At 37.9% G+C, this 72,089-nt stretch overlaps 1 protein-coding gene and 1 pseudogene across 1 annotated transcript; one reads left to right on the forward strand and one right to left on the reverse strand.

The window, feature by feature from the left end:
• Window positions 1–21,791: 21,791 nt before the first annotated feature.
• LOC134739225 (protein FRG1-like) lies at window positions 21,792–30,899 on the forward strand (annotated as a pseudogene).
• Window positions 30,900–56,796: 25,897 nt separating this feature from the next.
• On the reverse strand, window positions 56,797–57,534 carry LOC134739357 (ESX-1 secretion-associated protein EspI-like). The gene has a single exon (XM_063663360.1). It carries the CDS (start codon window positions 57,532–57,534, stop codon window positions 56,797–56,799), a length of 738 nt encoding a protein of 245 aa, XP_063519430.1.
• Between the last annotated feature and the right edge of the window lie 14,555 nt (window positions 57,535–72,089).

The following is a 72,089-nucleotide window of genomic DNA, read 5'->3' on the forward strand; positions in this document are numbered from 1 at the left end:
AAACATTAAAAATAGACTTACCACATAATCCAGCAATCCCACTACTGGTTATATATTCAAAGAATATTAAATCAGTTTGTCTAAGACATTTCTGGACTCATGTTTATTACAGCACTATTAACAATAGCCTAGAATCAACCTAAGTGTCCATCAAAGAATGAATGAAGAAAATGTGGCATATATGCTGTATTTGGCCATTCTTGCATTGCTATAAAGAAATACCTGAGATTGGATAAATTATAAGAAAAGAGACTTAATTGGCTCCATGGGCTGTACAGGGAGCATAGTGCCAACATCTGCTTGACTAGTCAGGAAGCTTGAGAACTCATTCACTATCATGAGGATAGCACCAAGCCATGAGGGATCCACCTCCATGACCCAAACACCCCCTACCAGGCCCCATCTCTAACAGCGGAGATTACAATATAACATGAGATATGGGTCAGGACAAATATCCAAACTATATCATATGCACATTTGGCTATAAAAAAACGGTAAAATCGTGTCATTTGTGACAACATGAATGAGCATAGAGGACATTGTGGTAAGTGAAATAAGCTAACCACGGAAAGACAAATATCACATGATCTCATTCATATGTGAAATCTAAAAACACTGATCTAATAGAGTAGAAGAGAGGTTACCAGATTGGGAAAGATAGGGAGGAGAGGTTTTTAACGATGTGTCATGTATCAAAATACCACACTGTACCCCATCAACATGTGAAATTATCATGTATATCATGTATTCTCTTAATAAAAGAAAAGAAAAAAGAAAATGGAAGAGTCAAAATACTGGGGCACTGGAAGAGACAGAAAAGAAGGTGAGTTGGCAGTAAGGAAGAGAGAGTCTGAAAGAGCAGGTCACAGAGTGGAACATTAAAGTTTATACCATTAGAAATCAATTTTTAAGTTATTGAAGACTTAAGTTTATAGCCATGAAAGTGAGTAGCTCAATTAAAGTGAAAGTAAAAGTCAATGAAAGATTAAATTAGAAAATATATTGCTTGGCATTTAGTAGTTACTTCAGAAATATTAATAAATCTTAAGAAAATCAAGAACACCAAAGCATTCATAGTGGGCCATTATCATAATACGAATTTATGTGGTAATATTTTACTCTTTCCAGTAAAGGGAGTAATTCAACAGCCTTTATTATAGGTTAGAAAATGATTTCTCCAGGTGTGACCCACTGACCACATTCATTGTATTTGAATTGCTTAAGCAATTGGTTTCAGGAGAACATGGAAAGATTTTAAGATGGACCAACAAAATTACCACTGAGTGTCTTTAATGGAAATCTCAGCCTTGTCTAGAATAACTGGGTTATCTGTTTCTATGGGGTCTCTGTGCCTTTTGTTTTCCTTGTTATTTGCAATTCTGTTAGTTGTAGATTACTGATAGTAATGCAAATATTCTTGTCTATAGACAGGCAAATGATTCATTTTGATGGAAGTATAATTAATTTTCCTTTTTCCACCTTCCATGAAGAAGTCAGTTTTGAACCTATCAAGCGAATTTATTTCAGTGTTCTTTAGTGCCTAGATATGTGTGGCTCTTTTAATTCTCCATAAAACTCAGTATAACATCTTACTGGCTCCCTCATTAAATAAATGAGTTAAACTAAAATCTTAGACAAGTGTTCATTTTATATTTGTAAGTCATAATTTACCCTATTTTAAGCAATTTTCCCTTATCATTCCTAAAAATACAGATTCCTATGCCCCATGCTAGACCTATTGAACCAAAATCTCAGGCCTAAGGCACAAGAATTTACATTGTTAGTAAGCTTTTCAAGTGATTTTTAGGCATACTAAGTTGTTTTAACCATTACCATTCTGTTCTTTAAACTTGAATTATTTTATTTATAATTCCATCTTCATCGAAGTATACTTTTGGTTGCCAAAAACGGTAGAAACCCCCTTATTCAAAGTAATAAACAGATTAATCAAAAATTTAAGTTAGATGGAGGAATCATAAGAAGTATTAGATGTAAGTCCTTAAAACTTTAATTTAAAAGACATGTGTAAATAAATTTGCCAGAATTTTGATGACAAGGTCAAAGACTTGCAGGGATTCAGAGTGGAGTTTCTTGTGGAAACTATGCCAATGATATGTTGTCATTGATTTCTTGATCACTTTCTGTGAAGATAACTGGGGTAAAGCAATCTGAAATCCTAGATTACACAATTTTTCCCATTTGTTTCTAGTTGTCTTGCCAACAGTTAAGCTGACAGAAACTGTTTGAGTTTCTCATTTTTCCAACACATTTAGTTTATTTCTCAGAGAAACAACAATGCTACTCTTGTTGTACTTATTTTCTTAGTTTACAAAATATTTATTTATTTATTTATTTATTTATTTATTTATTTTGAGACAGAGTCTCGCTCTGTCACCCAGGCTGGAGTGCAGTGGTTCGATCTCTGCTCACTGCAAGCTCCGCCTCCCGGGTTCATGCCATTCTCCCGCCTCAGCCTCCCCAGTAGCTGGGAGTACAGGGGCCCGCCACCATGCACAGCTAATTTTTTTGTATTTTCAGTAGAGACGGGGTTTCACCGTGTTAGCCAGGATGGTCTCGATCTCCTGACCTAGTGATACGCCCGTCTCAGCCTCTGAACATAATATTTAATTAAATTGCATAACTACAAGAGCAAGAACAAATGGCGTAAACATATTTAGGAATGAACACAGCTTCTTCTTAGAAACTATACAATTTCTGTGATGGAAGGAGAAATGTACAGGCATTAAAAGTAGCTCAAAGACTTTCAGTTTGCAGTGGACATCAGTCAATAAGTTGTACAGGGGTGCCAGAAAATGCTGATTGCAAATCAGTTAAGTGGAGGTTAGTGAAGGCAGCATCCACTGTATCTTAATTTGTAAAGTGAATGTTCTAAAACTGGGTTCACTTTTGCTATAAAGGACCAGATAATAAATATTTTACGCTTTGCAAACCGTACGGTGTCTGTAGCAACCATTCAACTCTACCTTTGTAGCAGGAAAGCACCATAGATCCATGGATGTGCGCCAATAAACTTTTATTAAAACAGGCAGCTGGTCTGAGGGCCATGTATATATCTTGCTGTTTTCATACAATTTTCTAAGTTAGTAGTTCCCTGCCTTTTTTAACAATCAAGGATTACTTTTAATGCTCTCCTCTGATTTTACATTTCAGAAGCCTTAAGAGAAACTCACAAAATATGTTTACTTTGTAATTTTTGGGGGGTTTCTTATTTTACTAATAAGTAATCAATGATATATAAAGGCTACCCATTTGGTCAGTATGAAATAATCAACATTATTAACACTAATAACTCAGTTCTGGATAGAAATAAAAAGTATTCAACCATATATACATATAACAAAATCTGTATAGCTTTTTCTGGTGTAAATATATAACTTTTAGAGATTTTTCAAGTATTAAATACAACTTTTGGGAATCGTCACACCTGGCTCCCTATGATGACATTCAAGAATTCCTGAGGATTCTGGGAATCTTAGAATGAAAGTCACTGCTCTGCAGCAATGAATGAATGAATAAGAAAGGGAAGGAAGAAGAAAGAGCATGTCTACTAAATGTAAATTAATCATCAAGGAAAGTTTATTTTGTTAATGAATTTATCAAATTTAGGTTGCCAAATCTAACAAGATACCAACTTGGCATTCATGGTGATCACACCTCTAGTCAAATTTTATTTTAGTTCATTGACTATACTATTAATATCCTGAAATACTCAAAACTTCTGTCTTAATTCTGTGAATAATTCACTTATTAATCATCCTATACACTACTGAATGAATGGAATGGTGCTTGGAATAAAGATAATTACAGGGCTAAAAGGGTTTTCTCTAGAGGCAGGTTATAGTATTTTGTTGTCTGACTGGAATAAAACAAAATTAATCAATATTTTCTGTGACCAGTGTCTTTTGACTTAGTCGTCTATTAATATCTAACAATCACTATAACCTCAGTCCTATTTCCTCCATTCTTCTTTTTGCTATGATCAAAACTTGTCCATTTTTTTCCTGTTAGATCTATATTTCTCCTGTTTTCTTTTCATCCAAACAACTGGACATCAACTTAGTACAGATAGTGCAATTGATCCGAACCCTACAGAACTCACTGTTTCCATTTACATAACTTACATAACTGTCAAGCTAAAATCACTCTCAATTTTTTTTATTTCAATATTTTAATTTAATTTAATCATATTTATTTATTCATTAATTAATTTATTTTGAAAATAGTTTTAACTTGTATTTTACATTCGGGGTACATGTGCCAGTTTGTTACATGGGTATATCACATAATGCTGAGTTTTGGGGTATGAATGATCCCATCATCCAGATGCTGATTTGGTATGGTTTGGCTCTGTGTTCCCTCCCAAATCTCATGTTGAATTGTAATTTTCAATGTAGGGGGAATGACCTGGTGGGAGGTTATTGGTTCATGAGCGCAGATTTCCCCCTTGCTTTTCTTAGATGGTAAGCGAGTTCTCATGAGATCTGATGGTTAAAACATATGGCACATCCACCCTCGCTCAGTTGCTCTCCTGCCACCATGGTAGAACGTGCCTTGCTTCCCCCTTCACCTTCTGCCATGATTATAAGTTTCCTGAAGCCTCCCAGCATGCTTCCTGAACAGCCTGTGGAACTGTGAGTCAGTTAAACCTTTTCTTTATAAATTACCCAGTCTCGCGTAGTTCTATATAGCAGTGTGAGAACAGATTAATACATGAGCATAGTACCCAATAGTTAGTTTGTCAAACCTTGCCTGCCTCCTTCTCCCCTCTAGTAGTCCCGGTGTTTATTCTTTCCATCTTTATGTCCATGAGTACCCAGTGTTTAGCTCCCACTTATAAGTGAGATCATTTGGTATTTCATTTTGTATTCCTGCATTAATTCGTTTAGGATAATGGCCTTCAGCTACATCCATGTTGCTTCAAATGACATGATTTTATTATTTTTATGGTGGCATAGTATTCCATGGTGTGTGAAGTGGTTAGGAAGGTGGCCCCTATAAATCTCATAATGAAATGTGATCCTTAGTGTTGGAGGTGGGGCCTGGTAGGAGGTGCTTGGGTCATGGGGGTGGATCTCTCATGGCCTGACGCCGTCGTTGTGATAGTGAATTCTTTCAAGATCTGGTTGTGTAAGGGTGTGTGGTATTTAACACCAATCCCATTCTCTCTTGCCCCTGCTCTGGCCATGTGATGTGCCTACTCCCTCTTCGCCTTCCATCATGAGGAAAACCTCCCTGGAGACTCCACAGGCACCATGCAGATGCCGTCACCATGCTTCTTGTACAGCCTGCAGAGCTATGAGCCAATTAAATCTCTTTTCCTTATAAATTACCCAGTCTCAGGTATTTCTTCATAGCAATGCAAGAATGGCCTAATAATACAGTGTAGATGTACCACATTTCATTGATGCAATCCACTGTTGATGGGCACCTAGGCTGACTCCATGTCTTTGCTATTGTGAATAGTGCTGCGATGAACATGCAAGTGCATGTGTCTTTTTGGTAGAATAACTGATTTTCTTTGGGTCATATACCAGTCATGCAATTGTTGGCTTGAATGGTAATTCAATTTTAAATTCTTTGAAAAATTTCCAAACTGCTTTCAACAGTGGCTGAACTAATTTTCATTTGCACCAATTATGTGTAAGTGTTCCCTTTTCTCTACAGCCTCCCAAGATCTGTTGTTTTTCTATTTTTTAATAGTAGCTATTCTGACTGGTGTAGGATGGTATATCGTTTTGGTTTTGATTTGCACTTCTCTGATGATTAGTGATGTTAAGCCTAATCTTTGCCACCAGAAAACTGGGAAAATACAGTGTTGCTTGTCAAAACAAATTGTTTTACTTTGCTTTAAAAATAATCAATTGAGTAGTATATTTCTTCCAGCAAAATTAAGAAGTGAACATTTAGAAATGTACAGTAGCTTGCTGTTAAGCCTTCGCACATGTATACCAATCGAACATAAAGGCCACCTTAAACTTTCATTTGAAATGAAAGAGAATTTTTAAGAGGTTAAGGGCTAGTAATTTGTTCAAGTCCTGAAGTTAAATTAGCTCAAGTAAATGCAAAGACTTTCCTTTAATTAAAGTCTTTTAAATGAATACTTTAAAGCATAGTTGGTTTCTCCCTCATATCTTGTCCAAAGCCACTGTTTTCAACTCAGTATATCAAAGAAGCTTTCAGACATGATTATGAAACTCCCTCTACTTACAATGTGCTACTTGCAACCTTAGATTGCTATCATTCTGGCTTTTCTACCTTTTAGCAACAATAAGCACGCCCTTCCCATTTCTCCCCCACCCTGACTTACCCCTCTTTGAATTTAATATATAATTTTTCTCAGAGTGTTCTTACACATCTTTAACTGTAAATATGACAAAAGTACAGAGTATAGCACATGTGCCACATGTATAAATGTTGTATCTAGTCATACAATTTTCCTTTTAAAAAAGAAATATTTTATTTTAAAAAAGCAATGACTCTAGGAAACTTTTCTAGCTGCCAGTCATAAAAACATAAATTCCTGGTTAGATTCCCAAATTTGCCTGACCATAAGAACCACTTGTGATACTTGTCAAAGACATGTATTCTGAGTCCCAAACGTGATCTCCTGAATCAGAATCAGCAGGTGAGAGGCCTGGGAATACACATTTTAAAAAAACGTCAACAGTGATTACGATTAGTCAAGCTTGAAAAAAATTTCACTAGGATCTTTATGACTGAATAACCTCACAAACATAGGAAAGTTACTGGAGAAAAATATGAGCAGAATTTCAGAATTCTGCCTTTGCTGAAAGTGTTTGTTCTCCCCTCCTCTACTCATCAAGACCTGACTGCTTATGTAATGACCCCAAACCACCAACACCTGGGAGGAGTTGAAAATGATTTTAATGAAGAAGAAAAGCTGATGTTTAATTTCAAAACTGACGGTGACAATAGAAGGGAGAGCCATGAATTTATCTTGATTCTAACACAAAGCATTGTATTTGAGTCTACAAACGAAATTGGTTTCATTTTTATTTTTTGTAAGTTTTTGCCAAACTCTATGCATATATAGAGGCTGGGCAAGAAAGAAAGAAATCCAGAAATATGGCTTATGACATCCCTTATTTATTTCCCCATGCGACCAGCCAACAGCTTCTTCACCTAGTCCCTGTTTCAAGCTGACTCTCTGTCTACTTCTCTATTGGAAATGGAGCTTCCCTAAAGACTGCCTCAATGTCAGTTACCCAGAGGCCTTTTTTCCATCTTGTGCTCCTAAATTTCTATGATATTAAATGATATTACCCTTTCTGGAAATTCTCCTGAGCTTTGATTTTATAATTTTACTCTAACTCTGTTTCATTCCTTCTTTTATAGGCTTTCTTTTCTCTATCCCTTTACTGCAGACATGTTGTACGGCTTTGTTCTTGACCTTCTGATCTCTCCACATTCATTCCCTCAGAGCATGTATCCATTTTCTTGGTGTCGGCCTTCTTGACTATCTGATTATTACCATCATATAATGATGTTGGTGATGAGCATAGCTAACATATCCTAGTCATTTTCCATGTAGGTTATAATAAGCACCCTATATAATTTGTACCATTTAATTCTTCAAACCTAAATGATACTATTACTAACCACATTGTATGCGAAGACGAAATAGATTTTCATCAAAACCATGGAAAGCAAACGTGAGGAGCCCCTGTGTGTCTCCATTGTTAATGCCCCTGGGCATCATGGCATGTGGATTGCCATGGAATGGGGATTGGGAAGCGCAGTACTGTGAAAACACCAGAAAATACGTTATGATAGCGGGTAAGGCCGTTCATCTCTGCACATTGAGATGGTTTTGTTTCTGAGTCAGGTTTGAGATGAGCCAATCCTGACTCCATCGTGCCACCAGGGATCACGAATTTAATAAGATCTTCATGGATGTTTGGAACCTAACTGGTCTCTGTTTTCTACTTTAGGGAAAGAGCCACAGTTTGAGTGGGGTGGTTTTGGTGTCACATACGCGGTCAACAATACCCACGGTTTTGGTGTCACATACACAATGAATAATACCCACCTCTGCAGAGGAATCGCTGTGGACTACCCCTTGTTTCATCCCATGCTCTTGCGATGGATCCCTCTCACCTGTTTACTGATTTCATTCAAATTCTTCAGCGACCACAGGACCCCGACTTGCCTTCTCTATCCTAGTCCCCATTACTCTGCTTTACAGGCCTGGCCTGCTCCCGGCTCCTCACACCAGCGCTGCATGGCTCCCTCCATGCCTCCGCCCTGTTTCCTCCATCAGACAGAACTAACTTCCTCCATCTTTATCGGGCAAAAGCCTGCCCAGCCTTCAAGACCCTCCTCAGATGCTGCCTCCACCATTAGGCTTCTTCCTGACTCCTGAGCCTGTAACACGCATCACCATAACTCTCCGCCTCAGCCCACATTCCCACAGCACTCTCGATGTCCGCGGCCCTCAACATGGCGCTTCATTCTATAATATGCAGAGTCAAACCAGGATGAATCACACAGTGGTTGAGGTGTATATGGGCTTTGATTGGGATGTGGGCTTGAACCTGCACTCTGTCATTTACTAATTTTTTAATTTGTGTCAAATTGGTTAATAAGTCTGAACTTCCATTTACTCATTAACAGATCAAATATCTTTGAACCTCCGTTTACACATTTATACTTTCAGACCATTTTTTATACCTTTAGAAGACGGTGAGGTTTAAATGAGAGAACATATATGCAGTAAATAAATTGAGCCAAATGTGAGGAGGAGGTCGTAGTGGAAATTTATTAGCTCTTTAGGAGAAAAAATACCTGTACACTCATATCCCTCCTTCTTTTTTAACTGGCAGATTTGCCCGAGGTTGACTGTGCATACAAACATTGAGCATTTCCTCCTGGTCTCCGTGATAAACAGAGGTTTTGATATTTTTAGGCGAGATGGAAAGGAAGTATCAAGAAGTGAGCTGAAGACACTGCCCTTGAGAACCCTCTCGAGGAGTCTGGGCTCATGAAGATGCCAGAATGAGTGGCAGATATATTCTGAATGAATGTGAGATTTTTACTCTGTGAATTTCCTGTGAGGAGTGGTGAGTTATCTTCTGAAAACTTTATGATGAAAATGCAGACGAGAGTGTCTTAAGATTATCGTAATGATCATAATTAATGCTTATATAGCACTTTCAACAAAGTGCCAAGAAATTGTTGTAGGCACTTTGCACATTAACTTTTTTCAAATCTCTCTTGGTTTTTTATTTTTTTATTGCTATGTAATTCATAATTATAAAATTCACCCTTTTGTACAGTCAGTGGTTTTTAGTATATATTCAAGAAGTTCACCACTGTCTAGTTGCTCAGCATTTTCGTCATCTCAGAAGGAAATCTCTTCCTACCCATTAAAGCAGTCACATCTCATCCTCTCCCTCTCCTAGTCCTTGGCAACCACTGGTCTGCTATCAATGTGAAATTGCCTATTCTGAATATTTCCTAAGAAATCATGCAACATGTGGCCTTTTGTATATGGCTTCTTTCACTTATAACATTTTTGAGGTCCATCATTGTTGTAGCACTTGTTTCTTTTTATGGCTGCGTAGTAGTCCATTGTTTGGATGTAACATTTTGTTCATCCATTCATCAGTTGATGAACATTTAGGTTGTTTCCCCTTTTTGACTATTGTGACTAATGCTAGTGTGAATATTCTTACGTAAGTATCTTTGTGGGTGTATGTTTTCATTTCCCTTGGGTATACATACTTAGGAGTAAAATTGCTGGGTCATATGGTAACTCTTTAACTTTTTGAGGAACCACAAACTGTTTCCTGTAGATGCTGCACCATTTTACATTTCCACCAGCAACGTGTGAAGATGCATATTACCTCTTAATTCTCACAATAGCCTTCAGAGTTAAGTTATTATCCTAATTTTTTAAGTGGGGAAACTGACTCACAGAGAGATTCAGTACCTTTTCCAAAAATCGCAGAGCTAAGTGACACAATCAGGATTTAAAATCTGGCAGTGTGGCTCTACAATCTGCTTTGAACTTTAACATAATATGTACAAAGCCTGAAGCAAACTCTCAGTACTGTATTTAAGAGGGCATAGCAATGTAAGTCTTCCTAAGTCAATAATTTATAAATGAAACAGCTTAAAAGACTTCCAAAATTCAGTCTTATGATATTTATTTATCACACAAATCAATATACCTAAACTCATCTATATAAATTATGTCCTGTAGTAAGAAGAAAAAGAGCAAAGGTAAGAAGAGAAAAAGAGAAGAAGATGAAGAAACCCAGCTTGATATTGTTGGTGAGTCAGTTTTCAGTGCTCTATTCTGAAAAAAGTTAATATTTCTTGAGATCTCATTGAAAATATTTTCCTAGTTAGAAATTTATGATGTATTCATATTTGTCTTAAAGTGCTTAAATATTACCTACAGTTGTAAATTCCATTTATTCTTTAGCACAGTAGATGCTACTCATGCCTTTACTTCATTGTCAGAACAGAGCACAGGAGAGAAGAATTACAGCCCTCTGACTTAGTAGGCACCATTAGACTGCTTAATAGCCGGAGATTCTAATACATAATTTTAAAGGCTTAATGTAAATGTTATTCAACCAAATATATTTTACAAGTTATTTTCTTTGAACATGTATACATTTTAGTTATAGAAGTCAGTTGTCTCTTAAACGAAGTATCTTCACAGGAAACATCATTATTTTGTGAACTCTGAAATGAATGAAAATTTTAAATACAATATCAGGGTAGCCTGTAAATGATACTAGAAATAAACTGACCCAAACACTCTTAACCAGCCTATTTTCCATTTAGTTGTTTCCATACTTTTTTTTTCTCTTTTACAACTTGGGAAGTTGCATTTTGAATCTTCATAAATTATGGTAGCTTTAAAAATATATAAAATATGGAATGGTATAAAGCTAATGTTCTGGAAGAATCATTGCTTTTGAAATGGCAAATCAGCAATGCTAAAATTAGGGTAAACATCTAGGGTAGATATGTAGATGTGGAATTGCTGTGCCAAAGGTTAGGTGAATGTTTATGTAAGAAACTGCCAAAAATTTTCTAAAGTGGTTGTGCCATTTTACCCTCCCAACAAGAATGAATTAGTGCTCCAGTTACAACCTTGCCAAGAGTTCATGGTGTTATCAGTCTTTTCTCCCAGTCTGAGTTTTACCTTTTCAGGTTCTTAATGGTGGTTTTCGGATGGACAGCTTTTTTTTTTTTTTTTTTTTTTTTTTTTGAGATGGAGTCTCGCTCTGTCGCCCAGGCTGGAGGCCAGTGGCACGATCTCGGTTCACTGCAAGCTCCACCTCCCAGGTTCACGCCATTCTCCTGCCTAAGCCTCCCAAGTAGCTGGGACTACAGGCGCCTGCCACCACGCCCAGCTAACTTTTTATGTTTTTAGTAGCGACGGTGTTTCACCATGTTAGCCAGGATGGTCAGAAACTTTTAATTTTTATAAAGCTTAGTTTATTTTTTTCTTTTATGGTTACTGCTTTATCTCTTTGATCTAAGAGATCTTTGCTTACCCCAAAGTCAGGAAAATATTGTATATTGTCTTTTAGAGGCATCATAGTTTTAGTTTTTACATTAAATCTGTCATTAATCTCAAATTAATTTTTGGCATGGTGTGAGTTTGGTTTCAAGATTTACTTTTTTTTTTTTAACATCTTGATAACCATTTATGCCAGCACCACTGGTGTTTCCTTTTTCTATTAATCCAGTTTTGTATCTTCATAAAAAATCAATTACCTTTCTAAGTATTGGTCTATTTCTGGACTGTGTTCTATCGATTGTCTGTTTTTCTGTTGGTATATTTCTCTTGATTGCTATAATTTCATGAAGTCTTGAGATCAGGTGGTATGAGACCTCCAACTTTGTACTTACTAACTATTAGTTTATTAATTTCTACAGTGAAGTCTGTTGGATTTTCTCAGAGAATTGTATTGAGTCCAGATCATTTGGGGAATAATCAACATCTTAATATTGAGCCTCAATATTTCATAATTTTCAGTGTAGCTGTCTTGCATGCCTGTTTAAAAATTTATTCTTAAGTATTTTGTAATTTTGCACTACTGTCAATAGAACTTTTGAATTTGATTTTACAGTTTTTTGCTGTCAGTACGTAGATCTACAATTGATTTTTGTATAGTGACTTTGTAGTCTGATAAGTCTGTTTCACTTATTACTTCTAGTGGTTTGTTTATATAGAAAACTAAGAAATTTGCAGTTATGTTTCCTGTGACTATCGTTTTACTTCTTTCTTTCTAATCCTTATGTCTTGTCTTGCTTTTTATTGGATTATTATACTGTCCAGGACTTTCATAGTTTTGAACAGAAGTCACGAGAATGGGCACAATTGCATTGTTTCCAAGCTTAGGCAGAAAGCTTTCAGTAGTCCACCATATGGTATGATGTCTGTAGGATCTACAGAGAAAACCATTATCAAGATGAGGACATTCCTTTTAAACTTTGTTTCTTGGGAGTTTTTATCATAACGATGTTTAATGCTGTCAAATGCCTCTTTCTGTGTCTGTTGAGACGATTATAAAACTTTCTTCATTCTGCCTACGAATTACATTGGTTTCATTTTCAACTTTTAAACTAACTTTACATCCCTGAGATAAACCCCACTTGGTTGTGGTGCGTTGTCCTTTGGGATATTGCTAGATTTGATTACTAGGTTTTTTTTTTTTTTTTTAAGATTTCTATATTGGTTTTGATGGGAGATAGTGGACTTTTGTATCCTTTTCTTGTAATGTCTTTATTTGATTTTGGTGTCAAGGTGATATTGGGTGTCATAAAATTAGATGGACAGTACTGTCATTCCCTGTTTTTGGAAATAGCTGTATAAGATGGTTATGATTTCTTCTTTGCATGTTTGATAGGATTTACCAGTGAAGTCATCTGAACTTAGAGGGTTTTGTTTGGTTTGGATTTAGTTTCTTGTGGGAGAATTAAGATTTTTTAAGAGATATTTTCAGATTTTTCTGTTGTCAGTTTTGGTAATTTGTGTCTTTTAGGAAAATTTCCTTTCATCCAAGTCGTTGGATTTATTGGCATAAAATTGTTCAGAATATTCCTTTAATATCCTTTTAATGCCTGTAGAATCTAATCTGTATTGCACTCTCTTAATATTGGTAATTTGTGTTTTTTGTGTTTTTTCCTGGATCAGTCAGTCTAGCTGGAGGTTTATCAATTCTTTATAAGATCACTTATTTTGGATCATTAATGATCTTCTAGTACAGGGGTATTCAATCTTTTAGCTTCCCTGGACCACAATGGAAGAAGAGCTGTCTTAGGCCACACATAGAATACACTAGTGATAAGCTGATAAGCCAAAAAAAAAGAAAAAGCAAAAAAATCTCATAATGTTTCAAGAAAGTTTATGAATTTTTTTTGGGCTGCATTCAAAGCTGGCCTGGGTCACATGCAGCCCTCAGATTGGAAAAGCCTGTTTCAGTATTACTTATTTTCTCTTTTTTCATTTTCTCTTTCATTTATTTTCAGTCTTTTTTTTCCTCCCTTTAACTTATTTTCAGTTTACTTTGCTCTTGTTTTATTGCTTCTTAAGAAGGAAGTTAGATCTCTTCATTCCACTTTAGTTTTAGTTATAGTCAACACATTTTGCTTTCATTTCCATTCCATTCAAAATATCATGTAGTTTTCATTGTGATTTTTCTTTTCACGCACACTTGAGTTATTTAAAAGTGTATTGTTTTTAATTTCTACTACAAAGAGATATTATAGGTATGTTATTGTTGCTGATTTCTAATTCATTTATAGTATAGTTGGAGAACATACTTTCTTAGTGAATTTCCACGTACACTTGAAAAGAATGTGTAGTCTGCAGATAATGGTTCAGGGTTTTTTTGGTTTTTTTTTTTTGTTTTTTGGAGATGAAGTCCCGCTCTGTTGCCCAGCAGGCTGGAGTGAAGTGGTATGATCTCAGCTCACTGCAGCCTCCGCCTCCCAGGTTCAAGTGATTCTCCTGCCTCAGCCTCTGGAGGAGCTGGAATTACAGGCACTTGCCATCACGCCTGGATAATTTTTTTTATATTTTTAATAGAGGCGGGGTTTCACCATGTTAGCCAAGCTGGTCTCAAACTCGTGACCTCAGGTGATCCACCTGCCTCGGCCTCCCAGAGTGCTGGGATTATAGACTTGAGCCATGGCGCCCGGCGTTTCAGTGTTCTTTAGATGTCAGTTAGATCAACTGGTGGAGCTTGTGACTATGCACATCTTCTGTGTCCTTACTGATTTTTTACTCATCCTACAATGTATTGAGAGTGATGTTAAAATCTCAAGCTGTAATTCTAGATCTGTCTATTTGTGCAGTTTTTGCTTAAAGTATTTTGAAGCTGTCATGTGTACACATTTAGGATTGTTAAGTCTTCCTTATAAATTCAGTCTTTCATTTTCATAACATTTTAACCTTTATTTCTGTTAAATGTCTTGATGCCTAGTTAAATTATTTGACCACCCTTTTCCTCCTGTCAAGCCTGGGCCTTTGTTAGTTTGTGCTTATTTATTAGGTTTTTGCCTGTAGACTTAGACAGTGACTCTTACTCTAGGAAAGGCTCATCCTCATGGGCCTCAGCCACATGTTCTAGGTATACTTGGTGAGTTCTCACCACTCTGCTGTCTCCCAAATTTGTGTGTTATCTGGCATCTCCAGTCATCCCTCAGAAGTGCCAGCCACTCTGCATAGGCCTTGTGGAGCCTGTTTGCTCTATGCACTCCCCCAGCCCTTGGCCCCAGACCTGCAGAGAACTTTTGCATACACTTTTGAGGCCTCACCTGTATGTAGTTCCCTCTTCTCCTGTACCTTATTCTATAAACTCCAAACATGTTAGCACTGCAAGACTCTCAGCTCAGTGACAGTGACATTGCCTTATTTTTGGAGGTCTCTACCTCTCTCTGTGTGGTCAAGAAACTGCCATTCGGCAGAAGACAGAAATGTGTGTGAGATTTGCCTCCTGTGTTTTCCTGTTCTCAAATATCACAGTCCTGTTCTGCCTGTGTACCAATCCCCGAAAACAGTTTTCTCAAATATTCTATCCAGTTTCAGTTTTCTCATTGATCATCGTGGGAGGGCAAGTCCATCTCGGCTGGAAGAGGAAGTCCTTCTGCGACTTTTTCTCTTTGTCCTGCCACCTTCTTTTGCATTGTGGATTTTCTAAACTTGCCATATAAGTAAGCATGTGTCTATTTGTGAAGGGAAAGAAAAAAACCTTTTAATTTTTTAAAGCTGTTCTGTTGGTTGCTCACAAGGATCTGAAGGGATTGGTAAATAGGATGAAAGAAATTCTGTCTTTCACATGGAGAATGCCATGTGTGACATTAATAAAAATGAGCATGTCTGTAAGCAAGGAGTTTCACTGAGCCCTGCTAGATTCAGAAGCAATTGAACTTACAATATTATAGTTTGCAAAACACAGATTTGATTTACCCAGGAACTAAAGCTAAGTAAGCTATGGGTTAATACAAGGTCTGTGAAGGGTACTTAGACTACAGTAAGATTGAGGAAGAAAATTCCATTTCCAAATCTAAGATATATCATTCCTTTGTGCCAAGCAAATAATGAAGGCAGAGATTTAAAGGGGCCCTTAGCACAGAAGCACTGGATTAGTCAGAAGGCGAGGTGAGCTGTCACACAGCCTTGATGCTAGAATGAGGGTGACCTGGTAGTATCATATCAGCCATGACACTGGTGCATCAGGCCATTTTTTTTTTTTTTTGAGACAGGCTCTTGCTTTGTTGCTCAGGCTGGAGTGCAGTGACATGGTCATGGCTCAGTGCACGCTCGACCTCGTAGGCTCAAGCAATCCTCTCACCTCGGACTCCCGAGTAGCTGGGACCACAGTCTTGTACCACCATACCCAGCTAATTTCTTAACTTTTTTTGTAAAGATAGGGGTCTCCTTTTGTTACCAAGGCTGATTTTGAACTCCTGGGCTTAAGTGATTCTCCTGCTTCCACCTCTCAAAGTGCTAGATTACAGGCATGCCAGACATATGTAAACATTCTAAACTATGTGAAAATATGTGAAAAGCTTTATTATGCATTGTGAGACAACACAGCGGGAATATTTCACCATCTGCCTAAGGTTTAAAAGGAAATAACTTTAGGCATGTGTCTAAATAGCAGGTAATGTTTTAGAGCAGATTCTCTTAAATTCACCTTGGGCGTCTGCAGCATATACACAGCTTGAGCTGTAACCTAACATAGAGACAGGCAACTTCAGTGCCCACTGTTCTTAGGATCCACTGCTTTTTCACAGCTAAAACCCCCGAGTGGTACTGTTAAGTATTATGTTATGATACTTTAGTCGTTAAACATATAAGCACACCCCCAAAGGTTGAATGTAGGCCACTTGCAGAAAGTAGGCAGAATGCTCACATTTAATTCTTGATGATACTGTGTTTAGCTTTCTTATTCTTTGAAATCTCATTGAGAAAAAATGCTGGCATCTGCTCAAAGTAATTTCTTTTTCAGTTGACAATATTATAAGTAATGTTATTGTATCACTTCCCTACTTGGACAGAGTGTGAAAATTTTGAGGAGTTTGTCTGCCAGAAATTTCTTCTTCATTTGCAAAACATTAATGAGATATTATATTTAAATGATTTTATTTAATATTAAGTGTACTTGGTGAATGTGTCATAGAACATACAAAATAAAACTAATTTAAAATTACTAACTATTACGTTTATAAGAAAGACTTGCTAATCATAACACTGTTCATAATGATTCAGAATAAAGCATTATTTCTTTTACTGAAAACAATTGCAGCTATAACTCAATCATCTAAATTGTCATTAGTTTTATTGCTTTCTAATCGTCTTTAGCTGAAATTTTAATTTTGATTAATGTTCTTTTTCTCCATTGGTTTTGTGTGTGTGTGGAGGTAAAATACACAGAATATAGAATTTGCCAGTTTTTCTATTTTTACGTATACACTTCAGTGGCATTTAAATGCATGCACCATTTGACCTTCCCACCAGCATTGCAGAGGGTTTCAGTTTCTCCACATCCTGCCAAACATTTGTTTTTTTCGTTTTCTTGTTTTCTGTTTTTTGTTTTTTGTTTGTTTTGATAATAGCATTCTAATGGGTGTGAAGTGGTATTGCACTATGGTTTTGATTTATATTTCCCTAGTGACTAGTGATGTTGAGCATCTTTTCGAGTGCTTATTGGCCATTTGTATATCATCTTTGGAGCAATGTCCGTGTATATCTTTTGCCCAGTTTTGAATTGTGGTGTTTGTCTTTTTGGAGTTCTCTATATAGTCTGGACATTAATTCATTATAATGTAGGTAGTTTACAAATATTTTCTTTATTCTCTGGGTTGCCTTTTACTCTGTTGACAGTGGTTCTTGATGCACAAAAGTTTTTAATTCTGATGAAGTCCAGTTTGTCTATGTTTTCTTTTGTTGCCTGTGCCTTTGATGTTCTATATAAGAAATCATTGCCAAATTCATTGTCATGAAGCTTTTCCCATTTTCTTCTAAAAGTTTTCTAACTTTATCTCTTACATTTAGGTCTTTGGTCTATTTTAAGTTACCTTTTGTATTTGGTGTTAGATAAGGGTCCAACTTCATTTTCGCTAAAATTTTATGTATTTTAAAATTCATTATGAAAAGCATGAAATGTTTAGTTGAATAGAAAATTTTGTGCATTGGAATTAACTGAATCTTTAAAACCTTTTTATTATGGAAATATCCAAACTAACCCACACATAGAAGAATATAATGAGACCCCTTGTGCCCAGGCCCCAGCATTAATTATCAATATTTTGCCAATCTCGTTTCATTTACTTAATTACCCACACACACATTTTTTTTCCTGGAAAATTTTAAGTAAAATCACAGATATTTTGTCATTTTACCCATAAGTACATAAATGTACATTTCTTAACGTGATATGTATTTCTCTCATCACCTGTTTTGTTCTTTATTTTTAGACATTATATTATGTCATTATCAGACCTTGTAAAATTAACAAGAATTCCTTAATATGTTATATCCAGTTGATGATTGACTCATTTCTACTCTAGTTAAAGTACAATTTAGAAGGAGGTTTGAGGATATTTTTTAACATTAAGATATAAACTTTTATAACAACTGTTAAAATAATTTTTGCTAGAGTCTAACATATCTATTTGCAAATTGGAAATTAGTATACATAGACACAGATTCTGCTCGTTTTGCTTTCATTCTAAAATCATAGTTAAGATTACTGGCCGGGCGCCGTGGCTCACACCTGTAATCCCAGCACTTTGGGAGGCAGAGGCGTGTGGATCACGAGGTCAGGAGTTCAAGACCAGCCTGGTCAATGTGGTGAAACCTCGTCTCTACTGAAAATACAAAAAAAATTATTCGGGCATGGTGGCAGGCTCTTGTAACCCCAGCTACTCGGGAAGCTGAGGCAGAGAATTGTTTGAACCCGGGAGGCAGAGGTCGCAGTAAGCCAAGATCGCACCACTGCACTCCAGCCTGGGTGAAAGAGTGAGACTCCGCCTCAAAAAAAAAAAAAAGATTACTATGCTAGAAAGTCTTCCTGTAGAGGCATTTTTAAGAAACATTATGATAGGCATTGCCTCTGGAAAGCAGGCATGAATAGATGGCTGGTGTCTGTCATGAGAGAGACCGTTCTCCATATATCAATTTGTGTCTTACATGTTGTCTTTTGTTTTGTTTTGGTCTTTTTTTGAGACAGGACCTTGCTCTGTCACTCAGGTTAGAGTGCAGTGGCATGATCATAGCTCACTCTAACCTTGAACTCCTGGGCTCAAGTGATTCTCTTTCCCAGCTCCCCGAGTAGCTGGGATTACAGGCATGCACCCCCATGGTTGGCTGTATGTTGCTATTTTGTGTTTTAAAAACCTAATTCAGACTATGCTGGTAGTTGCATGAATCTGTGCACATACATGCAAACATATACATGTAAAACTGGTGAAATCTGAATAAGCTTCATGGATTATATAAATGTCAGTTTCCTTATTCTAACAGTGTATGATACTTATGCAAGATGTCATCATTGAGACAAAGCAAGTAAAGGATATGTGAGATCTTTGTATTATTTCTTACGACTGAAAATAAAAAGTTTTTAAAACTAAGTTATAATAACAAAGAACTCTGTGTCAAAACTAAAATATAAAGTTGAAATATCAATTTTTACCCTGGGAGCTCCACACAAAGAAGCTTTGTGTCTGGATGGGAAGATCCTGCCACAAATCTAGATTTTAGGACATTCATTCACTTAGGCCAAGCTCTAACTAGTCTCATACATTTTCCAAAGGAATGGAACCATTGCATTTGACTCTTCCATTTTTTGTTAATTCCTTAATATTTACCAGCCATTGGCAAGTCCCTCTTTCTAACATAAGCATTTGAAAACATTCCGTGTAGTTCCAGAAGAGTATCTTTGGAAATCAAAACAACATGAATAATTAAAATCGTAAGTGGAAAGAAAAAAGAAAACCTATTTGAGTCAAACATGTTTGAATTTCTTTTTTATTTAGACATGTTACCAAAACTAACCTGGGTGCATTTAACAATTTGAAGTTTCCTCATTTTCTTTAGCCCATTAGACGAAGCACTAATGAGATACAAAGTAATTAGAAGATAAAAAGCAGTATCATTTGGTCAGCAAGGCCATCCATTGAATAAATGAAAGCATTTAGCTTTTTAAATAAGTGCTTATTTATGACTGTATTTTAAAACATAAAGAGAAGCTATCTCGAAAGTTATTAAATAAGCATTAATTACCCTGTCTTACTCAGTGTATAAAATTAACACTGTAGTTAAAAGAAGGTAAAATAGATCTTGATTCCAAAGATACAGTATTGCAGTGACATCAGTATATCTGAATATTCTTACATTTAATTGCAGAAGAAAATAACCACATTTTTTTCTTTTATTATTATTATTATTATTATACTTTAGGTTTTATGGTACATGTGCGCAATGTGCAGGTAAGTTACATATGTATACATGTGCCATGCTGGTGCGCTGCACCCAAATAACAACATTTTTTAAAGCAAAATAATGTCTTTATATTTACAGCAAATGTCAAATTTATTTTCAAATGTTTTTTCTCCAATAATTGATGAGGGCCTTAGTCCTCCAGAGCAGTTTATGGCTGTCAAATTATCCGACTCCAGGTGAGCTTATGTTGTAATATAATTAGTAACCAGTTATTTTAAAAATTTAATTGTATTCATTAAAAATTTTAGTATCTGTCTTAAGCCCATGGTAATTTTGATATAAAAAACAAAATAGCTTTTTTGAAATGTAGATTTTGTGATCTACTTTTAGTGGATTTCCTATCAATATATAATGCTAGGCTGGAAAAAAGATGCGTAAGTTAAAAGATGAAGATTAATAATTTCACACAGCAAATGAGATAGATTAAAAAATAAATCAAATAGTACAAAACCTGGTTCATTGTTGCTATGATATTTAAACTCACTGTTTGGAAGTCTAAAGACAAACAGGAAGACTAAAAAAAGGAATATTGTTGAAACCAGCAGAGAATGTTACTGCATCGTAACGACCAAAAAATATTTTTACTCACTATTTTTACAGTCATTTTATTAAATAACCTTTTGTATTCTCACTTTGTGCAGAAGTATAGAATGATTCTTTGGGTAAAAGATACTGAAAGTGAACTTACATATTTTAGTAATTGGTTACATCAACACGATAATGATTTCCGTTATATAATCATTAACGTATAAAGGAGTAAAAGTCAATTCTGGCATCCGAAGAGATTCTTGGTAAGGTGAAAGAAATAATTTTTAAAAATCACATTAAGATGATTATTTCTATAGTTTCTTTGAAAGTCTGATAAGTAGGGTGAAAGACAAAGAATAAAAGCAGAGGAAGAAAAAATTCAATAGTTTTAAACTGCTTTACAATTATAAACAAAAAAGGATTATAAAGAAAATTAACTGACAAATGAGGAAAATATTTGCAACAAATTTAATAGGCAGTGAGTTTTTACTCTTCATATGTATCTTGTATAGAATTCACAGCACTGAAGACCCCAGTAGAAGAATTGCGAACAATCAGATCTGAATAGAAAAATGGACAAGGGACATTACCAGATAATCTAAAAACTAAAAAGGAAAGGAAAAGAAAAACAATTGTTATTCTAGTTAACTACTAAAATGCAAATTAATAGGATATTTTTTTTCCATATCAGGTTTTCAAGTATTTTTTTAGAGTCATAATGTTTAAAAAAAAATCCATGTGACAAAACATACTCTGTTAATTTGAGGTAAGAATGTAAATGGAAGCAGCATTTTCTGGAAAACAGTTTGATGATATAAGAACTTTATAGTTTATACCCTTCGATCCAATAATTTCTGGGAATTTTTTCTAAGGATAAATCAGTTTTATGTACAGAATAGATGTAAATAGAACTATTTATGATAAGCGAAAAAGTAAGTTTTAGTAATGTATCATTGAACTTTATAACTAAAGAGGTATAATTGAAGAATGATGAATTTTGGAAATATTTGTTACGTAATATATAAGGTACAATGTTTATATTAAAAAAGCAAAATATAAAACTAAATTTAAAACTGTGCACAGCACCGTGCCCAGCTAAATTTTTAAATTTTTTTTAGAGATTGGGTCTCACTCTGTTGTCCAGGCTGATCTTGAACTTCTTGCCTCAAGCAGTTCTCCCATTGGCTTCCCAAAGCACAGAGATTACAGGAGTGAGTCACCACTCAGCCACGTGCATCTTTTGAACACTTGTAATATGTCCAGTCTGAAATTTTAGATATGTACACACCCACACACATACACATGTCCTGTTTTGATGTTCTATAATTAATTTTCTCTCAGTTTTTAACTTTTATCTATCTTATTAATGTATAGAATTGCCCTGAAATCTGGCTATGGAAAATATCTTGGTATAAATTCAGATGAACTTGTTGTTGAGCGTTCAGATGCAATTGGACCAAGAGAACAGTGGGAACAAGTCTTTCAAAATGTAAGTGCTGTTATTGTTTATAAAATCTTCCTGTCAGTTTAACAGAAAGTCTGTAACAGTCAATCATAATATATTTAAAATGAAAAAGTAGGATGAAATAGTATAATACATTAAACTGGAATAAATCAGTAAGAACATAGAGCCTTAAAGAGATCTCAAAATATAGTGCAACAAAAATAGCGTTAGTACTTTTGCCCACAATTATTTCTGTATACCCTTAGTGCCTAGATATGGATCTCATTTCCATTGAAGAACCAGTCAATTTTAGGTCTCAGAGTAGGAAAACAGAATACTTCCTAAGTATCTTCTTTGTAGCAGAAATCATGGATGCTTTCAGAAACATTACAGACTGTAAGCGAAATGTGGAGCCAGCTAAGACCAAGTTGTGACAATTTGCGTATAAAATATAAATAATAATAGTTCATTGAAGTAAATTATCTCTAAAAGACTTTCAGTTCATAAGCTAATAGTTTATGAAAAGATAGTTTTAATATAAGAAGAAAAAAGATAATATACTAATTCTTCATTTTAGTAAGTAGACAGTTGTAGTATATGGATGTTTTGTTAAATCTTTGTTGATACAGAATACATAATTTCCCTTTTCTGTTTGTGTGAGAAGTAAAGATTGAACAAAAATATATGAGTGCTAAACTGTCTTTAAAAAGTAGATCACTATATCAGAAACAGTAAGGACCAGTGGGCACCACGCAGAACAAGCAAATAGAAGATAAGCTCAGCCTTTGAGTAGCAGCTTTGGTAGTATAAAATAATGAACTGAAAATAGGAAGTCAGCAGTGTTTTCTAAGATGACAGATTAAACAAACATCCTACCAGAAAGAGGTAATCACTTAGACTAAGTTCCTCATCCCCTAGGATAAAATCTTAAGTCAGTGACTTGAAAACTATTTTGACCTAATCCATTGAGAGATGCATTTTTACATTGCAGCCCAGCACACACATATGTATAACCGAAGCAAGAGTTGTACTTAACAATACTTACTTATCCATGTGTTATGCACCTTGATATTTCTTATTCTCTTTTATCTCTTCCTCTGTTTGTCTGTGTGTATTCCTTCCCCCCCACCCCACCCACCCAATACCGTTCAGGAAACACTACATTGATTTCATTACCTGTAATGTGTTGCAACCGCTTTGTGATGATCCTACTAGCTATGATGAGATAATTCTAATAAAAGTTACACCAGTAGAAATGCCAACATTTCATAAGGCCTGGGTGATGACTTAGAGAGTACTAATAATACAACACTTTAGGAAAGTTCATTTCATTTTATTTTTAGGAAGGACACTAAGTTTCAAAAATTTAAATTTAAATGAAGGAGGGTCTTAAAACTCTATTGCAAAAAGGACTCAGCTGAATAATCTCTGGCACAGGTTTAAATCGCCCGGACCACACCATGTGATGTCAACCGCCATGTTCCAGGGCTCACCAGGAGCCATCCAGATGAGAGACCATCCAGCCCTTGTGACTTTACTAAGATATTAAATCCATGTTATCAGCATGTTTTTAACTGGATGTGATATAAGGTTAACATATTTTGTAATCATTGTATTTATAAATATTTTGTCTAAATGTTATGGTATTCCAACTTTTCGAAAAGAATCAACGAAATACAAGTTATAAATAAACATTTTATTTGTTACGGGAGTTAAGCTAACCAAATTTATAACCGAGATTTAGATACACAAGAAAATCACTTTTTAAAGTTTTGTTTAATAGCAGTGTAATACATCAAACATTAAACAACTAAAAAAGTGTATGAATATTTATTTTCACACACAAAAGTCCCTCAGACATTGATTCTTAAATTCAAAACACCAAAGGCATTGTATATACCTTTTCATGTTTTCTAATTCTGAAGAAAATAAATGTTACTTAAAATGCTAATATTTGAATAAAGTATGCATTCATAATTATGTTCTTGTCTTTAAAGTTAATTTTTGAAACAGAACTAAACAGTTTTATCTTCAATAGATCTTTTAGAAAGGAAGCAATCCTACCTCATCTAATTAGAATTTAGTCCTACTAGGAAGATACACTACAAATGTTTATTGTGGTAATCTTTGAATAGTAAAATGAAAGGTGATTTTGGTTTCCTTTTCTATATGTTCTTGTATTATATTTTCCACGTTCCATTCTTAAGTTCTTTTCTGTGATTTTTAAATCAGGGAGGAAAAATTAATTCAGTCTAAACACTTAATGTTTCTTCTAGAAGAAGTATCCTCATGGTTATTTTGTTATTTTGTTTCACTTAGGGGAAAATGGCTTTATTGGCCTCAAATAGCTGCTTTATTAGATGCAATGAAGCAGGAGACATAGAAGCAAAAAGAAAACAGCAGGAGAAGAAGAAATGATCAAGGTAATGATGACATTTTATACAGATGACTGCATTCACACATGCGATGTGACTGTATCTCTTTAAAATGTTAAATCATCATTTACTGTCACTTTAAAGATTTAGTTAATAGCTTTTTATAATGTGCTGTTTCAAATAGACTCATTTTTAATTATAAATCCCATAGTGGATGGCTTGTTTATACAATGTGGTAGAGAAATCAGTGCATCTAGGAGCTACCTTGCCATTATCTCCGTGGATTAGTATCTTTTTCTGGTAGTTCCACATGCTTTTTTTAAGCTTTCATTTTCCTATTTTCTTGCTTGTATTTTAAAATCTAATTTTTAAAATAGATAACATGTACACGTGATCCAACATTTTTAAATAAAAGCATATGAAGATGAAGACATATGCCTGCCATGCATCTTACTCAACTGAGTCCCAGCTCCTGTTCCTCTTTCCCTTTGTTTGTTTTTTTATAGTCTCCTAAAATTTCTTTATAAACATATGAATACATTTATAATTTTCAACTTTTTTACACTAAAGGCAGCCTCCTCTATAGTCTTCTCAGCTTTTGATTTTTTTTTTCCTTAAAATGGTATCTTGGAGAGTTTTCTACTATTAGTTTGAATGTATAAAATTTTCTCATTTTCTTGCTTTTCTTCTCTTTCTCTCTCTCTCTTTTCTAACAGCCACATAATATTCCATTTTAAGGATGTACCTTAATTTATGTAGTCTTTTATAGATGGAAAGTTAGGCTGTTTCCAGTCTTTTGCTCTTAGAAACAGTGCTGCAGTATGTAACATTGAATATGCATCAATTTGTACATGTGTGGGTGGACCTGAAGATAAATTTCCAGAAGCAGAATTACCAGGTCGGGGTATGTGCGTTTGTATTTATGTAATGCTTGAGCTTCTGTGATGATAATCACTCTATGAAACAAAAAATCATAGCAGAACTTCTGGGGCCTTAGCCCTTACATTTTAAAAATATTTTTATTAATAGTACCTGTCTTCTTTGCATTAGGAGAAACATGAATCACATAAAACATGATTTTTATTTTATGTTTAAAATGTGTGTGCCTCACTAAGCTGGAAATAAAAGTTCCTTATTCCAGGCTAAATTCCCTCATCTCTAGTCAGACGCGTTATCCATTTCACCAGTGGCCTGTGCCTTCCCTATTCCTACAGTTTGTTTTACATCATTGTAAAAGTTAAACAGACATCTTCATATCAAGGTGAAATTCTAAATAATACTGTTAATATAACCTAGATAAATCAGGTAGTTAACTGGAATTTGATGAAAACATTTAAGGTTTAATTTCTTAGATTCACAAAAGCCACTGATCTTTAATGATAAACATATACCAGGATGTGTCTAAAGAATAACTCCCCCCTTCTTGACACATGGTTTTTCTGTGTCTTGGCATTCCAACGCAGTACTGAGCATCGTGAACCTTGATTTGTTTGTCTCTGTTGGGAATCACAAGTTGCATCCAGTCTGACCCAGATTTGTTGGCATTGTGGGGGCCAGAGTGGAAGGCTCTAAGAGAGGGGGCAAAAGCCTTTTCTAAAATGCCCTTCATTCTTATAATTAGAGCATAAAAATTTATGTTACATTTCTCTCTACTGCCAGTGTAATTTAAAAGCATCTCTCAATTCTCTGTACGTGCTTCATGTTAGATTTCCGGTCATATGTTTGATTTTCTTTTTAGCATACTCTTGATTTCAGATAATTTCAAATCTAAAGCTCAAACAATTTCAATCTAAAATGTAGATATTTTCTTACAGTTAGAGAAGTGAAATGCTATATTTTTTCACTGCATGCATCCGGCACAGGCGTTGTAGTCTAGAATTTCCATAATGCTCCTGTGAGGTGAATGTGAGCTCAGTCTTACAGACAGGAAGACAGCCTCTGACGCTCCTTACATCCTCGTGGTTTTTGTCAGTCAGTTCATGGAAATCACAGTGATTTCAAGGTGTGGTAAGACAGGATGTGTACCCAGGCTCAGCTGACTCCAGAGGCCACTCTCAGTATTTCATAGCACATTGCTTCTTAGGAAACAGATCATTGAGGAAATGCAGATGGCTTTGTGACTTGCATTTAATTTAATTTGTTTATATTTTATTGTATCATGTTTAAATTTTTTTCATCTGGATATCATCACAAAAGCGTTATTGAAGGCAACAATTGCAAATATATATGCAGTGCTGTTCACTTATACAAAGACACAAAGATACACAAAGATTGCATTTTTCACTATTTAAAGCAATTTTCAGATGAAATACAAAGTTTTCTGGGTCTCTTTGGTTAGTCAAGTACTTGGAAGCTCTGAACAGTGATTATTTAGGACTCTTTCCATACCATTTAATTGCAGGCTGTCCTAATTAATCTCTGTCAGCCCTTCACTTTTAGGACCTTGCCTTATCTACCAGAACACAGATCCCTCTTACTAAAGGTAGCATTGTGTTACAGGCCCTAGCAGGGAATGTTTTGAGGTCTGGGACCTCTCAAATCAAAACTGTCATGAAGATGTTATTGGCACAAACATGTTATTTGTCATCACTTTCTAAGCAGCTCTGAAACTGGACTCCGGCCACAGAGATCCCTTAGGAGACATGAATCCTTACCATTGCCCATTGCCTGTTCTGTGGGTGATCTTAATTGTTGAATGCAGATTAATTAACTTATGACATGTGATAGTAAATATCTGTCCAACTTAGGAGGACATAAGAAGCTACTAAAAGAGGTGGGTTCCAATTAATTAAAAACAAGTTGTGTAATGCTAAAAGTTTTAATAGTTTGGTAATAGCCTGTGCAATGTAAAATAACTATTGAGCTTTCAGTCTGATCAAATGACATTTGTCTACTAGGGATAATTTGATCCTAGTGTATTCACTTGGAGGACAAAATTAAATTAATGATTGCTTTATTGCCTAGCAGGATCTGATGTATAAAATGTTTCTGAAATAATTTTGTCTGTAGTGTTTCTGACACAAGGGCTGAGGAGGAAGAATGTGATAGCACTTACTCATATAGATTATATATATGAAGTAAAAACACATAGCCAGAACCGGTCTTTTTCTGAATATTATTGCTCAGTTAATTTTTTCTTCTGCATAAGAAACCATCTCAAATGTTCTTATGTGATATGTAAAGTGGGGAATGTGGAAAATAAACATATAACCCATTGGATTCTCTTTTCCAATATCTAGATTAGATCCTGCGCTGAAAGAGAAACCAAGAAAAAAGATGACATTCCAGAAGAAGACAAAGGAAATGTAAAACAATGTGAAATCAATTATGTGTATGTATGCTTTTCCTTTTAGACCTACACATTTGACAGTGAAGTGCTTCTCAAAGTGCTTTCAAAATAAATTACCTAATTAGCTGGGGATGGTGGTGCATGCCTGTAGGCCCAGCCACTTGGGAGGCTGAGACAGGAGGATTGTTTGAGCCCAGGAGTTCAAGGCTGCAGTAAGCTCTGATCACCACAGCATTCCAGCCTGGGAGAGAGGGCAAGACCCTGTCTGAAAAAATGGAAACTCATGGACAAGAAGAGGCAACACAATGTAGCCTCTAGGACAGAGTACTGAGCTAAATGCTTTTTTTTTCTTGAGGGTTCAGTTTTCCTAATCATCCTACCAGCTCCCAAAGCTAGTCACTAGGGTTAGTCAATCTCTCTATTCATTCATAGAATGGGCGTGATGCCAGTCAAAGTCTGTGCTATGGCCAGGACACAGGGGACTCCAGCCAGCATGCCCTAATAGAAGTGGGGCCTTGTGCTACCCAGTCAATGAGTGGCCCTGCTCTTGAGAGGTCACAAAGGTCATCTTTGTTGTTCAGAATCTCCAGCTTATTAAAAAAAATACAGTTACACTTTTTTTTCTTCCTCAATATGGAGTCTCGCTCTGTCCCCCAGACTGGAGTGCAGTGCCACGATCTCAGCTCATCGCAACCTCCTCCTCCCAGGTTCATGTGATTCTCCTTTCTCAGCCTCCCGAGTATCTGGGACTACAAGCGCATGCCACTATGCTCGGCTAATTTTTGTATTTTTAGTGGAGACGGGGTTTCACCATGTTGGCCAGGCTGTTCTCGAATTCCTGACCTCGAGTGATCTGCCTGCCTTGGCCTCCCAAAATGCTGGGATTGCAGGTGTGACCCACTGTGCCTGGCCTATAATTAGACTTTTTAATATGTAAAAAAGAAATTAACAGTATTTATAAATTTAATAGTAAATATGTATAATCAGAGTTTGAGGTATTTTTCAATGAAGACATTTTCTTTGCAGAAAGAAATTTCAGAGCTTCCAAGACCACAAAGTTAAAATAAGTAAAGAAGACAGTAAAATTCTTAAAAAGGCTCAGAAAGATGGATTTTTGCATGAGATGCTTCTGGACAGGTAGCCATTTATTTACTTAGTTCCACTATTTTCAGTAGCCAATAGAAATGGCATGTAGAAAACCTATATTCTCTTAAATTACTGTAGTTTTCAAATTTTTGTCTTTATTTCTAATTTATGAGTGTGGCAATATTACCTAAAGAGGGCATCATGAGTTTGGGAAAAGACTGTCAAGAAAGAATATCTAAAAATTATAACTGATTCTAAGTATATACTTTAAGAAATTCAAGTTTGACTGTATCTACTTCATAAATTTATCAATATCTTTTTATTACTATTACAACCAGAGTTAGAAGCAGTTTGACTAATATAAAAATTATGTGGATTCTGTTAGAGTAGTTCGGGTTCCTTAAAATAAGCATAGATCAACTAAAAAACTAAGAATAAAAGCTAAACAAGTGAAATTGAAGCAGTTTTATTGTAAGATTTGGAAGAGTGCAGGATGTTTATCATAGCACATTATTAATATTTATCACTCTTCCTATGTAGATAAGTAATGTCCTAGAGTTACAAAGTAGAAAAACAGAGATGTTTAGCTGTGAGTGTACAAGTATAAATCAATTAAGTGCCAGATTTTGATAATCACCAGCCGCTCATTCAAGTCGTATGTTCCAAAGTTACTCTTACCCTTTTTTTACATTACTTGATAAAGGCAACGTTTAATTACATATTTCCTGTTAACTAGCTGGTAGATTTCATACCTAAAATTAGTAAATAATGTTAAGAATTTTTTTTCAGCTGAGCAAATGAATATGTATGTAGTTGTAAGAAATCAAGAAGATGTTATAAAATATAATCAGGATGTGGACCCTAAAACGGAATAACCTCTATGTCCTGTAACTTTTATCACTTGTAATAATACAGCATTCTCACCCTGTTAAATGGAAATTTAGAGCACCATTAAATTCTGGAATAATTAAAATTGCTATTTGGATTGAAAAAGCCCTTAGACAACATTTATTGAATATTAGGAAATAACTTTTATAAGATTAGAATCCATTTTTTATAGAAACCAAATTTAAAAGTATACATATTTTAACATAAGTGTAGTGGTAACACAGTAACCAAAATTGAGCACACATTTTTAAAGCTTTTTATATTTATTAGCAGTTGAATATATATGGCATCTTTTACATAGATTAATTTTACTATTTTTCTTTGTTTTAACAGGAGAGCCAAATTGAAACCGACAGATACCGCAAATGACTGGGACTTTTGTTTCTGCCTTATCTTTTTGTGTATTTTTCTGAATAAAATATTCAGAGGAAATGCTTTTACAGAGTTCTTGAGTTGTTGTGAAATTGTTGTTTAGCTAGCAGCTAGTTTAACCAGGATTAAGCAAGTTTTATCAGGATTCTTCACGGATGTACTTTTTAGCTAACTACAGTTTTTCATATGGAAATGAAACTTACAGTACACACTTAACGTACCACAGAATTTTTTTCTGGATTTCCTGTCCTGAAGCATGAAGTGTACTAGAAACCAATTCTTCCTGCGCTACTTGTGGAATCTTTCTTACTGGATCATAATCTTACTTTACTTTATACAATAGATGCTTAATCAGTGCCTTTAATAGGAAGTGAGAAACTCCCAATCCAATCAACAAGGCTTTGATTCTACCTCCTAAGTACTACTCAGATCACAGACAATCCAAATATCAGAACTAGGGGGCTGGGCAGAGAGGAAAAATCATCTATTAGGGAGTGGGACAGAAAGTGGAAACATTACAAAGAAGCAAGTGGGCTCAGGACAGAGGCGAGGGTAGTACTGGGGAAAATCCCTACTGAGGACAGGTTTGCCACAGTGGATATGTATGTGATGCTTTTGTCCTCGTGGGCTGGGATGGAAGCTGATAAAGAAGTTCAGATGCTACGTGTTGCTTAGGTCTGCTTTGTTGAAGCCTGTCTCTTTCAGAGTTCCTAAACACAATATTCCCGTGGCATCTAATTTCAGTGAGAGCTCCAAATCCAGGCCGTGTATCAGATGCCACGGGAAATTCTGCCTCAGGACTGAGGTTGGTTCAAGCATCTGGATGATGTCAAAAGTCCACGTTGTGTGCTGGCCTAACCTGAAAGACCCTATCTAGTTCTAGCCTCTAAATTCCTTCTGTCACCAAATTTAGAGTTACATGGCATCTGTACAAGCTAGGTAGCTGAGGCATGGGATCAGCCCTATAAAGGAGCTTTTGGAGCTTTTGTTGTAGGTCTAGATTCAACTTGGCACTCCAGTTCCAATAGCTTGACTTTCTCTTATCGTGTGTTCTGATCCTTGGATTGGGAACAAAGTAACCACTCTGATCCCACAAAGCAGAGGTTCCGGTTCCCAACGGGTGACTATTTTGCCTCCCAGGGGACATTTTTGGTTTTCACAACTGGAATACGGTGTTAGAGGGTAGAGGCTAGGGATGCTGCAAAGCATGTGGCAGAATCCTGTTCCACCCAGAATGCTAACAGTGCCAAGGTTATGGAGCCTTCCCACCCAAGGGCTTGGTCTATTCCTTGCTTCTGTCAGCTCCCTAACCCTTAAACACAACAGTTCAAATACATATGCATAAGCATCTCCTAGGGACCTGCACTTTTCCAATATCGACTACTGAGACCCATCCGTAGAGATGCAGTCTTAGGAGGTCTAGGATTGGGCTCAAAATTTGCATTTTAACAAGTACTCCAAGTCCTTCTGAAGCAAATGATAGAAACCACACAATGAGGAACACCGCCGTCAAGAGACTGAATCTTCCTTCCCAACACTAGCTTGGTATCTGAGACCATCTGCCTGCTGACTGGCTTTCCTGTCACAAACATTCTGCATGTAGGCACAGTGTGTTCCTGGAGTCCATGTTAACTCGTTCACCCTCATGTTCCCTTGGTTCCTGTCCCCAGTCCAGCGAGCAGAACTGATTACAGATCTTGACAACAGAAGATACAGATTTAAAATAACTTGCCTGTTCCCGTGGACTTTATCCATTAGTGAAGGAGGACAAGTGGACCAGGGGAGAGGGTAGGTGGGGGCTCCTTCCCTATTCCTCCCATTCCACTTTATACAAACCCCAGCTAGACCACTGGGAGAGCAACGGAAGTTAAGAATGACTGCATCTAAATATTGTCATCTGGTCCACTCTTCTTCCATCTTGTACACAAGGATATGAGTTTTGTTTAAAGCACTACTGAAACCAAGATAAACTCTGGCTTAGTAAGATCCTGACGGATCAGTCTAGTAATCTTATCAAAACCAAGATTACCTAAAAGCACTAACCAAAGGAAAAGCTCCCTCACCCCAACCTATGACTGCTCACAATTTTCAGATTGAATCATTTCAATTGTATTTTAAGTTTCATTGACCCTTTACCACCTCCAAGCTGCTCCTCAACACAACTGATTATTATTTTTTAATTTTGAAATCTTTCTCACTTCTAGAATTTCCACTTGAGCCTTTGTTATTATTGTAGTTTCTTCTACTCTGCTGTGATTTCCTATCCATTTATTTTAAGGGTTTTTGGGGTTTTGATTTTAATAAGAATTACAACAACTACTTTAAAAATCCACACTAATTCCAACATCTGGGTCATGTCGAGGTCAGTCGCTATTGATTGCCTTTTTCTTTGAATATGTTTCTTTATATGTTTGGTATAATGGGATTGAATTCTGAAGATTGTAAAACTAGATTTTATTTTGTTCCTCTGAAAATTTTGATAATTTTTTGTTGTATTTGTTGTATTTTGTTTGATTTTTTATATTGTATACTTTACAATATATTTTCCTCCAATGATTATAACATTTCTATTTCTCAAAATATTTACGTTTATGTTAACAATTATACAAAGTATCTTGGTGCAGTGGCTACCATCTGTAATTCCAGAATTTTAGAGGCCAATGCAGGAGGGTCACTGGAGCCCACGAGTTGGAAACCAGCCTAGACAACAGCGCAAGACACTGTCTCCACAAAAATTATTAGGGTGGTGCAAAAAGTAATTGCGGGTTTTGCCATCACTTTCAATGGCAAAACCCACAATTACTCTTGCAGCAACCTGATTAAAAATAAGCTGGGCATGGTGGTGGCGTGTGCCTGTGGTCTCAGCTATTTGGGAAGTGAAGGCAGAGGTGGGAGGATTCCTTGAGCCCAGGAGTTCCAGACCAGCCTGAGAAACTGTCTCTATGAGAAAAAAAAATTAGCTGGGACCACGTATCTGTGGTACTAGCTACTTCGGAGGCAAAGGCAGAGGTGCCAGAATCACTGGAGAACAGAAGCTCAAGGCTACAGGGCACTGTGATTGTGCCACTGCACTCCAGCCTGGGTGATGGAGCACGACCCTGACTCCAAATAATAATAATAATTACAAAAAGGAAAGACTTAGAACACCAGGTTAAAGTTAAGTATTCTAAAATTTAGCTGACTTACTCTGTTCTCTATGAAACAGGTTGCCACAGAAAATATATCATGCCCAGTTAATCTTAAATTTCAGATAAACAAATACTTTTTTCAGTGTAAGTATATCCCATGCAATATTTGGGACATGCTTATACTAAAATATTATTCTCTGTTATCTGAAATTGAAATTTAACTGGGTATTACATAATTATAGCAGCCTGACCATAAAAGATATGTAGGCAGAGCAAAATTCTACTTTAAACTTCAAGCTTTATAAAAAATGCATTATTAATCAAGAATTATTATTTACTGAGACCTGTGTAGATCCCCATATTTATCTTTTTAAATGTGGAACTAGGAAAGCTACATAAAGAACATTTATAGAAATAAATGACTGTTCTATAGAGCTGAAAAGAAAACTCTAGCTTTTATTTGTCTCCCCAAAGTTAAGCTTTATTCTACATTTGAATAAACAATAAAATTACAGCTCAACTTTGGAAGCACAGATCATAATGTAAAAATAAAGTAAAGATCCCAGAAACATTTAACAGGCAACAAATATTTCATATCATCTTACTATAGCAACTAAACCTATAATAACTTAGAACGATCCATTAATTATAAGTAAAGAATAAATCTCTTACAAAGCATAACTATTCATATTATTGACCATCATAAGGTAAATATTTTAAGTAAAACGCCATGAAAACTTTACAGAAAGGAGGGAGTTGCAGACACAGTCATTCTTGGATTTCTTTCAACACCAGGCTTTCTTCCCTTTTGACCTGAACTGGGAGTTGAATATTTCCTCTCTTTGCCCTCTGACCCTCTAGTCTCTGAAGCATCTTTTGTACTAGAGATGTGTGCAAAGACTTCCTGGAAATTTGGTTTTGTAAATTGTCCTGTTGTATCTTCTAGGCACTGCAGTGATACAGATGTAGAGCTGTTGCTCTTGCTTGTATAAGTGTAACATTTTGATTCAAAAAAGGAAGTAAAAAGAAGAGAGTTGATTACATTTGGCTACTGACATTAATAATAATAAATAATAATTGTACTTGTAATATAAACATATGAATGTTTTAGTTCTAAGAATGGCTGTCCAAATAAGAAAAGTATGTAAAAATAATTAATGTCTATTATAATTACTTTAACCAAAGAAAAAGTATAATTTAAAGATGGCAGTTTCAGGATCAAATTGCAGCAACTGGTGAAAGTAGATATTAGTCATATTTATTAAGTGACACACAGTGATACTGAAGGCACTTATTTCTCAAGAAACATCATTTTTTCCCAACAAGAACATACTACATCCTAGACATGAAATGAAAATAAGCTTTAATTTTCACGACAGGACGGTGACACTCAGAGAACTGAGGTGGTACAGATCCATTAGAGGACCATATCCATGAGTCTATCAGTCTCTACTCTAGGACAGAGCAAGAATTTTTAAAGAACCTCGGTGAAGTTTCCTTTTCAAAGAAATACAGAGATTAAAGCCTTTGAAACGTAAATTATTTTTCCAGTTATTACATTGAGGACAAAGTTACAGTTGCAAAGTTAAGATTTTTATAACTATCCCTAAAACTGATTCTCAGTGACTCTCTTGATCTACATATGTTAAGGAAAAAGGCAAGATGAAGATGTGTTAAATATTTTCCAGTTTTTAAAAATCAATTATAATAAAATGTATACCCAAATAATGGTTAATTAAATGACGATGAAAGTATGTTACAGCAGATGCCCACTCATCAACATGCCTTGAAATTAAAGGTTTATAAGGTGTATAAGGGCAAAGTTTTTGATGTTGCCATTACATTCACAAAAGTATCTGAGGCACGCACAGCATGAAGTTCACTAAGTGCTTGCAACATAACCAGCACAAAATTTTGTTGAAGAAATAAATGAATACATTTGTATAGCATCTGTTCAAAATCTCTGATGTAAAAATGAAAATAATTTGAAAATATGCAAAACTGAAATTTCCCACATATGGCTGCCAATTCGTACAAACAACAAGATGAATTTCAAAATGAAAACATGACAATAAAATCAAAGTTTCAAAATGGCTGGCCTTTTTTTACCAAAACCCATGTTCAAATAAAGGAATAAGACATCAAGTGTTTTGAGAACCAAATTTTACTGCTGCTTTTCTAACACCCTGTTGTTAACCTGAGCCCCCATCCTCTAACTGCCAATAACAGATTTTCATTATAAAATACAAGAAACAGTCCAGGTGCCTGTCAATAACAGATTTTCATCATCAAATACAAGAAAGAGACAGGGCATGGTGGCTCACAACTGTAATCCCAGCATTTTGGGAGGCTGAGGCGGGTGATTCACTTGAGGTCAGGAGTTTGAGACAGGCCTGGCCAACATGGTGAAACCTCATCTCTACTAAAAATACAAAAATTAGCTGGGTGTGGTAGCAGGCGCCTGTAATCCCAGCTATTCAGGAGGCTGAGGCAAGAGATTCACTTGAACCCAGGAGGTGGAGGTTGCAGTGAACTGAGATCGAGCCACTGTACTCAAGCCTGGGTGACAGAGCAAGACTCTGCCATAAAAAAAATAAATACACAATATAACAGAATCTCTGTGACACATTCAAGGCGGTGTGTATAGGGAAATTTATAGCACTAAATGCCTACAAGAAAAAGCAGGAAAGATCCAAAATTGACACCCTAACATCACAATTAAAAGAACTAGAAAAGCAAGAGCAAACACATTCAAAAGCAAGCAGAAGGCAAAAAATCACTAAAATCAGAGCAGAACTGAAGGAAATAGAGACACAAAAAACCCTTCAAAAAATTAATGAATCCAGGAGCTGGTTTTTTGAAAGGATCAACAAAATTGATAGACCGCTAGCAAGACAAAAAAAGAAGAAAACAGACAAGAATCAAATAGACGCAATAAAAAATGATAAAGGGGATATTACCACCGATCCCACAGAAATACAAACTACCATCAGATAATACAACAAACAGCTCTATGCAAATAAACTAGAAAATCTAGAAAAAAATGGATAAATTCCTCGACACATACACTCTGCCAAGACAAAACCAGGAAGAAGTTGTATCTCTGAATAGACCAATAACAGTCTTTGGAATTGTGGCAATAATCAATACCTTACCAATGAAAAAGAGTACAGGACCAGATGGATTCAGAGCTGAATTCTACCAGAGGTACAAGGAGGAACTGGTACCCTTCTTTCTGAAATTATTCCAATCAAAAGAAAAAGAGTGAATCCTCCCTAATTCATTTTATGAGGTCAGCATTATCTTGATAACAAAGCCGGACAGAGACACAACCAAAAAAGAGAATTTTAGACTAATATTCTTGATGAACATTGATGCAAAAATCCTCAATATAATACTGGCAAACCAAATCCAGCAGCACAACAAAAAGTTTATCCACCATGATCAAGTAGGCTTCATCCCTGTGATGCAAGGATGGTCCAATATACACAAATCAATAAATGTAATACAGCATAAAAACAGAACCAAAGACAAAAACCACATGATTATTTCAATAGATGAAGAAAAGGCCTTTGACAAAATTCGAAAACGCTTCATGCTAAAATTCTCAATAAGTTAGGTGTCGATGGGACGTATCTCAAAAGAATAAAAGCCATCTATGACAAACCCACAGCCAATATCATACTGAATGGGCAAAAACTGGAAGCATTCCCTTTGAAAACTGGCACAAGACAGGGATCCCCTCTCTCACCACTCCTATTCAACATAGTGTTGGAAATTCTGGCCAGGGCAATTAGGCAGGAGAAGGAAATAAAGGGTATTCAATTAGGAAAAGAGGAAGTCAAATTGTCTCTGTTTGCAGAGGACATGATAGTATATCTAGAAAACCCATGGTCTCAGCCCAAAATCTCCTTAATCTGATAAGCAACTTCAACAAAATCTCAGGATACAAAATCAATGTACAAAAATCACAAGCATTCTCATACACCAATAACAGACAGAGAGCCAAATCATGAGTGAACTCTCATTCACAATTGCTTCAAAGAGAATAAAATACCTAGGAATCCAACTTACAAGAGATGTGAAAGACCTCTTCAAAAAGAACCACAAACCACTGTTCAATGAAATAAAAGAGGATACAAACAAGTGGAAGAACATTCCATGCTTGTGGGTAGGAAGAATCAATATCATGAAAATGGCCATACTGCCCAAGGTAACTTATACATTCAAGGCCATCCCCATTAAGCTACCAATGACTTTCTTCACAGAATTGGTAAAAACTACTTTAAAGTTCATATGGAACCAAAAAAGAGCCTGCATTGCCAAGTCAATCCTAAGCCAAAAAAACAAAGCTGGAGGCATCACGCTACCTGACTCCAAACTATACTACAAGGCTACAGTAACCAAAACAGCATGGTACTGGTACCAAAACAGAGATATAGATTAATGGAACAGAACACAGCCCTCAGAAATAACACCGCATGTCTACAACTATCTGATCTTTGACAAACCTGAGAAAAACAAGCAATGGGGAAAGGATTCCCTATTCAATAAATGGTGCTGGGAACACCTTCTAGCCATATGTAGAAAGTTGAAACTGGATCCCTTCCTTACACTTTATACAAAAATTAATTCAAGATGGATTAAAGACCTAAACGTTAGACCTAAAACCATAAAAACCCTAGAAGAAAACCTAGGCATTACCATTCAGGACATAGGCATGGGCAAGGACTTCATGTCTAAAACACCAAAAGCAATGGCAACAAAAGCCAAAATTGACAAATGGGATGTAATTAAACTCAAGAGCTTCTGCACAGCAAAAGAAACTACCATCAGAGTGAACAGGCAACCTACAAAATGGGAGAAAATTTTCGCAACCTACTCATCTGACAAAGGGCTAATATCAAGAATCTACAATGAACTCCAACAAATTTACAAGAAAAAAACAAACAACCCCATCAAAAAGTGAGCAAAGGACATGAACAGACACTTCTCAAAAGAAGACATTTATGCAGCCAAGAAAACATGAAAAAATGCTCACCATCAATGGCCATCAGAGAAATGCAAATCAAAACCACAATGAGATACCATCTCACACCAGTTAGAATGGCGATCATTAAAATGTCAGGAAACAACAGGTGCTGGAGAGGATGTGGAGAAATAGGAACACTTTTACACTGTTGGTGGGACTGTAAACTAGTTCAACCATTGTGAAAGTCAGTGTGGCGAGAAACACCATTTGAACCAGCTGTCCCTTTACTGGGTATATACCCAAAGGACAATAAATCATGCTGCTATAAAGACACATGCACACGTATGTTTATTGCGGCACTATCCACAATAGCAAAGACTTGGAACCAACCCAAATGTCCAACAATGGTAGACTGGATTAAGAAAATGTGACACATATACGCCATGGAATACTATGTGATGAGTTCATGTCCTTTGTAGGGACATGGATGAAATTGGAAATCATCATTCTCAGTAAACTATTGCAAGAACAAAAAAAGAAACACCGTATATTCTCACTTATAGGTGGGAATTGAACAATGAGAACACATGGATACAGGAAGGGGAACATCACACTCTGGGGCCTGCTGTGGGTTGGGGATTGAGGGAGGGTTAGCTTTAGGAGATATACCTAATGCTAAATGGCACATGTATACATATGTAGCTAACCAGCACAATGTGCACATGTACCCTAAAACTCAAAGTATAATAATAATAAAATTAAAAAAGACCTGTGTATGTTGATTATTTATCTGTGTGTATGTTACTATGCAAAATTATCTTATTTTTAGTAACTTAGATTATGTAAATATGTATTATATTTTAGGCAGTAGCAAATATTAACACATTTTTTAATATACAGCTTAGATAATAGTTGATGATTACAATTAATTAATATTAGCTACTTACAATAGTTATGCAAACAGAAATTCTAAAATTAATTTTGTATTAACTTTGAAAATTTTAAACTATTTTCTACAAAGTTTTAAAATTACAAACAATAAAATAGAAAGTTTGTAAAAAAAGAAATGCTATGAGAAATAGTTATATTTTGATTCCTTAAATTTTCCGAATATTAGTACTTGGAGCTTCACCGTTAGTAATTCCAATAGGCTACACAAATTTTCTCCTCAGTAAAATGGCAAAACAGAAGGCATAAAATTTTTAAATATATGATGCAATTTTATTACCTTTTTTTCTATATAAATGACACAAAATTTAGACCAATAAAAACGGAATTTCTTCCTTGAAATTTCCAGAGTTGAGCTGAGCTGGGAAGAGCTAAACTGCTTGATATCAGAGTTGGAAATTAAAGCAAGAGGCCCACATCAATGTAATAGTTAAGCCTTTTTGTCTTCCTTTCTGTGATTGTGGTAAGCATCAGGCAAAATCCGACGAAGCACCGACTCCTCATAATTCCATTTTTTCCTCATGGAAAAGCACCAGGAAAGGGTCAGATGGATCAGCACAAACATGGCACTGTCTCACTGCCGAGGTGGCCCCCTCATTAAAAACAGGCCTGCAATTTTGTACAAAAGGGGGCAGGAGTGCATAGAGGAGAATGTATGATATGAGCAAGAGTAAAAAGCATGGGGTATTAATAAGAATGTATAAAAATTATTATCAAAGTTCCATTTCTTCTCCCGAAACAGGGATCTGAACAAAAGTTTCTGAAGAAGGCCTCGACCAAAAGCCCCTCAGCAAGGCGCCCCTGAATCTAGATGCCTGGACTGGGAATGAAAAGCTACATGGGGGTCTCAGTGGCCAAGATGGCTGGTATTGTTTATTTCAACCACCCAGAGAATGCAAAGCACAGACATTTATATACTTCTCCTAAATGCACATGTCAGCAGGAGTGTGACAACCAATGATTTCAAAGATATAATGTGGGTATCAGAATTTCTGGCAAAAATTTAGATAATGTTATCTTTTCAAACTCAAATAACCATATATGCAGAGAAACTTCAAAGGCAGGTACCTCCACAAATAATTTTTCAGGAAAGAATAAAGAAGCACAGCTGTAGAATAAAAATTAGACTAGAAGTTGATGCTACCTTTTGGAATTGCTAATAATGGAAGCCCAAGTTTTTAGAAATGAACATGTCTGATTGGTGAATATAATGTCACAGCAGCATAGATGCAGGAGTATTTGGATCTGACTATGCTATCTAAAGGTAGAATCCTTACATTTTCAAAAGTTTAGAAAAAATAGGTTAGAATAGTTAGTGGAGGTGGTATTTCTCCTCTTTGGTTGATTTGGGAATTAACACCAATCCTCATATTAGTTTCTGGTTCATAGGTACACTCTGTGTTTTAATCAGGACAATTTAGATAAATACATTGACTTAATCATTTCAGGTGTCTGCAAAGGGAATATTGTTCACATTACAGATATATTTTCACTGGAATAAAATACCTCGACTAAGAGCCTTCAATGACCCCATCACTTCAGGTCAGTCATTTATAATAAAATGAAATCTACTATTCTTTTTAAAATATACCAAGTAAAAGTCATCAGGACCAAAGTTATTCAGAAACAAAATACTAATCAAAACACGGCTGTACAATTAGCTCTTAATAAATCCTCAAACTGCGTATATAGTGTAGAAATAATATAAGTAGTTATAATGATTAAATATAGTAGAGGAAAAGTTTAAAAGTAAGAAAAAAATAAAGTATATTATGAAAATAATTAGGTAAAAATGTTAGATGTAAAAAAATTTTCAACGTAAAGGATAGAATAAATAGAAAAATTGCGTAAATGAAAAAAGGAATTATGAATTAGAATGTAGGATGAAGTGAATATTTAGAAGTCCGAATAGGGTTAAAACAAATAAACAATATGAAAAATTGAAATACATAAAAATCTAGAATAAGTCATGTAGTTTAAGTCCCAGTTTAAATAAATAAAATGGAGTGAATGTCAAATAGGGAATAAAAATATATAATTATTAAAATAATTAATTATAATAGCTTAAAGGCATAACTATTAAAAGAAATACAATAGTTAAAAACATAATACCAAAGTAGAGAATATCACATAAAGCCATCTAAGATAAAATTCAAATTAATTATAAAGCAATGAAAACAAACCTATTTCTCAATATGTGAATAGGATCAAGAATCCAGTAGATTATGGTCTTCAAAGTTCTGAGGGAAAGATATGTAAATTTAAAATTACATATATTTCAAAAGTTATTTTCAGGATTGAGGAAAAATGTGCCTTAATACAAAAAAGCAATGTAAACTGAATATATTTACCTCAGTAAAATGCATTTAAAATTTACTGAAAATTTAGATTATGAAGAAAAATACTCTTCCTGAGAACAAATATTGAGATAAAATAAATGTACAAACATCCAAATAGATCGAAACTATATTAACACTGTGTCAAACTATACACAATGTGTGATATATCCATATGAAGCACATTTGTGAAAGAAGAAAAGAAAATGTTATCCCAAGTGTTATATTAAATAAAAGAGTAAATTTGGTAATAGATGAGTAAATAAGAAAAATAATTCTTTCTCAGGTTACATTTGATTTAGCTTTAGTGGGGCCAGTCACTACTAATACAGAAGTTGAGAATCCATTAGAGGAAGACAATACATAGTGTATAACTAAAATGAGTGAGTTTGAAATTCACCAACCAGTACGTTCTGGGATTAATGGCAATGGCTTGTAGTATGCTCAAAGAGCAGATGGTGCATGGGAAGAAGCTGCTCATTATCATGTTAAGATAGACAGTAGGCTTCTATTTGAGGCCACTCTAGAGAACATCTTGCCAATCTATATCTGTAGAGAACAAGTTTGTCATGGTAGGAGCATCACTATGTAGATGAAAGCCTAGTTACTGATGCTCTGGTCACAGGACCTGGGCCTGCAACCCAAAAAGCAGGCAAAAATCCAGAAGACAGGAAGGAACATGACAGAGATTCCAATTCTATGGAATAAAAAGCACTTTTATGGCACTATTATTTGAAGATAAGTCCTTTATCAGAAAAGTAAATGCATATCTGGAAAAACAAACAGGACAAAAAAGTCTCTTCTTAGAAAATCTCTGTGATTATGTCAACCAAGAGCACCACTCTCATCAGTGCCGACCATCATGGTTACCTTAATCAAAAAGTCCTGAGTCATCCCTAGCAACCCCATGTGAACCATCCTCCTAGCCTGCTCTTTCCGTCACTTCCCATAAACATCAAATATGCAATGATGCCACTGAAGCCCCCTCCTTTTGTGCTTTTATTATCTTCACATTTCCTGAACGGTTATAAGTGCCATGTGTCCTGGAAGTTTTTAGTTTATTTTTATATCTTCTGTTAAATTACACAAGATCATGGACAATGACATATGAACATTTGTATCTGCACACTTGGTACAGTGTTAGGTTAAGTTTTATAAAAAGGTGAATGACTGGAGATAAGTAGACAATCCATGGGTCATTTTTTTTCACTGTACGAATTAATATGAGGTGGAGAGAATTTGTAATGTGTAATTGACCAAACTTTCTTCATCAAACGTTTTAATAAGAGCAGTAATCTATTTATGAGGATAGAGCACTCCTGACCTAAACACATCCCGAAAGACCACACCTCCCAATACTGCTGCTTTGGGGATTAATTTTCAGCATAAAGTTTTAAGGGAAACAAAACATGAAAACCATGCCTCATGTCCCCAATTCATTTTTAATTCCACACAAAATACAATCATTCCATCTACTAGACTCTATAATTCTAAACTCACTCCAGAATCAACTTTAAAATCTAACTTCAATGTCTTGTCCAAACTTCATATGGGTAAAAGTCAAGGTATAATTCATTCTAATGCAAGATTTTCTTTAGCTGTTTATCTATGAAATCTAACATGTTATGTGTTTTTGAAATACAAAGGTGAGAAAGGCAAAGGACAGACATTGCTGTTTCAAAAGGGAGAAATAGGCAAGAAGAAATAAATAATAAATCCCAAGTGTGTTATTAAAAAAAAAAAAGACAGGCCATGCACGGTATCTCATACCTGTAATCCCAGCAGTTTGGGAGGCCAAGGCAGGTGGATCACTTGATGTCAAGAGCTCAAATCCACCTGGCAAGGTAGTGAAACCCCATCTCTACTAAAAAAAAAATACAAAAATACAAAAATTAGCCAAGCCTGGTAGCATTCACTTTTGGTCCCAGCTACTTGGGAGGCTGAGGCAAGAGAATCACTCTAGCCCAGGTGGCAATGAGCTGAGATCACACCACTGAACTCTAGTCTGGGCAGCAGAGTGAGAATCCATCTCAAAATAAATAAATAAACAAACAAAATTAATGGATAAAAACTGCTCAAATTTGAAAAAAGAAATGGACAAACACACTCAAGAACTTTAGTGGAATTTGACCAGCATAAATTTAAAGAAAACCAAAGTGAGACACAATATAAAACTGTTAAATATCTCGTAGAAAAAACTTCAAAAATTTCAAGAGAAAAAAGGTTAAACCCATAAAATTTAGGCCCGCTAATACTATCAACAGATGTATTTAAAGATATTTTGCAGTTCAGAGTGTGGGATGTTATATTCAAGTTCAAAAAAAAAAGAGAAAAATTACCAACCAGGAACATTATATATGGGAAAACTCTCATTGAAACATGATGGTGAAATTAAGATTTTTTTCAGATAAACTGAAGCCGAAGGAGTTTATGACCACTAGGTTTGTTCTTCAAGAAATACCAGAAAGTCCCTTGAGATTAAAAAATGAGAGTACCAAAAAAGCCATGCAATAGTATAAAACTCTATTGTAAAGCAAATATATAGAGAAATATAGCATCCTGTATTATTGTGATGTTGGCAAGTAATTTTAATTCCCTTATGGAATTTGACACAAAATACACAAAAATATTTTGTATGTATGTTAAAGAATACATCATATAAAAGGGCCTAATTTGTGACATCAAGAACAACGTGTGTGTTGGGAAAGACAGTCATGTAAAAGACTGGAGTTTTTGTATGCTACTGGAGATAACATCAGATTAAACTAGATTGTTATAACTTTCAGACCTTTCATGTAATCTGTATAGTAATCACAAAGATAATACATGTAGAATGTATACAAAAGAAAAAGAAATAAAAACATATTAGTACAAAAATTAATTAAACAAAAAGGAAGACAGCAAGAAATAAAATAAATAAATAAAAGAACTACAAAAGAAACACAATTAACAAAATAGCGGTAGTAACTCCTTAACTGCAAATAATAACCTTATAGGTAACAATGTTAAATTCTCCAATAACAGACACAATGTCACTGAAAAATTAAAAATATAAAATCAAATAAATTCTGTTTATAAACTGTTTGTAAAACTAAAAATATAAAATCAAATAAATTCTGTTTAGTTAAGCATAAACATGGATTGAAAATGCAGGGATGGAAAATTATATTCTATACGGTAACCAAATCATCCTAAATAGCAACCAAAATAGAAAAATGTTGGTCACACTTACATTAGATGATTAGACTTTAAGCAAAAAACTGTCATAAAGACAAACAAGGACATTATATAATAAAAATAAATCTCCAAGAAGATATCATAATTAAAATATGCAGATGTATCAGCAACTATTCCAAACACATAACACAAATAATTACAGAATTAAAAGGAGAAATAGCCTGAGTACAGTGGCTCACGCCTGCTTGTAATCCCTGCCTCTTGGAGGGGGCTGAGGCAGGAGGATGGCTTGAGCCCAGGAGTTGAGACTAACCTGGACAAGATAGCAACACTTCGTCTGTGTAAAAAACAAAATTATAAATAAAAATAAAGGGAGGAATAGAGACCACCACCAAAATGATAGGAGATTTTAATAACGGAGAGGACAACCTGGCAGACCAAATGAAGATAAAGGATTGAGCAGGGAGTGGTTCAACCAAATCCAACAGACTTTTAGAAAGGGTCTTCTCAACAACAGAATGAACATGCTTCTGCTGCGCACATGGAACATTCTTGAGACAATATCACAAATCGGACCACAAAGAAATCAATTCAAGAAAATTAAAATCATACAAAATATCATTTACGACTAAAATGGAATGGAACTAGAAGTGAATACCAGAAGAAAAATTTAAAAATTTGCAAATACATAAAAATCAAGTAACATGCTCCTAAACAACATTATGGGTTAAAGAAGAAATCACAGTGAAAATTTCAACATAACTGCAGACAAAGCATAACAAAATTATTGAATGCATCTAAAGCTTGTATTCAATTGTAGTAGTAAATGTGTACATTAAAAAAATCTGTCTAAATCAACCAGTAAATATAACCAAACATAAGTAAAGAATAAAAATTTCAGCAGTTATAAATAAGTAACAATTAAAAGCCATAGAAAAATGAATTAAAATTTGGTTTTATTGAAAAGATTAAGAAAACTGACAGTTAGATTAAAAGAAAAAAGAAGATATCTCAATTAATTAAATTCAGAAATAAAAGACTAGCTATTACTAGTGATGCCACAAAAGTAGGAAAAGAAGAGATTATAAAAGTTTAATTCCAACTATACGCCAAAAAATATGATAAGCTAAGAGATATAGACAAATGTTTAGAAATATAGGTTATACTAAAAATAAACCATAAAAAGATATGAATAGGTATATAAGTAGTAACAACAACCCCCCCTGAAAAAGCCCAGGCCCGGATCACTTCATTAAATTATTATTTTCAAAATGTTAAAGCAGGGTTAACACCAACCTTTCTTAAACTACTTCAGAAAAATGAAAAAGAGAAAACAATTTCCAACTTATTTTATGAGCCCAGCATTAACACAACACCGAACCCCACAAAGACACTAAGGAAAAAAAAAATACAACTACAAATCAATTTTCCTGTTGACTGTTGATGTAAAAATTCTCCTCAGAACATTAGAACACCAAATTCAATAACATATTGCAAGGATTATACACCGTGACGAAGAAGGAGTTATCTCTCCAATGTAAGTAGTGTTCAACACATGTAAATCAATCTAATTGTTTTTTATTTTTTTATTATACTTTAAGTTCTAGGGTACATGTGGACAACGTGCGGGTTTGTTACATAGGTTTACATGTGCCATGTTGTTTTGCTGCACCCATCAACTCATCATTTACATTAGATATTTCTCCTACTGCTATCTCTCTTCTAGCCCTTCCAGCCTCTGACAGGCCCCGTTGTGTGATGTTATCTGCCTTGTGTCCAAGTGTTCTCATTGGTAAATTCCCACCTATGAGTGAGAACATGTGGTGTTTGGTTATCTGTCCTTGTGATAGTTTGCTGAAAATGATGGTTTCCGGCTTCATCCAAGTCCCCGCAAAGGACAAAAACTCATCCGTTTTTATGGCTGCGTACTATTCCATGGTATATACTTGCTGCATTTTCTTAATCAGTTCTATCATTGATGGACATTTGGGTTGGTTCCAAGTCTTTGCTATTGTGAATAGTGCTGCAATAAACATACGTGTGCATGTGTCTTTATAGTGGCATGATTTATAATCCTTTGCGTATATACCCAGTGATGAGATCGCTGGGTCAGATGGTATTCCTAGTTCTAGATCCTGGAGGAATGGCCACACTCTCTTCCACAATGGTGGAACTAATTTACAATCCCACAAACAGTGTAAAAGCCTTCCTATTTTTCCACATACTCTCCAGCATCTGTTGTTTCCTGACTTTCAAATAATCGCCATTCTAACTGGCATGAGACTGTATCTCATTGTAGTTTTGATTTGCATTTCTCTGATGACCAGTGATGATGAGCATTTTCTCATGTGTCTGTTGGCTGCATAGATGTCTTTTTTTAGAATTATCTGTCCATGTCCTTTGCCCACTTTTTGATGTTGTTTTTTTCTTGTAAATTTGTTTAAGTTTTTTGAAGATTCTGGATATTAGCCCTTTGTTTATATATCTGTTTTGATATCAGTACCATGCTATTTGTTTACTGTAGCCTTGAAGTATAGATTGAAGTCAGGTAGTATGATGCCTCCAGCTTTGTTCTTTTTGCTTAGATTGTCTTGGAGATATGGGCTCTTTTTTGGTTCCATATGAACTTTAAAGTAGTATTTTCTAATTCTGTGAAGAAAGTCATTGGTAGCTTGAAGGGGATGGCATTGAATCTGTAAATTACCTAGGGCAGTATGACCATTTTCACAATATTGATTCTTCCTATCCATGAGCATGGAATGTTCTTCCGTTTGTTTGTGTCCTCTTTTATTTCGTTGAGCAGTAATTTGTAGTTTTCCTTGAAGAGGTCCTTCACATCCCTTGTAAGATATACTCCAAGGTATTTTATTCTCTTTGTAGCAATTGTGAATGGGAGTTCACTCATGATTTGCCTCTCTGTTTGTCTGTTATTGTTGTATAGAAATGCTTGTGATTTTTGCATATTGATTTCTTATCTTGAGACTTTGCTAAAGTCGCTTATCAGCTTAAGGAGATTTTGGGCTGAGACGATGAGGTTTTCTAAATATACAATCATGTCATCTGCAAACAGAGATAATTTGACTTCCTAATTGAATATCTCTGTTTCTTTCTCTTGCCTGATTGCCCTGGTCAGAATTTCCAATACTATTTTGAATAGGAGAGATGAGAGAGGGCATTCTTGTCTTGTGTCATTTTTGAAAGAGAATGGTTCCAGTTTTACTGATTTAGTATGATATTGGCTGTGGGTTTGTCATAAATAGTTCTTATTATTTTGAGATACATTTCATCAATATGTAGTTTATTGAGAGTTTTTAGCAGGAAAGACTGTTGAATTTTGTCAAAGGCCTTTTCTATATCTATGGAGACAGTCATGTGGTTTTTGTCATTGATTCTGTTTGTGTGATGGATTAAATTTATTAATTTTTGTATGTTGCACCAGCTTTGCATTCCAGGGATGAAGACTACTTGATCATGGTGGATAAGCTTTTTGATGTGTTGCTGGATTCCATTTGCCAGTATTTTATTGAGGATTTTCACATTGATGTTCATCAAGGGTATTGGTCTAAAATTCTCTTTTTTTGTTTTGTCTCTGCCAGGGTTTGGTGTCAGGATGATACTGGTCCCATAAAATGAACTGGGAGTATTTCCTATTTTTCTAATGATTGGAGTGGTTTCAGAAGGAATGGTATGGTACCAGCTCCTTTTTGTACCTCTGGTAGGATTCAGCTGTGAATCCATCTGTTCCTGGATATTTTTTTGTTGGTATGCTATTAATTATTGCCTCAATTTCAGAGCCTGTTATTGGTCTATTCAGAGATTCAACTTCTTCCTGGTTTAGTCTTAGGAGGGTGTATGTGTCCAGGAATTTATCCATTTCTTCTAGATTTTCTAGTTTATTTGTGTAGAGGAGTTTATAGTATTCTCTGATGGTAGTTTGTATTTCTGTGGGATCAGTGATGATATACCATTTATCTTTTTTTATTGTGTCTATTTGATTCTTGTCTTTTTTCCTCTTTATTAGTCTTGCTAGTGGTCTATCAGTTTTGTTGATATTTTCAAAAAATCAGCTCCCACATTCATTGATTTTTTAAAGGGTTTTTTGTGTCTCTATCTCCTTTAGTTCTGTTGTGATCTTTCTTGCCTTTTGCTTACTTTTGAGTGTGTTTGCTCTTGTTTCTCTAGTTCTTTTAATTGTGATGTGGGGCTGTCGATTTTAGATCTTTCCTCCTTTCTCTTGTTGGCATTTAGTGCTATAAATTTCCCTCTACACACTGCTTTAGATGTGTCCCAGAGATTCTGGTGTTTTTTGTCTTTGTTCTTACTGGTTTCAAAGAACATCTTTATTTTTGTCTTCATTTCCTTATTTACCCAGTAGCCATTCAGGAGCAGGTTGTTCTGTTTCCATGTATTTGTGCCGTTTTGAGTGAGTTTCTTAATCCTCAGTTCTATTTTCATTGCACTGTGATCTGAGAGACAGTTTGTTGTGACATCTATTCTTTTACATTTGATGAGGAGGGCCTACTTCCAATTATGTGATCAATTTTAGAATAAGTGCGATGTGGTGCTGAGAAGAATGTTTATTCTGTTGATATGGGGTGGAGAGTTCTGTAGATTTCTATTAGGTCGGCTTGTTGCAGAGCTGAGTTCAAGTCCTGGATATCCTTGTTAACCTTCTGTCTTGTTGATCTATCTAATATTGACAGTGGAGTGTTAAAATCTCCCATTATTATTGTGTGGGAGTCTAAGTCTGTTTGTAGGTATCTAAGGACTTACTTTATGAATCTGGGTGCTCCTATACTGGGTGCATATATATTTAGGGTAGTTAGCTCTTCTTGCTGAATTGATCCTTTTACCATTATGTGATGGCATTCTTTGTGTCTTTTGAACTTTGTTGGTTTAAATTCTGTTTTATCAGAGACTAGGATTGTAATCCCTGCTTTTTTAAAATTTTTAATTTGTTTTGCTTTCCATTTGCTTGGTCGATCTTCCTCTATCCCTTTATTTTGAGCCTATGTGTGTCTCTGCATGTGAGATGGGTCTCCTGAATACAGCACTCTGATGGGTCTTGACTCTTTATCCAATTTGATAGTCTATGTCTTTTTATTGAGGCATTTAGACCATTTACATTTAAGGTCAATATTGTTATGTGTGAATTTGATCCCGTCATTGTTATGTTAGCTCACTGTTTTTCCCGTTAATTGATGCAGCTTCTTCATAGTATCGGCGGTCTTTACAATTTGGCATATTTTTTGCAGTGGCTGGTACCAGTAGTTTCTTTCCATGCTTAATGCTTCCTTCAGGAGCGCTTTTAAGGCAGGCCAGGTGGTGTCAAAAATCTCTCAGAACTTGCTTGTCTGTAAAGGATTTTATTTCTCCTTCACTTATGAAGCTTAGTTTAGCTGGATATGAAATTCTGGGCTGAAAATTATTTTCTTTAAGAATGTTGAATATTGGTCCCCACTTTCTTCTGGCTTCTAGGGTTTCTGCTGAGAGATCTGCTGTTAGTCTGATGAGTGTCCACTTGTGGGTAACCCGACATTTCTCTCTGGCTGCCCTTAACTTTTTTTCCTTCATTTCAACCCTGGTGAATCTAACAATTAATATCTTGGGGTTGCTCTTATCCAGAAGTATCTTTGTGGTGTTCTCTGTATTTCCTGAATTTGAAGGTTGGCCTGCCTTGCTACGTTGGGAAAATTCTCCTGAATAATATCCTAAGGAGTGCTTGCCAGCTTGGTTGCATTCTCTCTGTCAGATTTAGGTACACCAAGCAAACTTAGATTTGGTGTTTTCACACAGTCCCATTTTTCCTGGAGGCTTTGTTTATTTCTTTTCACTCTTTTTACTCTAAACTTTTCCTCTCACTTTATTTTATTAATTTGATCTTCAATCACTGATATCCTTTCTTCCACTGGATTGAATTAGCTATTGAAGATTGTGCATGTGTCACACAGTTCTTGTGCCATGGTTATCAGCTCCATAAGGTCATTTAAGGTATTCTCTACACTGCTTATTCTAGTTAGCCATTGTCTGACCTTTTTTCAAGGTTTTTAGTTTCCTTGTGATGTGTTCGAACATGCTTCTTTAGCTCGGAGAAGTTTGTTATTACCAGCCTTCTGAAGCCTCCTTCTGTCAACTCGTCAATGTCATTCTCCCTCCAGCTTTGTTCCGTTGCTGGTGAGGAGCTGCAATCCTTTGGAGGAAAAGAAATGCTCTGGTTTTTAGGATTTTCCACTTTTCTGTTCTGGTTTCTTCCCATCTTTGTGGTTTTATCTACTTTTGGTCTTTGATGTTGGTAACCTACAGATGGGGTTTTGATGTGGAAGTCCTTTTTGTTTATGCTGATGCTTTTCCTTTCTGTTAGTTAGTTTTCCTTCTAACAGTTAGGTCCCTCAGCTGCAGGTCTGTTACAGTTTGCTGGAGGTCCACTCCAGACCCTGTTTGCCTGGGTATCAACAGAGGACGCTGCAGAACAGCAAATATTGCTGCTTGATCCTTCCCTGGAGGTTTCATCGAAGAGGATCTCCCACCTGTATGAGGTGTCTGTTGGCCCTTACTAGGAGGTGTCTCCCAGTTAGGCTACATGGGGTTCAGGGACCCAATTGAGGAGGCAGTATGTCCATTCTCAGAGCTCAAACACCATGCCAGGGGAACCACTGCTCTCTTCAGAGCTGTCAGATGGGATGTTTAAGTCTGCAGAAGTTTCTGCTGCCTTTTATTCAGCTATGCCCTGCCCACAGAGGTGGAGTTTTTAAAGGCAGTAGGATTTGCTGAGCTGTGAGTGGCGCTACCCTGTTCAAGCTTCCTGGACACTTTGTTTACCTACTCAAGCCTCAAAAATTGCGGATTCAGCTCCACATGCTCAGCTGCAGCATGAAGGTTAAACACAGACTGCTGTGCTAGCAGTGAGCAAGGCTCTATGGGTGTGTGACCCAATGAACCAGGCAGAGGAGAGAATCTCCTGGTCTGCCAGGTGCTAAGACTGTGTGAAAAGTGCAGTATTTGGGTGAGAGTGTACTGTTTTTCCAGGTACAGTCTGTCATGCCTTCCCTTGGCTAGGAAAGGAAAATCTCCCAAACCCCTTGCACTTCCTGGGTGAGTTGATGCCCTCCCCTGCTTCAGCTCACCCTCCATGGGATGAACTCACTGTCCAATCAGTCCCAATGAGATTAATCAGGTACCTCAGTTGGAAATGCAGAAATCACCCATCTTCCATTGATCACACTGGGAGCCGCAGACCAGAGCTCATCCTATTTGGCCATATTGGAATGAGAGTTTAAATCAATCAATTTAACATATCATATTAACAGAGTAAGAGATATAAACCACACAATCATCTCAAATAATGCATAAAAGTCAATTGACAATATTAATCAGCTTTTCAAGATAAAAAAACACTCAATATACTAGAAATAAAAGGAAACTAACATAACAAAAGATATATAAATAACTCATCACCTACTGGTTTCAACAGCTCATGCCTATAGTCCCAACAGTTTGGGTGGCTGAGGTGGGTGGATTATTTTAAGTCAGGAGTTCCAAACCAGCCTGATCAACATGGTGAATCCCTGTATCTACAAAAAATGTTAACATTAGCTGGACGTTGTGGTGTAGGCCTGCAGTCCCAGCTATCAGGGAGGCTGAGGCATGAGAACGGCTTGAACTCGGGAGGTGAATGTTGCAGTGAGCCCAGATCATGCCACTGCACTCCAGCCTGGGTAACAGAGCAAGATCCTATCTCAAAAAAACAAAAACAACAACAAAAACAAAACAAAAAAATCATGACTAATATGATACTGAATTCTGAAGTGTGGAAGGTTTATCCTCTAAGATTAATAATAAGGCAAGATATTCACTGTTGCCACATATATTCAAAAATAGCAGTGAATGTCCTGGCAAAACAACCAGGCAATGAAAGAAAGAAAACATCCACATTATAAAGGAAGAAGTAAAATTACCTGTTACTTATGATATGATGTTAGATACAAAAAATCCTACATGCTGAAAACAATACCTGTTAGAACTAATAGTTGCATTTAGCAAAATTGCAGAATACAAAATTAAGTGTGTTTCTCTTCATTACAATGTACAATCCAAGTTTTTAAAATTCCATTGAAAACAGCATTAAGAAGAATATACTTTGGAATAAAGAAGCAAAGAGATGTAAGACTAGTATACTAGAAGTTGCAAGATGTTGCTGAAGAAAAGTCACAAACAATGGGGAAGATATTCTATATTTATAGATTAGACAATTGAAAAGATATCCCATATTCATAAATTAGAAAACAATTTTTTTAGTCTATACTAATGAAATCAACAACAGATTAAATGCAATAGCTATATAAATCATAACAATATTTACTTGCAGAAATACAAAATTCTAAAACCTATGAAATCTCATGACTGAAAATAGCCAATTTAACTTATAAAAGAATGTCAATTGGGGAGCCCTCAAAATTTTTAAATCAAAAACTAATTGCAGTGCTGTTGAACTCTTTTCAAATGTGGTATTTTGAGGCCAGGTTCTATGACTTACACATGTAACCTCAGCACTTTGTGAGGCTGAGGTAGGAGGATTCCTTGAACCCAGGAGTTCAAACCACACTGGGCATCATAGTGAGAACACCCATCGCTATAAAAAAAAATTAAAATTAACCTGGCAATGTGACATGAACCTGTAGTCTCAGCTATTCCAGAGGCTGAGGTGAGAGGATTGTTTAAGCCTGGGAGAGCAAGGCTGCAGTGAGCCATGGTCGCACCAGTGCACCCCAGCATGGATGACAGAGAACCTGTCTCAAAAACTAAAAAGGAGAAAATCTAAAAAGAAATGTATTAAATCAAGACATGTGGACATAGTAAATAATAGAGACACCTCTCTCCACAAAAGCCTTGTGTATATGGTCAAAATGATCTTCAACAAGGGTGCAAAGGCCAACATATGGAGAGGGCATAGCCCCCTTTAACAAAAAACTTTATGAAGACTTGCTATCAACAGGTAAAATATAGAAGTAAGAATTGTAGTTTATGCTATATTTTTTTTAAAAACTCAAAATGTGTAAGTCTGAAAGCCTTACACAAAAATTTAAGGGAAAAATATCCAAAATTATGCCATGGAATTTGGCATTGGGTTCTTGGCTGGCAGCAGCCCCACATCCCTGGAGCATCCATCCGCTCACCGCTGCCTGGTGCTGGGTCCTTCCACACCTGTCACACTGCTTTGTGAGGGGCTCTGAGGGGCACGAGCCAGGACAGCACGCCGAGCACAGGGCACAGGCCGGGCTTTCTCGGGCTATTCGAGGGCAGGCTGTCCCCATGACCGCCTCAGGCGCCGGAGGGAGGACAGCTTGATCCGAGTCTGCGGAAGGAGGAAGAAGCTCGTTTCCTGAGACAGCAGGGACACAGAGGCAGATGCGGGACACAGGGACACAGGGGTGGATGCCATAAAAATATACGGCATATATTTTGAAGCATGGCCGCAATTTGAATAATTAGAATATCTAAAATCTCCAAAGATTGTTATGCTGAAACTGTACCAAAATTCATCATTCCAGTGACTACAGGGAATTTTTAATAGTTGTTATTTTTATAATAAAATTAAACTTTAATGAAATAACTGACTTTCAAACTTCAGCAAGAGGACAAATATTCAGCCAGAGGTATCAGTTCCCGGTTTCTGCTCTGGGTCCTCTCTGCTCTTCCACAGACCCTCCTGCATCACCCAGGTCTAAGGGGCCACCTGGCCTGGCCTGCGTCCCCTCGTCCCTCCCCTTCCCCATCCAGCTCCTGGAGCGCCCTCCTGGGGCAGGGATGTCGAACCATCCAGACCGCGAAGCTCCCTCACCCAGGGCAGCACACCTCCGCCCCTCTCCGCACCTGCCCAGCCCCTGGCAAAGGAATCGCCTGGGCCTGGCCAGCTTCCCGCCCCCCAATGCCTGCCCTGTGCCTGCAACGGCGACGCTGCCAACAGGAGGTGCCAGAGACCGCGGCTCAACCCGCCCAGAGCGCAGGGTCCCACTCACCTGGGAGCGGGAGCACGTCCCTCCCGGTAGGCGATGGAATTAAGATTGTTTCCTTATTTATTTTACTTAAAACTGGTAGAATGTTACTATTATACGAAGAACCCATGACTCTGTCAGTAAATTTGAGCAAAGTTTATTAGTTTTTGTCAGTTTAACTAGTTCTTTTGTTTCTATTATTAAGGTGAAATTTAACTTCCATCTGAAATCAGTAAGATACAGAGAGATTTTAATGACAAGTGTATATTTTTTTCTCAGGGGGAACTGAATTATGAATTGAATGGATGAATTGTGAATTAAATGAATGAATTCATTACCAAAGTAGAGAGGACACTAACCAATCGGTAGTTTTAATTAATCTGTATTCTCTCCCTCCTCCCTCTCTGTTTTTTGTTTGTTTGTTTGTTTCTTTGTTGGTTTTTGAGACAGAGTTTTGCTCCGTCTCTCAGTCTGGAGTGATGTGGCGCGATCTTGGCTCACTACAACCTCCGCCCCCCGGATTCAAGCGACTGTCTGCCTCAGACCCCCGAGTAGCTGGGATTACAGGCGCCAGCCACCATGCCCAGTTAATTTTTGTGTTTTCATTAGAGGCGGGGTTTCACCACATTGGCCAAGCTGGTCTCAAACTCCTGACCTCGGGTGATCCGCTCACCTTGGCCTCCCAAAGTGTTGGGATTACAGGCGTGAGCCACCAGTCCCGGCCCCTCCTGCTCCTCTGTATTATGACCGTCTGTACCCAGCATTTAGCTCCCATTTATGAGAGAGAACATGCGGTATTTTGTTTTTGCTTTTGCATTAGCTTGCTGGAAACAATGCATCCATGTTGCTTCAAATGTCATAATTTTTTTATGGCTGTATAGTATTCCATGAGTCTTTATCCAGATCACCAGTGCTGGATGCCTGGGTTAAGTCTATGTCTTTGTGATTGTGAATACTGCTGTGATAAAAATATGGCTACATGTGTCTTTTTGGTAGATATTTATTTTCTTTCGGATATATATCCAGTAATGAGGTTACTGGGTTGAATGGTAGTTCAACTCTCAGTTCTTTAAGAAATTCCAAACCTGCTTTCCACAGTGGCTGAACTAATTTACAGTCCTTCAGAAAGTGTATGAGTGTTCTCTATTCTCTAAATCGTCACTGATATGTGTTTTTCTTTTGACTTTTCAAAAAAAGCCATTCTGACTGGTGTGAAATGGTATTTCATTTCGGTTTTGATTTGCATTTCTCTAATAAATAGTGATGATGAGCACTTTTACATATGTTTGTTGGGTGCTTGTGTGTATGTCTTCTTCTGAGAAGTGTCTGTTCATGTCCTGTTGCCCACTTTTTAATGGAATTACTTGCTGCTTGCTTGTTGATTTGTTTAAGTTCCTTATAGGTTCTGAATAATAGACCCCTGTTAGATGCATAGTTTGTGTATATTTTCTTTCATTCTGTGGGTTATTTCTTTACTACTTTTATAGTTTCTCTTGTTATGCAAAAGTTTTTCAGTTTAATTAAATCCCACTTGTCAATTTTTGTTTTAGTTGCAATTGCTTTTGAGGACTAAGCCATAAATTATTTTCCAAGGCCATTATCAAGAAAAGTATTTCCTAGGTTTTTTTCTAGGCATTTTATAGCTTGAGATTTTACATTTAACTCTTTAATCCATCTTAAGCTAATTTTTGTATTTGGTGAAATATGGGGGTCTAGTTTTATTCTTCTGCATATGACTAGCCAGTTATCCCCACATTATTTATTAAATAAAAAGTCATTTTCCCATTGCTTACTTTTGTCAACTTTGTTAAAGATGTGATAGTTGCAGGCATGTGGACTTAGTTTCTAGTACTCTAGTCTGTTCCATTGGTCTATGTGTCTGTTTTACTAACAGTACCATGTTGTTTTGATTACTATAGTCTTCTATTTAGTTTGAAGTCATGTAATATGATGTCTATAGCTTATGTCTTGCTTTAGTATTGCTTTGGCTTGGCTATTCAGACTCCTTTTAGGTTCCATAAAAATTTTAGATGTTTTCTATTTTGTGAAAAATGACATTAGTAGTTTGATAGGAAAAGCATTGAACCTGTAAATCGCTTTGAGCAGTATACTCATCTGCACACAGATGATACTCCAGTGTATGTTCTGTGGTTGATGGGTGAAGTGTATTGTAATTCCAAATGGTCAAGTCAGACCCTACCCCTGCCCGGCTCCTCCTCTGTCAGAGCTCGAGACCTCTAGTCAGGGGCCCTCTGCAGCCACCGGAGATGGGACTGAGGGCCGCTTCCTGCCCTCGTGCAGCTGCTGCAGGGCAGACCGCCTGGCTTGGCCGCAGCCACAGGAAAATCTGGTCCTGTTTCCGAGATGTGGGGAGTGCGGGCGGGCTCGGGAGATGCCTGGAGGCTGCTGCCTGCACACAGAAGTCGGCTGCAGCTTGGGTGCCCAGGCGGGGTGGAGGTGCATGGCCTGGTCGGCCTCGGGATCTCCAGCGTGCCAAGCCTGAGGGCCCCCAGGCCGTGCCTGCCAACCACTCCTCCACCTGAGGGAGATCGGGGCCGCTGCCATGGGCACTCGGCAGTCACCCCGTGTGGGGCTGAGTGGCGGTTTCTCAGTTCTAGATCCTGTGCAGCCGCCGCCGGGCAGAATGCACGGCTTGACCACAGCCACTGGTACACCAGGCCCTGGTTCTGCGAGGCTGGGAGTGCGAGCGGGCTCGGGGGTTGCCAGGCAGCTGCTGCCTGCACACAGAGGGAGACTGCAGCTTGGGTGGCCAGGAGGCGGAGCATGGTCTGGGTGGCCTCTGGAATGCGTGCGCGCCATGCCTGAGGGCCCCCCTGGTGGTGTCACCTGCCCCGGTCTTCCTCTGCTGGAGCCTGGAGCAGCTGGAATAGCCACTCTGCAGTCACAGGGGATAGAGTTCAGTTTTCTTATCCCACGCATGCACACAAAAAGGTAACTATTCTGTGAGGTAATTAACATGTTCGTTGACTTCATTTTAGTAATCATTTCAGAATATGCATATAAACGCATCACATGTACAATTTTTATTTCTCTATTACACCTCAGTAAAGCTGAAAGAATTAACAGTCACAGTTGGAAACTTCAATATCTCATTTTAATTAATGGATAGAAAAACCAGACAGAAGCTTCATGAGAAATACAAGACTTAAACAACAGTATAAGCCACTGAGAGCTAATACACATATACAGGACAGTCCATCCAACAACAGCAGAATATACATTCTTTTCAAGTGTATATGGAACTTTCTCTAGGATAGGCCATATCTTCATCCACAAAATATGTCCTAATCTATTTTAAAAGTTTGAAATCATACAAAATATAATTTACAACCACAATGGAAGAAACAAAAGATAAATAAGTGAAAACTGGAAAATTCACAAAAATGTGGAAATTAAACAATACAGTCTTCAACTACCAGTGAGTGAAAAAATAAATCACAAGCAACATTATAAAATATCTTGAGACAAATTAAAATAAAAACAAAACATACCAAAACTTATTGAATACAGTGAAAGTAGAAAATATATGGATATAAACAACTACATTTAAGAAAAAATCTCAAATCAATATCCTCACTCTATACCTAAAGGCAGTGGAAGAAAACAAAAAAAGACTGAATGCAAAGCTAGCAGAAGGAAAGAAATAATAAAGAGCATAAATCAATAAAATAGAAGGTTGGAGAGCAGTAGAATGAACACAGATTCTTTGAAAGATCAAGCCTTTCACTATATTGACTGAGCAAAACATGGAAGACTAATTTTTAAAACAATAAATGAAAGCAGAGCCATTACTACCAACTTCACAGAAATGCAAAAGGATTACGGGAGTATACTGTGAACAACTGTCTAACAACAAATTAGGTGCCCTGGATGAAATGGATGAATCGCTAGAAAGACACAAACTACCAAAGTGGCTCAAGAAGAAAGAGAAAATCTGAATAGACCTATAACCTAGGAGATTGAATTAGTAATCGAAAGCGATTAACAAAGAAACATTTATGACCAAATAGCTGCATTAACTGTTAAGTCAACCTAACATTTAAAGAAGAATTAATACCATTTCTTCTCAAACTCTTCTGACAAAATATATGAAGAAGGAATACTTGTTAATTCATTGTTTGATAACAGCATTATCCTTATCCCAAAGCCAAAGAGAGCACAAAAAGGAGAACTACAGCACAATATCCCTTATGAATATATAAGCAAAAATCTCAGCAAAATACTAGCAATACTAACAAAATACTAGCAGCAATACTGTATAATCAAAGGATTGTAAACTATCACCCTGTGAGATTTATCCCCAAAATGCAAGGGCGGCTCAACATATAAAAAATCAATCAGTGTAATAAACTGTAACAGGAAAACGAATAAGCAGGTGATTATTTCCATTGGTGCAGAAAAAAACATTGATGAAATACAACACCCTTTTATAATAAAAATACTCAATAAACTATGCATGGAAGGGAACTTCTGCAACATGACAATCGGATGTATAAAAAACCAACAGTTAATATCATGATCAATGATGAAACACTGAAAGCTGTTTTCCTAACATCTGGAACAAGACAAGGATGGTGCATTTGCCACTTGTGTTCAATGTAGCACTGGCAGTTCTAGCCAGAGCAATTAGGCAAGACAAGGAAATAAAAGGCATCTAAATTAGAAATAAAAAGTAGAAGTAAAATTATATCCACACATGATCTTATGGGTATAAAGCTCCAAACAAAACACAAAACCAATTATAACTAATAAAAGAGGCGGGATGCAAAACAAACCTAGGCAAATGAGCTATATTTCCATACAGTTGTAAAGAACTATGAAAACATTTTTAAAATTCCATTTATAATAGCATCAAAGAATAAGTTATTCAGGCAGAAATCTAACCATGATGGTACACACAAAACTTTGCTGAAAAAAAATAAAGAGTGTGGAAATAACTGGAAAGACATTCTGCATTCACGGGTTGTAAGACAATATTGTTAAGATGACAATACAGATTCAATGCAATACCATCAAAATTCCGAAGGCATTTTTGCAGAAACAAAGAAACTCGTTCTAAAATTCATACAAAAATTCAAAGGATCTGACATTCAAAACAATCTTGAAAAGGAATATTGGAAAACTCACATTTTTCAGTTTCACAGCCTACTACAAATCTACAGTCATCAAGAGACTGTGGTACTGGCATAAGACCAATAGACTTTTAGACCAAAAGAACAGAACAGATTTGAGATACCACAAATTAGTCCTCACATATATGGTCAATGACTGTTCAACAAGGTGGCCAAGTCTAGTCAAGGGAGGAAAGAACAGTCTCTTCAACAGCTGAATGTAAGTGCACAAGAAAGAAATTGGACCCCTACCTTGCAGTATATAAAAAAATTAAATATAAATTAATAAAAGACTTAAATGTAAGGACTAAAAATATGTAACTCTTAGAAGAAAACACAAGGTAAACCTTTATGACCTTTGAGTTTTAAGTGTATTTTGAAATATGACAGAAAAACACAGATAACAAAAGAAAATACACATAAATTAGATTTAATCAAAATAAAAACTCTTTATGCATCAAAGGATACTATCAAGGGAGTAAAAAGACTACCCATACTATGTGAGAAAATATGTATCTGATAAAATCAAAATGTGTATCTGATAAAAGCTTAATATCCCACAATTCAACAACAGAATTTCTAACATCTCAATAAAAAAATAGGCAAAGGACTTGAATAGACATTTCTCCAAAGAAGATACACAAATGTCTAAGAAGGACAAGAAAAGATGCTTAACACCGTTATTCATTAATAAGATGCAAGACAAAACCCAAATGAGATGCCACTTTGCATCCACTAGTAAGGCTTTCATAACAATGACACAGGAAATCAATGTTGCTAAGGAGGTGGAGAAATTGGAGCCCTCATGAACTGGCTGCTAGGAATAGAAAATGATGCACTTGCTGTGGAAAACAATTTGGTGGTTCCTCACAGAACGAGCATTGGGTGAAAAACAAAATCAAGATGGAAATGTAAAATGTAAAAAATTTCTTCGAACTGGATGACACAACCTATCAAGACCTCTGGGATACAGCAAAGGCAGTGCTAAGAGGAAAGTTTCTAGCCCTAAACACCTACGTCAAAAAGTCTGAAAAAGCACAAACAGACAATCTAAGTTCACATCTCAGGGAACTAGAGAAGCAGGTAGAAGTCAAACCCAATCCCAGCAAACAAAGGAAATAACCAAGATCAGAGCAGAACTAAATGAAATTGACACAACAACAACAACAACAAAATACAAAACATAAATTAAACAAAAAGTTGGTTATTTGAAAAGATAAATAAAACTGATAGACCATTAGCAAGATTAACCAAGAAAAGGAGAGAGGAAATCCAAGTAACCTCACTAAGAAATGAAACAGGGAATATTACAAATGAAACCACTGAAATATTAAAGATTATTCAAGGGTACTATAAACACCTTTTGGCACATAAACTAGAAAACCTAGAAAAGTTGGATAAATTCCTGGAAAAATAGAACCCTCCTAGCTTAAATCAGGAAGAATTAGATACCCCAAGCAGACCAATAAAGCAAGCAGCAAGATTGAAATGGTCACTTTAAAATTACCAACAAAAAAAGCCGAGGACAAGAGAGATTCACAGCAGAATTCTACCAGACTTTCAAAGAATGTCTTCTTTCATTCAAAGAAGAAATGATACCAATCCTTTCACACTATTCCACAAGACAGAGAAAAAAGAAACCCTCCCTGATTCATTCTATGAAGCCAGCATCACCCTAATACCAAAACCATGAAAGGACATAAGCAAAAAAGAAAACTACAGACAAATATCCTTGATGAACGCAGATGCCAAAATCATTAACAAAATACTATCTAACTGAATCCAACAACATATCAAAAAGATAATCCACCATGATCAAGTGTGTTTCATACAAGTGATACAGGAATGGTTTAACATATGCAAGCCAATAAATGTGATACACCAAATAAACGGAATTCAAAGAAAAACTACATGATTGTATCAACAGATGCAGAAAAAGCATTCGACAAAATCTAGCATTGCTTTATGATTAAAGCTCTCAGCAAAATAGGCATACAAGGGACATAACTTAAGGTAATAAAAGCCATCTATGACAAACCCACAGCCAACATAATACTGAATGGGGAAAAGTTGAAAGCATTCCCTTTGAGAACTAGAACAAGACGAGGAGCCTACTCTCACGACTCCTCTACGACATAGTACTGGAATTCCTAGCCAGAGCAATCAGACAAAAGAAGGAAATGGAGGAAATCCAAATCGGTAAAGAGGAAGTCAAACTGTCACTGGTTGCTGACGATATGATCTTTCGCCTTGAAAACCCTACGGACTCCTCTAGAAAGCTCCTAGAACTGATGAAAGAATTCAGCAAAGTTTCCAGATACAAGATTAACGGACACAAATCAGTAGCTCTTCTATACATCACAGCTACCAAGCAGAGAATCACATCAAGAACACAACCCCTTTTACAATAGCTGCAAAAAATCAAACAAACAAACAAAAAAAAACGTAGGAATATACCTAGCAAAGGAATCAAAAGACCTCTACAATAAAAATTACAAAACACTGCTAAAAGAAATCATAGATGGAGTCAAGCACAGTGGCACATGCCTATAATCCCAGCTACTTGGGAAGTTGAAGCAGGAGAATCACTTGAACCCGGGAGGCAGAAGTTGTAGTGAGTCGAGATCACACCATTGCACTCCCACCTCAGCGACAAGAGTGAAACTCCCTCTGGAAAAAAAAAAAGAAAGAAAGAAAAGAAATCATAGATAACACAAACAAATGGAAACCCATCCCCATGCTCATGGATGGGTGCAACCAATATTGTGAAAACTACCGTTCTGTTAAAGTCAATCAACAAATTCAATGCAATCCCCATCTGAATACCACCATCATTCTTCACAGAATTCCAAAAACAATTCTAAAATTAATATAGAACCAAAAGAGAGCCATGTAGCCAAACCAAGGCTAAACAAAAAAAAAAAAAACAAACAAACCTGGTGGCATCACACTACTTGATTTCAAACTGTACAATAAAGCCATAGTTACCAAAACAACATGGTACTGGTTTAAAAATAGGTACATAGACCAATGGAACAGAAGAGAGAACCCAGAAATTAACCCAAATACAACCAACTGATCTTCGACAAAGTAAACAAAAACATAAAGTGGGGAAAGAACACCCTTTTCAACACATGATGTCGGGATAATTGGTGAGTCACATGTAGGGGAATAAAACTGCATTCTCATCTCTCACCTTATACAAAAATCTACTCAAGATGGATTAAGAACTTAAACCTAATTCCTGAACTATAAAAATTCTAGAAGATAACACTGGATAAACCCTTCTAGATATTGGCATAGACAAGGATTTCATGACCAAGAACCCAAATGCAAAGCAATAAAAACAAAGACAAATAGTTGGGACTTAATTAAAGTAAAAAGCTTTTGCATGGCAAAGGGAACAGTCAGCAGAGTAAATAGACAACCCACAGAGTGGGAACCCTGACCCTGACCCCTAACACCTGACGCTGACCCCTAACCCCTGACCCTAACCCTAACCCCTAACCCTTAACCCTAACCCCTAACCCGAACCCCTAACCACAACCCTCACCCTCACCCTAACCGAACCATAACCCCTAATGCCTAACCCCTAACCTCTCTTAACCCGTAACTCTAAACATTGACTCCTAACCCCTAACTCTGACCCCAACCCCTATCTCCAACCCCTAACCCTAAACTTAACCCCTAACCCTAACACCAACCTTAACCCTAGGTTCGTTACTACGTTTCTATTGACTATGTCAACGTTGATTGTTATGATCGCTGTCTTAGGACTGCAGGGCAGCGAGGGAATTGCGGATCTTATATTAATATTTTTGTATTGAGGCAGTGCATTAGCATTACAGGTGCTTGTTACATGAGCAATGGGGGTGTCATATTTTGGGCGTCATGTCTGCATTAAGAATGCTGCATTTGTCTTCCGAGGCAGCGGTGTGGATCTCGCACTGCGGCCGCCTCATCCTGGCTGGGGAGTACCTCAGTGGGCAGGATTCAGAGGGGCTTTTGGTTTCCCGTTTTCCACACTGAACCCTTCTAACTGGTCTCTGACCCTTATTATACTGGGCTGCAAACAGGAAGGATTTTATTCACCGTCGATGCGGCCCCGAGTTGTCCCAAAGCGAGGCAGTGCCCCCAAAGTCTGTGCTGAGGAGAAAGCTGCTCTGCCTTCGCGGTGTCCCTCGGGTCTGTGCTGAGCAGAACGCAGCTCCACCCTCGCGGTGCCCCCGTCCACCTGGGTCTATGCTGAGGAGAACACTGATCTGCCTTCGCTGTATCTCCGAAGCCTGTGCAGAGGAGAGCTCAGCTCCGCCCTCGCGATGCTCTCCGGGTGTGTGCTGAGGAGAACGCAGCGCCGGCGCAGGCGCAGAGGGGCGCACAGCGCCGGCGCAGGCGCACCTGAACCCGAATCCTAACCCTAAGGCCGTCCTAACAGCCCTTGGGAGACCTTAGAGAACAAGCATTAAACTGACACTCGACTCTGTAGCCGGCTCTGCCAAAAGACTTGGGGTTGGGGTGATATGAGGGCAGGGGTCAGGGAAGAAAGTGTTCTGGTTTTAGACCCGCAGGAATATCTGTGAAGCGCTCTTGGGTAGAGTACATGTTGCCGGGTATGCGCTTGAAAAGAGCCTAAGAAGAGGGGGCGTCTAGAAGGAACCACAGCGCCAAGGGAGGGTGTCCAGCCTTCCTGATTCAACACCTGGACACATTCCGGAAAGTTTCCTAAGAAAGCCAGAAAAATAATAATAATAAAAAATCCAGAGGCCAGGGGGTGCTAATGGGGCTTTACTAGGACTATCTGGCTTAATCCCCAAACAACCCTGCCATAGCAGCCCATCAGTCCTCTGAGACAGGTGAGGAACCTGAGGTCGCAGGAGGACACCCAGAAGGTCCAGGCAGAGCCCCCTAGGCCCCACACCTCCCCCCGTGGCAGCTCCAACCCCAGCTTTTTCACTAGTAAGGCACTCGGGCTCCTGGGCCACGCCCACTCCCCCAAGCTGGGAAGGAGCTTCGCGCTGCCGCCTGGCTGGGAACTGGGCACCGCCCTCCCGCATCTCCGGAGCCGGCTGCCACCAGGGGGCGCGCCCGCGGTGTCTGGGAACCTGGCGGCGCCTGTGCAGCGGCCAGTGCATCTGCTCCTGCGCTCGCCGCGGTCTCTGTCAGGACCCCGACGCCCAGCCGGACCCTGCCCTCCAGCGGGGCTGCGGCACCACGGCCTGCGACAGCATCCCCACCTGGCGTTACGCGCGCTCCCAGGGGCAGAGGTCGGGGTGTCCTCAGGCTGTGGCGCGCTTCCTGCAACCCCCACGCCAGGCTCGGGCCCCGGTGAAGGAGGGCGATGCTCGGTGGGTAGGGCGACCGGTCACCTTGGCCGGGAGGGTGGCTTAGTGGCGGAAGCGGCGGTCCAGGGCTGCCTGGCGCAGCAGCCTGTCCCAGCCGCGGTCCCTCCAGTCCCTCCCCGGCGGCTGCGGAGCCGTCCGATGACAGGGGCCATAAACTCTCCAGAGCGGGAAGCCGCACCCTGGTGGCCCGGCCCGGCGCCCAGACCTGGGGGCCGCTGGCACCTGACCCGCTGCATGGGTCTCCAGGGAGCTCGCTGCCCACCCGGCGCTGCAGCCTCGGCTCCCTCTTACGCGCTCTGGCAGGTGCTAGGGGCGACCCTGTGGCCAGCTTGCCACGCCCAGTCCCCAGGCCGCACCCACCCTGGCTCCCTGGGCTAGGGGACTGGCTTCTCCTGTGGGTCGTGGGGCTGGGAGGCAGGGACATTAGGGGAGAGGGAGGGACCGAGGGCAGCCCCTGCTGGGTGCACAGCGAGGTCGTGCACAGGCCTCTGTTGCAGAGCGTGCAGCTTCAGGTGGGACTGGATTGCAGGTGGAGATGACTGTGTGTGCGCACACCTGGGGGTGAAGGGGAGGCAGCCTGTCTATCTGACCCATGAAATGCAGGAGACTGTACCCCAGAAGCTGCGGGTTCACTGCTCCATTGATTAAGCAAATCTGGGACACACATGTAGCTAAGCTGTGACTTCTGTGCCAGCAGTCCCAACACCCACCCCTTCAGGAAGACACAGGTGTGGGGGCTGGGTGCTTGTCAGGCCTGAGAGTGGAGAGCAGGGGCCAGAGACACTAGGTAGGGGGAACCCACCCTAGGGATCTGAGGGACGACGATGTGGGGAGCTGGTGGCAGAGCCTGAGCTGGCCCAATGTTGCAAGCTGAAGACAGATTCGAGGCATAGCGGGGACTGGTGACCGCAGTTCCTACAATGTCCCAGCCTGGCCTCCCAGTCCAGCCAGCAAGTAGTGGGTGCTGCCCTGCAAAGACTCTGGGGGTGCCTCAGCCCTCCTCACCACACGTGACTGGTGACTTCTATGTCCACCCTCACAAGAAGAGGGATCTTCTCTCACTTTCAGGGAAGCCCAGGAAAGTCAGGGGCCTATGTGAGTCAAAGAGGAGAGAAGGCGATGCCTCAGCCCAGTGTTTCTGCCTCACCTGGCTTGTGGCCTTGGGGACTTGATTTGCACCGCAGGAAAATGGGCAATGAAAGCCCCTCCCTGACTGGCTTCTCAGTCCACTCTGACCAGCCCACTGCACAGCGCCCACCCTGCAGCTCCAGGTACGGAGGCTGGCCTGGCTCTGGGCTGACCTGATGGCCTTCTGATGGCTCCAACCCCCGTGATGCCTCATGCTCAGCCTTTGGCACCCACCTGACAGCTCAGAATGTATGCTGTATGCCATCCTCAATGCTTGCTCTAGACAAGCCCAAGTGCCCCAGGAGTGGCAGAGGGAACTAAGCTGAAAACTAAGTCTCAGCTCACTGAACCCCAAGTGGGCTGTCCAGCCTGGCCCTTCAGTTCTCAACCCCAGGCAAGTTCCCTCCAGGGATGTGATCCCAGGGGCCAGAGCAGCACATTCTGGCCTAACCTATTCACTACTTAAACAGTTACTGAAAAGGCCAGGATGGGCATGGGCCCTGATATTAATCCCCTTTCCCTGGGAGGGGGCAGGGTTGGGTTTGCCATCCTGATGTCTTTGTGGAAAGAGCTGGCAGGTGAAGCAAGCCTCAGGGGCCAGCCATGGGACAGGGAACCTAGGACTCGCCTCTGCTGGAACCCTCTGAGGCCCCTGTGGACCTAGGTCACAGCTCCATAGGGAGCTCCACTCTATCTGCACTCTGTCTCAAAAAAAAAAAAAAAAGACCAAGTGGAGAAGAGATCCCAGTCGAGGGACTCACCTCACCCCAGGACTGGTTGGGGTTGGGGCCTGGAGATAGAAAGAGGAGTGACTAATGTTTACAGGGATTTTCTTAGGGGGTTGATGAAAATGTTGTAATATTATTGTGATTTAAAATGGACTGTGCACAATTATGAATATACTAAAGGCCATACAATTCATCCCCTTAAACGGGTGAATCTTATGCAGGGCATCCACATGGAGACAGGGGCAGACACAGGGAAAGAGGATGAGTACCTGTCTGAAGTGGAGGCTGAAAGAGAGACAATGAGTCCTGTGAATGGAAGAAGCCGAGCGCAGGGAAAATGGTCATATGTATACATCAGAGATCTGAGAACGGGGGTTCACACCAATCGTGTCACTGCCAGGAAAGAGGGTCATGTGAGCGATGTCGCCAGTGGTGTCGCCCGCAGGGACACAGACAGGCTGGGGGTTCGTGCTGGCATGGGCGCCAGCAGCCATGTCGGCAGGTAGGAGGGTCCCGCTGCACAGCTGAGGGGTGACTATAGCCCGGGTGGTGATGTTGGCCAGCAAGTGTGTGACAGTAGCAAGTAGAAAGACAGGTCTGTTTGTGAGGCTGGAATGTGGGAGGGGCTCTTCTGTGTCTGGGTGTGCGGCCCTGGGCAGGAATGTGAAGCAATGGCCAGGTAACTGCATCAAGTTGGCTAGGAGGCTGGCAAGGACTTCGAGCTGAATGATGATAACCAGGAGTGACTGTGAGGCCCTGGGAGGGTCTGAGTGTAAAAGAAGATGGGTGTGGGCCCCCCAGGGCATATGTGGGGCCCGCTGCCATGGAGATGGAGGTCACTGGGGAAGAATCTGGTGAGCTCTGTGAATTTCTAGGGGTCTCCTGGGTGCTGGGTTCTGACTCTTGCAGAAAACTGGGGATGGTTGGAGAGTAGCTGGGAGACACGGAAGAGACCCTAAGGAATGGCGGTCCAAACGTCAGATAGGTGGAAGAGGAGCACAGTGAGTTCTGTGAGTTTCCAGGTGACTTCTCTGTGTTAGGGACTGGCCCTAGGAGAAACCTGGTTATGGTTGGAGAGGATCAGGGAGACACTGGAGAATCTCGGAGGAATGGGGGTGCATAGATGGGAGACATAGCCGAGGAGCACAGATTGAGGAGGGCACTGAGATCTGTGACTTTGTCTGTGACCCCCAGGTGTGAAGGGCTGAGTGTTGCAGAAACCTTGGGATGATGGGAGAGTAGCTGAGGGCCTGGAGTAAAGAGTTGGGAGACATGGAGACGGAGCCCTGCAAGGACCCTGAGTTTCCAGGTGTTTCCTGGGTGTGGGAGGCTGACTGGCAGAGAAATGTGGGGAGGTCTGGAGAGTAACTGGGAAACGTGGGATTGTCCCCGAGGGCTGGGAGTGAAGAGATGGGACACATAGGGGAGGAGTGCAGTGAGGACTCTGAATTTCTGTGTGTTGTCTGGCTGTGCGGGTTCGACTGTTGTAAAATCTGGGGCTAGTTGGAGAGGAGTATAATCTTGATAACAAAATTGTACCATAACAGAAAAACAACAACAACAACAAAAAGCAAAAAAAGCCAGAAAACTAAAGGAAAATGTCTAAATGAATAGAACTGCAAAATTTTATGAAAAGCTGCAAATAAAATCCATCAATAAAATTATTACAGTACAGCAGTAAGGTATGGAAATTCATCATTATTACATTTAGCAATATAATTCATCTTATTAAGAAATAGTACTTTCTAAAACGTATCACCATGAAAATAAATGTCAATCAACAGGTTGAAAGTAAATTTCTTCTTAATACATATAACAGAAGAAAAAAGATCAAAACCTAGAAAAAATACACACAAAGAGTTCACAACTAAGATGAATACCTAAACGGAAAGAAACAAGGAGTAAATAGCAAGGGGAATACAAAGGAATAAGCTTATAAGAGGATGAAGAGGCAGGGAGAGATGGCTCACACCTGTAATCCCAGCACTTTGGAAGGCCAAGGCAGGAGGATCATTTGACCTCAGGAGTTTGAGACAAGCCTGGGCAACATAGGGAGACCTCAACTCCACAAAAAATTTAAAAGAAAATTATCAGGTGCAGTGGTGCACAGCTGTAGTTCCTGCTACTCAAGAGGCTGAGGATCACTTGAGGCTCTGATCCGACCATTGCACTAAAGCCTGGATGACAGGGTGAGATCCTCTCTCAAAAAAAAAAGGGGGGGCGGGGTTGGCATGGACAATATGTCCTACCTGGAAAAATTCACACAATATAATGCCATAATTGTTCGCCTGATGGAAAAAAATTAAAAGGATTAATAAGAGCGAGGGTTTTTTGTTTGTTTGTTTTTGTTTTGAGATGGAGTCTTGCTCTTTCACCAGGCTGGAATGCAGTGGCCTGTGATCTTGGCTCACTGCAACCTCCGCCTCCCAGGTTCAGGTGATTCTGCTGCCTCTGTCTCCCAAGTAGTTGGGATTACAGGCGTTCGCCACCATGCTTCACTGTTTTTGTATTTTTAGTAGAGACAGGGTTTCACGATGTTGGCCCGGATGGTCTCGATCTCTTGGCCTTGTGACCCACGTGCCTTGACCTCCCAAAATGCCGAGATTACAGGTGTGAGCCATCGCGTCTGGCCCTCATATGTATTTTTATAAGCTTATCTGGAAGAGTCTTTGTATCAATTCCTAGATATGCAATCATTTCAAGGTCATGCACATTTTTAAATGTAGCCGATATTGCCGACTTTTCTGAAAAGATTTTATACCAATATTATGTATGTATATGTAACATATATATTTGGTCTTCATCCTTGTTTCCTGGCATACAACTCCTAAAGTTTTAACAATATTCAAAGGATAAGTGTTTTTCCTTTGGATATATGCTAATGAGTTTGCTGATGGCTGGTCACCCCTAAGTAGCTTCAGGATAGGGTTGTTCACCAGAAAGGCCAAGGAAGGATTAGAGAGCTGTGATTTTCAGCCTCAACCCCAATTTCCAGGAAGAGGAGAGAGGCTGCAGGTGGATTTGATCACCAATAGCCTATGGTTGAACCCATCATGCCTATATAATGAAGCCTCCATAAATCCTCCAAAGACTGGGTTTAGAAAGCTTCTGGATACAACTTCCTGGAAGGTAGTGCATCTCTTCGCATACCTTGCCCCATGAATCTTTTTTTCTGAAATTTCTGCAATATCTTTTATAATAAACTCTTAAATGTAAATGTTTCCCAGAGTGCTTCAGCATTGTCTGAGATGAGCTCAGTGGGGTGCCTGACGGAAGCGGAAGTGAGTGACTCCAGACGGTCGGACATTTCCCAGAACCCTCCGCCAGGAGGTCTGAATTAGGGTCAACATAGGGCCATGAATGAGCGCCCCCTCGAGTGCCCCCCACTACTCAGAAAAGAGAGGTGGCCCTCCATGTTGTCCTGTGGTCGTATGTTCGGGTTTCAGAACCACCACACCTTCCTTCCTTCCTTCCTTTCTTCCTTTCTTCTCTCTCTCTTTCTTTCTTTCTTTTTTTTTTTTTTTTTTTTTTTTTGAGATGCAATCTCGCTCTGTGGACCAGGCTAGAGTGCAGTGGCGCGATCTCGGCTCACTGCAACCTCCGCCTCCCGGGTTCAAGCGATTCTCCTGCCTTAGCCTCCCAAGTAGCTGGGATTACAGGCAACCACCAATGCGCCCCGCTAATTTTTTTGTATTTTTAGAACGTCTTTACTCACTCCTGACATATTCGTGTTGAAGAAAACCTTACAATATTCTCAAAAAATCCATATCCGTCACCATTGCATATGCAGTATTACTGGTTGTTTTGATGTAAATTGCGTTTAAAGGTTTGTTTCAAAAGGTGTGCATATTCAACATAAAGAAAGAAAAAAAATCTAACGAATTTAAAGTCTTACGTAATCCTAGCACACGTGAACACACTATTCATATCTTCGCTTATTTATTTTCTGATGTTCGTGAGTCTATATATATATATTTTAAATCCCCTCTAGCAAATGGCCCTTAATAGCTTGTAACTATTTTTTTTTGAATCACAGATCGTATATTGTAGATAGATTTTCACTACATCATGAAATCATTTGTAATGGTTGCCTAGGATAATTTAGTTTTTAGATCCCATACTACCTTGTCCTCCAGTAAACTTGTACTTCCAATTACAGTGTAGCTAAACTAGAAATAATCATTTTCTTAACTTTATCACGATTTGGTAGACTGACCATGCTGTCTTACTATTGATTGCGTTTCGTTGATCATGGAAATGTTGAACAGACGTTGATATATCAATGGTGGTGAATTTTCTGTTTACATCCTTTGCCCACTTTCTTCATTCATTTATTTTAAATTCTGTCTAAACTAATGGTATTGACTCTGTTATAAATGATTAATTATTCCCAAGTTTGAAATGTTATACGGTAAAGAAGTTTAAATTAAAAACATCTTGATTTGTCTAAATTTATCTGTCTTTTTATTCTGGATTGTGTATTTTCCTGTAGGATCATAAAGACTTTCCTTACCCTGACTCCAAATAAACACATGTCTATATTCACTTCTAATGCTTCTATTGTTTTTAATCCCTGTGTGTGTTATGAAAGGAAGATCTTATTTTCTGATTCTCCAAATGTTTGTCGAGTTATGTCAACATTATTTCCTGAAAAATTTATTCTTTCCGTATAGATTGAAATACTATTTGGATCACTTACTACATTACTCTATATATTATATATTAGATATTTTCTGGGATACAATTCTGTTGCCAAGATAGACATATCTTTTTCTGTGCCATAACAAGAGTTGTCAATTAGAGTGATAACACATTCCTTAATTACTCCATTCTCATTATCGTTCAAAAATTACATCCTAGAAGTTCCAGGACTCTCAGTTCCAAATAGACTATTTAATTGTTTTGATACATTCTCAAAAACTGTCAAGGGCTCCACGGCATCCAAAGCTTCAAGGCATTTGTTCACAAACCCACTCCTTTTTGCTTGAATATGAACTGTCCTAATTTCCAGCCCGGTCTTCCATTTCTACTAGTCTCTGACTTTGCTGCAATTGTTCTGTCTGTAAGGCCATCCTCCCCTTTGTTTTTAACTTTTACTCAGAATTCATGACCCAACTTGAATATCACTTTCTCCATGGAATCCTTATGAGTTCCCCATCATAATTCAATGACCAGATCAGTTTTTGATACAGGAGAGCATTTCC

Source organism: Pongo pygmaeus, chromosome 23 (genome assembly GCF_028885625.2).
Source record: "Pongo pygmaeus isolate AG05252 chromosome 23, NHGRI_mPonPyg2-v2.0_pri, whole genome shotgun sequence".
Taxonomy (NCBI): domain Eukaryota; kingdom Metazoa; phylum Chordata; class Mammalia; order Primates; family Hominidae; genus Pongo; species Pongo pygmaeus.

Coding starts and splice junctions, on each gene's coding strand:
- LOC134739357 (XM_063663360.1), bottom strand. CDS start 57,534: ATGTTAATTACCTCACAGAATAGTTACCTTTTTGTGTGCATGCGTGGG.